This window comes from Brassica napus, chromosome C2 (assembly GCF_020379485.1).
Source record: "Brassica napus cultivar Da-Ae chromosome C2, Da-Ae, whole genome shotgun sequence".
Classification (NCBI taxonomy): domain Eukaryota; kingdom Viridiplantae; phylum Streptophyta; class Magnoliopsida; order Brassicales; family Brassicaceae; genus Brassica; species Brassica napus.
The window spans coordinates 36,889,130-36,961,218 of NC_063445.1; the positions used below are offsets into that span (position 1 = coordinate 36,889,130).

General features: G+C 39.0%; 1 long non-coding RNA gene and 1 pseudogene across 1 annotated transcript; one reads left to right on the forward strand and one right to left on the reverse strand.

Moving 5' to 3' along the window:
- Window positions 1-19,746: 19,746 nt before the first annotated feature.
- LOC111198306 lies at window positions 19,747-33,369 on the reverse strand (annotated as a pseudogene).
- A 7,865-nt stretch (window positions 33,370-41,234) lies between these two features.
- Window positions 41,235-51,009, forward strand: LOC125582054. The gene is made up of 2 exons (XR_007319897.1): window positions 41,235-50,638; window positions 50,746-51,009. It is a non-coding gene; the product is annotated as an uncharacterized LOC125582054 (long non-coding RNA).
- The last annotated feature ends 21,080 nt before the right edge of the window (window positions 51,010-72,089 follow it).

The window sequence follows — 72,089 nt, forward strand, 5'->3', positions numbered from 1 at the left end:
TTATACTTAGCCAAATTTAAAACTTTTCAAGATTTGTATGTCACTCACTTTAGACCTCCATTTCTCATTCAATATAACTCCGATTTTGACAATCAAATACACTAACTCATAGTGTTCATGGTGACGATTACATCGTGCTCACATTCTGGTCCTTCCGGCAGATGTCTCCATCGAAAAACCCATCGGAAAAATGGTCTACACCACTTTGTCAAAAACGAGTTCCAACAGCTCTTAGACCCGGTGTCCAATTCACAGAATCCCAGGTACTACTACTACAGTTCAAGTCTTGATTATATCGAAAATAGTTAACAGACAAGGAAGGAAACAAATCTTGTTGCAGATCAAATGTTACATGAAACAGCTGCTTAGCGGGCTTGAACACTGCCACAGCCGTGGAATCCTCCACCGGGACATTAAGGGTTCAAATCTCTTGGTGAATAATGATGGAGTCCTCAAGATTGGAGATTTTGGTCTGGCCATTCTCCATCATCCAGATCAAGATCAACCCTTGATAAGCCGTGTAGTAACCTTGTGGTACAGGGCCCCTGAGCTCCTACTTGGAGCTACAGAGTATGGAGCCGCCATAGATCTGTGGAGTGTTAGTTGCATTCTAACAGAACTGTTCTTAGGGAAACCAATCATGCCGGGAAGAACGGAGGTATAATATTTGTAGATTCATCATCAGTTCCTTGAGTCTGAACATTAATTCAAGCAATGCCTTTTAGGTGGAGCAAATGCATAAGATCTTCAAGTTGTGTACTGGCGAAAGACAAAGCTACCACTTGCTACAACTTTCAAACCACAACAACCTTATAAGTGTGTCCTCCTAGAGACGTTCAAGAGTTTGCCATCTTCTGCTCTAGCCCTTGTTGACAAGCTTCTATCCTTAGAACCTGAGAAGCGAGGCTCAACTTCATCAACACTAAACAGCAAGGTATACCCTTTTGTTTCATCATCTATCAGCTCTTTATTTGCCTCTTGAATTCAAAATTAATCCCTTTTTAATTTTCTTTTCTTTAGTTCTTCACAACGGAACCACTCCCTTTTGATGTATCAAGTTTGCCCAAGTATCCTCTGAGCAAAGAGCTTGATGCAAAGGTCAGGGATGAAGAAGCAAGAAGTTATTTCCCTACTATCCATACACAACCACTAAAATGATCCATGTGACTTCCTAATCATATGTTCTTAAATAAATTCAGGAAACGGACTGACACTGTGAAGGGACGTGGAGGTGAATCGGTGAGAAGGGTTTCGAGAGACTTCAAGAGTACAGTCACGACGCCGGAGTTCATTGCTTCAGGACAATCAAAAACCACAACCACCACTCAGATGTTTGATCCTCAGGAAGCCAGTAGAACCGGGTTGAGAGGAGAGATGGGAAGATGCGATAGAGATAAGGGCCTTTCTCATACCAGTTCAATGATTCATCCAAGTATAACATAAACGTGGAGTAATAACGAGAGCTCTAGGCACGATGTAGTAGAGCTTAAGGCTACCCGATCCAGTAACGTGTCGATGACCGGAAGATACTTGTCTCCTTCACATAAAGATGATGCAGACGTAGTTCCCACAACGGTAACAAAAAAAGAAAAATAACTTTGAACTTTAGTTTAACATATTTAACTCTAGTTTTGACCCTTTAGATAATGGATATTAAGATGATTTTTTTTTTACTCATGCTGCTCCAGACATACGTGCGCAAAAAGAACAGAATCCACTATTCAGGTCCACTGATGCCTCCAGGTGGAAACATGGAGGACGTTCTGAAAGAGCATGAGAGGCAAATCCAAGAGGCTGTAAGGAATTCTCGGCTTGAGAAATCTGCAACAAACAAAAACCACATAGCATGTGCATAACTAGAAGACATGAACAAAAATCCTTGTTAAAGACCAAAACAATAAAAAAAAACATCACCATGGATATCGGCTCTGCTATTCCGTTTTACGCTGTAAAAGAGAGATCTTTCTTCAAGATATTTTAGCAGCCATTGCCACAGCTATGCTTGTGCTAGTGAGATCTGTAATTATGTGGTTATTGTACACGGAAACTCCTTGTGTTTCTCTCTCACTCACATTCCTTTGTGGTTTGGAGAACCAACTAAGGGTGTGTAATTTAGATATCGTGTTTAATCGTACAAGTCAATCTGTAGATAGAAGTTTTTTAGCTTAGGGATTTCATATACAAGCGCACTAAGTAGGCTAATACATTTGGCCTAAGAGAGACAAACATTGGCTCAATATATAGCTTCTTTTCCTAATACGGTATTATGTTTTATTCATCTTATTTGCAATTTTGCTTTACAAATCAAATTTGTCATCTTGTAAATTTGGTGCTTACAGTCTTAATCCTTCAATATATCATATTGCCTTATTGCACTAATGAAATATTTGATTGTGGTACATTACAATCGTTGCCTTAGATGGAGCTTAACGCCTTAGACTAGAGGATGACGAAGTTGATGGGGTAACAGAGGAGGTTGAATTAGGAGAAAAGAGCAACTCTGAACCCAATGGACAATCTGATCAGAAAATTTTTTCTGGGGTCCCATTTCCAAATGAATCTGCAGACAGCGTGGGCATTGGATCTCCTCAGAGACAGGGTACCACTCATTGTAGCAGAGGGAGAGGCTCAAAGAGGACCATTGTTAACTCTAGGTCTCTGGTCCAGGCAGTTTCACAACAGCAGAAAGGGTCTCATCAGGCGAAGAAAGCTTCCTCTCGGAAGCACTAATGTCGTCAATATTCGCTTGGAATATGTGTGGGTTCAATATGCCACGCAAACAACGGACAGTAAAGCATTGGGTTGGAGTGGCTAAACTGTCTTTTGGATGTTTGTTGGAGACTAAAGAGAAAGTTGAGAATTTTCAGAGGGTTTTTGATGATACTTTTCCAGGTTGGAGTTATGTGCACAACTACTCTCACCATAGAATTGGGAGGATCTTGGTTGTTTGGTTTGATGGAGTTGAAGTTTGTCTGGTACTGGTCAGTGCTCAAATGATCACAGTGTGGGTGAAGTATAAAGGCTCCGGGGATAATTTTCTGTCCTCTTTCGTTTATGCATCAAATTGTGCTACAGAAAGATGGCAACTCTGGAGTGAAATGGAGCTGATTAATGGTTCTGTGGCGGGAAACAATACTCCTTGGATCATACAAGGAGATTTCAATGTGGCTATGTCTGTGCAGGAGCATTCACGTGCTATGGCACCGCGATCTGATCACAGTGCGATCCAGAATTTTCAGAATATAGTCCAGAATTGCGATATGATGGATTTGGCTAGTGCCGGCCCTGCTTTCACCTGGACGAAATGCCAAGATGACAATCCGATAAGCAAAAAACTTGATCGTGTTATGGTGAATACATGCTGGATAAATGCGTTTCCACACTCGTATACAAAGTTTGAATCATGAGGTGTGTTGGATCACATGGGGATGAACACACAACTTCGTGAAGTCACTCAAGGAAATATGAAGCCTTTCAAGTTTTTTACTCATGTTGCCTCGCAACCTCTGTTTCTGGAAGTTGTTTCAAGGGTGTGGAATGAGACTACGCCGTTGTTCCAATCGTGATCCGCACTCAAAATGTTCCACGAGAAGATGAAGGCTTTGAAAGTGGAAATGAGAAGTCTGAACCGTGATATGTTTGGTGACTTACCAGGTCGGGTTAAAACAACTTATGAGGACCTGTGTAAGAAGCAAACAGAGGCAATGCAGAATCCGCAAGCCTCCACATTTGAACCCGCCTCAGGCGCATGGGAGCATTGGCATCATATATCTGGATTGGAGGAGCAATTCTACTATCAGAAATCTAGAGTTCAGTGGTTGGGATTTGGTGACAGGAATTCGAGATTTTTTCATCGGGTCACTCAAAGTAGGAATGTGAGGAATACTATTAGGAAGATTGTTACGCCTGATGGTACGATCCTCACCTTCCTTCAAGACATCAAACGGGATGCTTCTGCTCACTTTGAGGCTTTCTTGAATGGATCTCCTAAGAGAGCCCCTTGTGCTACACATGAGGTAATTTCTGAGCTAGTCGACCATCATTGTTCTAGTGAGGACACAAGAAAGCTTATGCAGCCCATTCAGGATGATGAGATTAAAGAAGTTTTATTCTCTATGCCTTGTAATAAAGCGTCAGGTCCTGATGGTTTTCCTATGGAGTTTTTATAAGGCGGCTAGGTCAGTGGTTGGTAAGGATTTTGTTCCGGCCGTTAAGTCTTTCTTTATATATGTGTTCATGCCTCGGAGTATCAATGCTACTCTTCTCTCTCTGGTCCCGAAAACTACCGATGCGGAGGCCATGACTGACTTCCGGCCTATTGCATGCTCTAATGTGATCTAGAAGGTCATCTCAAAGATACTAGCTAGTAGATTAAAATCCACTCTTCCAGAAGCCATCGAGTTGAATTAGTGTGCGTTTGTGGAGGGTCGACTGCTGTTGGAAAATGTTCTATTAGCTATAGAGCTCGTGAAAGATTACCATAAACCCCATGTATCCTCTCGTGCAGCTATAAAACTGGACATATCTAAAGCCTTCGACATTGTCAGTTGGTCTTTTACTGAAGTTACCCTGCGGGCGATGAAATATCCGGACCTCTCTGTTACATGGATCATGCGGTGTGTTGACACAGCTGCCTTTTTGGTTTCTGTTAATAGAGAGCTCGAGGGTTTTTTCACGAGTACTAAAGGCATCCGACAGGGTTATTCCCTATCTCCTTACCTCTATGTTATCATCAGTAATGTTCTATATAAACTGCTAAACAAAGCAGCTACAACTGGCCTACTTGGATAACATCCCCATTGTAAGGAGGTAAATCTATCTCATTTGAGTTTCCCCGATAACATTGTTATATTCACCAAGGGCACTCCAGAGTCCCTGTGGAATACGTTGCTTGTGTTTGAAGATTTTGGGAACATGTCGGGCCTGAGAATAAATGTGTCCAAGTCTACAGTTTTTGCTGCGGGTCATGGGAAAGATCTTCTTGAGAATGAAGCAGCCACTGCCGGCCTCTCTGTCTCAGCTCTTCCCATTAAATATTTTGGTCTGCCCCTTACTTCTAAGATAATAACCAGGACTGACTCTGAGCCTTTGATTTCAAAGATCAGAAACCGTTTTCTCTCCTGGTCGAGTAAAGCTCTCTCCTATGCAGGGCGCTTGTTACTCATCAAGTCAGTCATAGCCAGCATGAAAAATTTCTGGTGTGCTGCGTTTTGCCTTCCCCAAGCGTGCATCGATGAAATCGAGAGTATGTGGTCCGCGTTCATATGGAGTGGAAACCCGAATGACACTTCGAAGTCCAAGGTAACGTGGGAGGATGTTTGTTGTCCGGTTGTAGAAGGTGGACTGGGTATTCGACGAGTGCAAGAGGTGAGTGATAAAACAGTGAGGAACAAAATCACATATCTTAAGTACACCTTGAAGCCTAAGCTCTATGATCTGATGTGTAGATGGTTTAGTGCACACTGATTCTTAGATTTATTTTCTCTCGCACTAATTCTGGTTCCAGATTTAATACACGAACCTGATTATTTGAACATATGATTCTTTTACAGGCTGATAAATAATTTTAACATTTCATCAAAAATAAAAATTCAAAAATAAAAATAATATAAAAGATAAAAATTTGAATAATGTAAGACTAAATACTTAAATTTACATTAAAAATAGTTCAATTTAAATATTTAGATGGAGAAAAATAATATATTTTTAGTATTTTGAATGTATTTTGTTATTTTAGATATTTTCATATTAATGAATATCTAATAGATATAAAATTTAAAATAACTAATATATTTAAGTATATAATTGTGTTCTAGATATTTTCGGTATCCAAAATATTTCAGTTTGGATCGGATTCGAGTCTTGTTATCCGGATATTAAACTTTTAGATCCATTTGAGTACTTAATCAGTTTTAGTTTGTGTTTAGTATTACTTTCAAATCAAGTTCGGTTCGGTTCTTCGGATCCAAATATTTTACCTAGACTTACTTTCTTCTAATAATATAAATAAAAATAAATAAATAAATGTAAAACTAATTTGTTGGTCTTATTTTACACACATAATTATTGTACAATACTTTAAGAATGTCAATAAAAATGGTTGGGTGTCGTGTCATTGGGCATGTTACAAAATTGACATAGTCTATAAGCAATAATGTGTACTTTCTTATAGAACATTCTTGGTAAATATAATAAAAAATACGATAAAATCGAGTGAAATAGGTTAGAGTTGCATCAAAAATAATGTGACCTCTTCACTCGGTACATGAATTATGTTTTTCAATCGATTCTGCGAATTTTCTTTTCAATTATATCTTTTCTGATTTCTGATTTTTTCTAACAATCTGATTATGTTTCTAATTCTTGGTTTGATAAGAAACTCCGTAAAGAAAAACAATACTTGGCTAAAGTAAAGATCCAACTTTGTATGTTGCATTTTTCACCTCAGTTTACTTAATTCATAAACAATCACAATTATTTGTTGCTTTCGTATGCATAAACCTTAACCATGGCCAAGTTCGGCAAGATACCAAAACTTTTAATTTCTAATAACATTCTTATTCTGGCATTTTAGTTGATGTGAATCTTAATGATTTTATAGTTTATTTCTTTCAACAACGATATTATTCAGTTCTTGCCCGAAAAGAACTTAAATACACTAGTACAGAGGTTAAAAATACGAAAACTAAAAATGAGCTGATTAAAAACAATTAGTGTGTGAACACATTAAATAGTCTACGATAGAGTTAAGAAAATTAGTGTGTGAACACATTAATTGTTAAATGACTATGAAGCTGACACATAAGCATTCTAAAATTAAAATGATTGTGAAGCTGACACGTGACAATGTGTGTGTGAATGTTTCTCCTTTAAAATATAATGGATAGCCGAATCTGTTGTCATGCTACTTGTTTGTGTAAATTCAGTTTGCAATTGTTTATTCTTATAAATCGTTAAATGTGAAAATAGAATTTGTCTATTCAATTGTTTTTAGACAAATTTGAGCTTATATACATAGTCCATGAGAAATTGAGCGTCTAACCATAACAATACGATGGATATGATATGTTACATAATGTTCAATGAATTTTCAGAATTACCCTTCTCCAGCATGTGGAAAAGAAAACTGTTCGCATATTTTCACTTTAACCAAAAACCTACAACTCCAGGAACATCTTTTCCCGCTAGCTTTAGAGTACGCGAAATGCTTGGGAAGGCGGATTTTGAGAGGGTGATTTAGGGCATCTGTTGCGAAACAAAGGCGGCGAACTCACGAATTGGAAATCAGAACTGGTAGTTTCTCCCCGTTCAAATTGGAAGCATTTGTGGCAGGGTTTCGGTGCCGAAATCTTTGCCGGTGCACTGTTCAAAGTTCTCGTAATCCATATCCGCCGACGGAAAAATGTGCAGAATTTTGCTTTGTTCAGCATTGTAAATCCCAATAGATTCAGCGGTATGCGGTTTTGAGTTACGGAAACTGACATCAGAACCGCTGTTGCATGGTTTTCAGATCGAGGTATACGGCGAGACGATTGACTGGAATAGGTAAGAATAGTATCGTTTCAGTTTTTAATTTGATTTGCAATTAATTTATTTATTCTCATATTTAATTAAATTGCAGTAGAACTTCTATTTGTTGGTTTTTACTTAGTATACTAATTCATTTTGTATTTATAAACATATTTAAATTCAATATGACTAATGAAAACCAAATCGGTGGACAAAACAATAATGCACCAATCGATTCTAGAACCGTTGGAGGTGGTCTTAACGGAAATGGTTCAAGTGAGTCGACACTCCAAACTCAGTTTGTAAGTGGTCTGCCACATGATAACCAATCAGAGCATGGCGCTGAAAGCGTATAATCGATGCCCAAAAAGTTTGGTGGGAATGGGTTCAAAACTTGGCAACAAAAGATGCAATTCTTTTTGACCAATTTGAATTTGAATAAGTATCTAAAACAAGATCCGCCCATTCTCCCATTCTGAAACGCGGATCTCATGGTTTTTGCTAGTGTGGACACGTGGAACCATTCTAACTTTGTGTACAAAGTTGGATTCTAAGCTTCTTGATTGACCTGCAGTATGCTGTATACAGTGAGGTAAAAATTTCAAGCAGCTTTGGACTGCTTTGGGAAAGAAATACAAGTCTTAAGAGGCTGGCTTTCAGAAATATGCTACCGCAAAATTTCACTTCAAATAGTGGATTGAAAACCCGTCATGGAATAAGTTGAAGCCTTCCAACTGATTACGCATGAGATAGCGGCTGAAGGGATGTCGATTTGTGAAATTTTCGCGGTCAATTCCTTCATTGCGAAGCACCTTCCTAGTTGGTTGGACTTCAAGAACTATCTCACTTGATTGTCAAGACGCGGGGTTGAATCCAGAAACTGTGAAGTCGATGATGTTCTTCATAAAAATGATGTAAACTTTGCTGAGTACAAGAATAAGGGAAAATGAAAAATTCCTCCAAAAGGCACCACAAGCTTTAAAAAAACCAATGGAAGATGTGAAGTTCTCTGGAACATGTCACAAGTGTGGCAAGGTGGGCCATAACGCTAATGCGTAAGTTCCATTCACCGCGAACCAAGCTTCTATTTTTTCTTCTCTATACAAACAGTTCGAAGTAAGAGCATCTGCATTCCCTTAATCGTGTGGTTTTTGTCATGAGCATGTGGAAGAAGTGTTTGAACTGAGCATGCGTCCCAAACCATCTCTACTCGCTGCTACTCAGCGGATGTCTTAAGAAACCCATTGTTTTCGCCGCTTTTGTGATAAAACACCTCGTATAGGTCTTGATTTGCTTGTTATACGCCGTAGGATTGAAATACATTTGTAGTGGTTGCATTGGCTCCTTTTCATCCTCTTCTTCATGCAATACAAATAGTGTTATCACAAAAATTAAGTTTCACCTAGTTGTTCTATGCCAAACAGCGTAACCTCTCCCATTTCTTCTTAGTTCTTTCATAACGTAAAGTGTAATTATTCCAATTAATACCTACTTCTACTTTTGTCTTCCTGAAATAAATACATATTGTTGCATGCTTGTTTCTGGAGAGATTTTAGTCGTTTTATCTACAAGAATATAGACGGTCATGGTCATAGTACTCTCTTGTCCAAGTATGCCACACTTTGCCATGGTCGGAACAGTTGTTTGAAAACCCCTTTTGGTTTCAATTTCTTTGCTACCCCTTTCTACTTCGTCTCGTACGTCCACTAGTCATGTATTTCGACTTGTAAACCCTAAATCTCTTGAATTGATTTTTGTGACCGAAAGAAAAAGTGAAGAGAAAGACAAGTTAGGAAGTTAAAAGGGTGTATTTCGGGGTTTGACTCGATCGAGTTGAGCAGTTCTTTTAGTTTTATGGATTTTCAAACTAGATAGTAGATTTTAAGTTCAATGTGTCAGGTTTCAGTTTGTTCAGTTTTTTCTGATATGGATGTATATATTATGGTTGGACTAAGTAAAATTTTTCAATTTTCGTTTGATACAACCAGGAGTAAGCGTTCAGGTAGCTCTCTGGGTTTGGTTTGGGTCTATTCAGTTTTGGGTTTTTGGGGTTAAAATTTCTGACCTCAGTTTCGTATTTATAAATTTTGGTTCGTATTCAGTTTGGATCTTTACGTCTTCGGTTTGTGTTCGGATAACATGTTTAAATTATTTTTAAAATTTTAAATTTTGTATATATTTTAAATTTCTCAAAATCTAAAAAAAAGAAATAACATATAAATTTGAACTATGTATGCAAATACCTAAACTTTACATAAAAATTGGTTTAACTTGAATATTATGATGAATATAACATATATATTGTTGGTGTTTTTGGTGTTTTGAGTAGTGTTTATCTAATATATTTACTTTTGACTATTTGTATATATTTTCAAGTATTTTAAATAATTTCAAAATATCTTATATTTTTTGGATATTAAATCTAAAGATAACTAATATATCTAAGTATATAAATCTTTAGATATATTTTGATATTCAAAATATTTTGGTGTGAATCGAGGTTGGTTCAGATTCTCTAAATACCAAAGTTTTGAACTCGTTCAGATATTTAACCAGACTCAATTTAGATTTGATATTACTTTTTTTGGATCAAATTCGGATTGATTCTTAGGATTTGGACTTTTTGCCTTATAACTGACTTTTCATCAGAGATGTCTTCATTGATATGTCTTCCTCCTATCGGGTTATATGTGATCTTTCCATCATGGGTATGTTGGTTTCTGTGGATCACGAGGAATCGGCTCGTCTTCGAGAATCGCCACATCTCTGCAGGGTCTACGATTTCCTCCGCTCTCGCTTTGGCTCGTGAATGGAAAATGGCTCTACAAGGGTGTCTTTCCCTGTGTAGAATCTCAGCCTTCCTTACTGGAACTATCACTCCTCCACCACAGATGGTCATGTGCAAAACTGATGCTGATTGGTCAAGAGAATCATGCATAGCTGGCCTAGGATGGATCTATCTTTGACTATACTCATCTGAACAGAAAGAAAGTTGTTGGACCCAATTTTGGTTAATACGTTAATGGGCCACGACCAAGTAAATGGGCCGCGAAGAGTTAAAGCCCATAGCGAACACTCGAGCTCCATACGAAGATTTCAAAGATCTAGAGATCGCGGAACAGTTACGGAGATCGCGGAACGGTTGCAAGAATCACGGAAGCAACCCGTTATAAGAAGAGATCGACGCATAAGGAAAGGACACGTTGAAAACCCTAGAGAGAGCTACACCCATACTTTGACCTTGTTTACATCCATCTTTAGATCTTTTCTCTTATCGATCTCGTTGTAACGTTCGATCTTGTTTTACTCATTGTATTCGATCTTATTCATCAATAAAAGTCAATTTTTGCCTACCGGAAACTGATTACATCGTTGTGTTCTAAAGATATCATTGCCTACATCATTTATCTCCCTTGATTAAACTCCCGATCACTATCAAATTCTTAGTGTAGATTTTAGTATCTACATTTTGGCGCCGGCAGTGGGGAAGATAAACGAAAAACATCTTTGCTAAGAAACCGATCTAAGTTTCCTAAGCGCGACTATGGATCCTAATCACGCACGATCCGACTGCATCGAAACCCCTCATTACCGAGCTAAAGAAGTCTCAATGCGTAAGGCTTTTACCAAAACATGTTTTCCGAAAACTTTTCGGAAAAGTAAAACTTGTCCTCCCCAAAACCGCAGAAAAACCCTAGGTTAATCGCGGAAAAAGGAAGCACAACAAATCGGGTACATAACTCACCGACGTACTTCTTCCGAATATCTTGCGGAAAAACCCTAGGTTAGTCGCGGAAAAAAGAATCTCAGCAAATCGGGTACATAACTCGCCACTGTACTTCTTCCGAATATCTTTCTATAGAATCACTCGAAACCTAAAAAGGCTGACGAAGACTAAATAAAGCAAAACAGGAGATCGTATCCCCACCGCTAAAATGTTTTCTGAAGCCTAAGATTTCGTAAGAATTCAAGTATCACTTCCATAGTAACTGTTCCGCGACGAGTCGGTCTCTATGTAGCGACCGACCAAGCCACTCGTTCAGTCGCTACGTAGCGACCGACCTACGAACGAGTCGGTTGTTACGTAGCGACCGACCAAGCCACTCGGTCGGTCGCTATGTTGCGACCGACTCTATGTAGCGACCGACCCGCGAACGAGTCGGTCGCCATGTAGCGACCGACCAAGCCATTCGTTTGGTCACTACGTAGTGACCGATCCAGCGCGGATCAGGTCGCTACGTAGCGGCCGAACTGTCTCGAACGTCGATCAACGGGTACGACCCAAATCCATGCATTCTCGTATGTTTCTTAATGATAGCTCCTATGTACTGCAGCCATATCATTTCTCACTCCCATCGATTGGAGTTATCACTTAAACTTTACGATAAAAGTCGCAGAGAGTTTAGTTTTATCGATAAAAATCGTAATAAACGTTTCGAGTCGAAAGACGGCCCAAATTGGTCTAAAACGTGATTAGAAAACCACTTACAATTTTTTAAGGAAAAGCCCATAGATACTATGGCGGCTTATACTTAGTCCGCAAAAAAAGTTAAAATGTCAAATTTCTGCAGATAAATGTTTAGTTTCCGCGGATAATCATGAAGATCGAGAAAAATGGAATATCTCTATTTTCGAGTTATGACGGCTTAAGGGTAGAAGAGGAAAGCTCAAACCAACCTTGGAGGAAGTATATAAGGAGTCCTAGGCGAGAGGCACAAGAAAAAAATTTCAGAGCAAACTTAGCGCTTAGAGCAATTTTAGGCAACTTTCCGTTTTTGTTATTCAAGCTGCGACTCAACTAGGTCTTGCAGTCTTAGGGTTTTAGAACTAGGAATCTCGCCGACAGCTCTCGTAGCCCAGACTCTTACCTTGTTGTAACGCTCAAACGCGGATTCAGAATAAGATCTATTTTGCTCTTTTTCGATTTCTTATTTTTCTCGTCTTTATTTCGTGTTTTGATTGCTTGGCGTGTGGTTTAGCAGATATCCGGGACCTCTGGAAAATTAGGGTTTTCCTAACTTTCCTAATTTAAACTGAAATCGACAGTGCGAATTTTGGTTCCCACGAGGATTAAGACTGTAAGCACCAAATTTACAAGATGGCAAATTTGATTTGTAAAGCAAAATTGCAAATAAGATGAATAAAACATATAACATAATACCGTATTAGGAAAAGAAGCTATATATTGAGAAAATGTTTGTCTCTCTTAGGCCAAATGTATAAGCCTACTTAGTGCTTGTATATGAAATCCCTATGCTAAAAAACTTATATCTACAGATAGACCATGTACGATTAAACACGATATCTAAACTACACACACTTAGTTGTTCTCCAAACCACAAAGGAATGTGAGTTAGAGAGAGACACAAGGAGTTTCCGTGTACAATAACCACATAATTACAGATCTCACTAGCACAAGCATAGCTGTGGAAATGGCTGCTAAAATATCTTGAAGAAAGGTCCCTTTTACAGCGTAAAACGGAATAGCAGAGCCGATATCCATGGTAATGTTTTTTTATTGTTTTGGTCTTTAACAAGGATTTTTGTTCATGTCTTCTAGTTATGCACATGTTCTGTGGTTTTTCTTTGTTGCAGATTTCTCAAGCCGAGATTTCCTTACAGCCTCTTGGATTTGCCTCTCATACTCTTTCAGAACGTCCTCCATGTTTCCACATGGAGGCATCAGTGGACCTGAATAGTGGATTCTGTTCTTTTTTGCGCACGTAGGTCTGAAGCAGCATGAGTAAAAAAAATCATCTTAATATCCATTATCTAAAAGGTCAAAACTAGAGTTAAATATGTTAAACTAAAGTTCCCAGTTATTTTTCTTTTTTGTTACCGTTGTGGGAACTACGTCTGCATCTTATCTTTATGTGAAGGAGACAAGTATCTTCCGGTCATTGACACGTTACTGGATCGGGTAGCCCTAAGCTCTACTACATCGTGCCTAGAGCTCTCGTTATTACTCCACTTTGTTGTTATACTTGGATGAATCATTGAACTGGTATGAGAAAGGCCCTTATCCCTATCGCATCTTCCATCTGTCCTCTCAACCCGGTTCTACTGGCTTCCTGAGGATCAAACTTCTGAGTAGTGGTTGTGGTTTTTGATTTGCCTTCTAAGCAAGCAGCATATAGCAGATCATTCGTAAGAATCTTCTGGATCTTCAATGAGTGTCTATATGATTATCTTTCGCATCATTACTAAACCGGGATGGCATAACCGGTTTGCCAAACATTACACTTTCGATAAACTTTTGGTTTACTATTACATTTATCTCCATTTTCTAATCATTATGTAGTACAATACAATAGTGCCTTGGTGATACTTCTGATTCAAGGTATTCAACATTTCCCTTTACTTATTGTCTCAACATTATTAGATTCTAAATCCCTTGGTTATTTTATAAATGACTCCTCAAGTCTATTTCCAGTGTGAACTTACTTCTAATTGTTCCACTTACTAGGGATGTGAGATTCTCTAATTCTCCCCCTCGAGATGATAACACTACATTTTTTGTCAATCTCGAATTGAATCTCAACTAAAAATCAACAACATATCCAACTTAAAGTCATGTGTTGTATCTTAGATTCTTTTGATCTTTGAGACTTGGGAAAGTATACGTTTCGTTTCCATAGGCATACGTGTATCTGCTCTTCTAAAGCTTCCAATAATCTTCATACTAATAGACATTGTACACACACTTTGACCATATCCATATCCACATTAATGTCTACAACCACTTTTGTAGCCACTTCTTCGGAAAATAATGTGGTCTTTTCTTTTTCAAAATATAATATCATATTTTTTTCAAGAGAATATATATAATCATGTAGAAGTGATTTAAGCTTAAAATTCTTATATATATAATGGTAATGAAATTTGATCATAAAACTATCTCATATAGAGATACGCATTATCATAATTTTTTTGTTATAATAAATAAATAAATAATACTTCTATGGTAATTTTTTTTTCACTAGATTTCTACTATTGTGCCAATAATCATCTCTATGCCAACTAGTTTTCAATTAAGCCTTCAAATAAAAATCAGATGAGATGCTAAAATTCATTTATCTTATCAGACTTTAGTTGACTATAAATTGATGTTAAGCATTAAAAAAATACTTATCTCGTTAAACAGAAGTGAAACGGAAACTGGAGATATGATCTGACGAGAGTCTTTAAAACACCTTTTTCAGCTCTCTTATTATCTCGTGCAAAACAATATGTATAAACCTGAGATACTCACAGTTTTGCTCATGAAACATGGCACCTTATACGTTAGACATCAAAACTTTCAAGTCCATATAATTAAATTTCCAAGTGTTAACCATACAGACAATTGACCTTATTACAAAGGAGTTCAAAGCAAAACAATTCAAAGCTTGCATGTCAGACAAAGCTATACGTCCACATTAAGTCTTAATTTTCATATTGTAAAAACACTTAAAAGCATTTTCATAGACCACGTTAACAGTTTTAGTTATCTCAAATTCAATTAATCTACATATTTTTTAAACACAGCCGTAAACTGTGACCATGTAAACCAAAGTAAATTAACAAACAACTTATTCATGCAATTAATCTATGAGTGCATTATAACGATTAATAAATTCACTGAACATGACAACACATCAATAAATCCACAAATCATAAAATATATTCATTACTAGATTCATGGCTATGCTTTGTTTTCATAATTATAAAATTCCAGCAATACACATCGACGTGTTATAATTAAAGCGTAACACAATAAATATTAAGCTTGAAAGAGTTATTTTAATTGACAAAGAAGACAGAAGATATCAGATTCTCATCTACCGTTCGGAAGACATGTTTTCATAATTGATAGCACAGCTAGCGATTTTATAAAATAATAAATCAGTAGCAATTCAATTATAAAGCTTTAAAATGAGAACGCTTATCTCTCAATTGCATGGCTTGATGATAGGGGACGAGTCACGAGAAACAACAACGGGATGAGCCAATAAATGAACAGATATGTGTTGGTGTAGATCTAGTGTTCCATGATGACCAAGGTGACTTACAGATCAACGTACGACTCTCGACTCTTTGTTTTTTTTTTTCATCCACATGTCGATTATGGATTTTAGATTTTACTAGGGGACGAAGGTTTTTTTAAGGTACCTAGGGTTAGAGTGCGCTGATAACGTGTTGTGAATCGAAAGAAATAAGAACTTGATTATTTTTATTCTTATTATGTAGACAACGATACATATATATGTACACCAATTTAGGGTTTAAAACCTTCTAAAACATGGGTTTTTGGACCTATAATAGACATCCATACAATTATTCATAACAAAATTATAAAAAAACTTTCTGTAACCAAAAAGAACTCCATGGTCTATAATTTCCTGAAACTGTAAGTAAATCTCTTGAATTTCTCAGATTCCTAATTTCATGGCACGATTTCAAATTATTTTATTGTATATAGTTACTCTCTCTTTCTCTTATTCTTAATGGTTCCATCTCTTCGTCGTTTTTCTGGGTTTTGAGTGCAGCAACAAATATTAACATAGCTTTTTGACAATTTTTAATTCTTTTTTTGGAACAACCGACAATTTTTAATTCAAATTAACTTTTCTCTTCTTCTCAAATTAATACTATCTTATTCTTTTTGTATGATCCATCTTAAAGTTTTTATGGATAAATCACATGAAGACGAAGGAACAATAAGGTTACACAAATAGAATTCAAGAAATCAGACCATGCAAGGAAAGGAATTGTTTACCATTTTTCTTTCAGTTGTTATACTGCTATTGAATTTTTTGTTTATTATAAATTTATAGTCATGAGGAAAAATGAAGACAGCTTATGTTGCCATTAAATAATGAACATGAAGATGACATATCGCTGGTGCTGGTAGGACGAGATTGAATGAGATTGAGGTAATATTGTAAATACAAGTATTTTAGTTTATTACCTAATGTAAATTGTTATGGTTTTCTAGATATATTATCCATAATTTATGTTTTTAAGCAAGTACAAATTAACACTCTTCGATGTCTCACCTAAGAATAGTAGAGCTAATTAAGATATGTAGTGTTAGTATATTCTTAACCCATTTTTTTTCTTTCTTTTTTTTTTTTTTTTTTAAGTTGACTGTAAATTCCACTGAAATATAAAGATCGGAAGCAAAATGAAATGAAAATGTTTCTCCAGACATAATCAAAGCAGACACTCGCAGCTAATTCCACACAAATGATTAAAATTGACAAGTAATAAAGACAAAACCCAGACACTCGCAGCTAATTCCATACAAATGATCGCAGCTAATTCTTAACCCATTATATTTTATCTTTAATACATGTTCGATCAATACTATTAAAAAGAAAGGAGTTTTAATAAATCTACTTAAAAAAAGTTGTTTGGACTCTTTCATTAACAAATAATATTTTGGTACTACTTTGATTTGGACAAACAATATCTATTCTATTAAAAGAGAATCACTCTGAAAAAATCTTCTTATACAATGTTGTTTGGACTATTTCCTAAGAGTTAATAATTTCATGGTCCTACTTAAATTTCTCCTAACAATATATTTTCATAAATTTCTCTGATTTTCTTTAGATATTATAAGTGTGTCACTCCTATATTTATGGTAACTACTATATTACCTTCTATAAATCTCACCCCTTGATTATAAATTTCTCCATTTAGTTATTGATATCCCATATACGATTTACTAACCAACATTTTTTTTATGCAATAATATATAAACTCGTGGGTTCATAGACTAATCTATTATGTATGTGACTATATATATATTATATAATGTTTATTTAATTTTTAAATTCATATCTATATAAAACGAATGGTATGATGCATATCACCATTAAATAATACATACCATTTGAATTAAAATAGTCTGGTAAGTAATACATGTATTTTTAAAAAATGAGTTAATGAAGTATGATAAATAATTATCACAAAATCATGTTTTACTATAGAACCGATCAAACTTAATAGTATATTATATTATTTTCAGTTCATAAAAAACGATATTAACATATAAGTACTGAACAAATTTGAAAAAATGCATATGAAGTTAGTTAAAAGTTATCCTCGGGCCAACTTATTTAATTGAGTTTTTACTATAATTCAGATACAACCACTTAAACTATATTATGGAAAATTAAAAAATACAAATAATTTAGAAAATATTGCTCCATATTCTCTCTTTTTTTTATAAAAAAATAAGTTGACTTGATTTTTACTTATGAAGCACAATTACTAAAATCCAAAATAATGATTAGTATTTTTTTTTTGGGCAACAAATAATGTTTAGTATAAAAGATGCTCAAATACAAGCCCACTTCTGTAATTCAGTTTAAATAACAAAATAAATTTACAAATATAATTAGGGCCAGAATTAATATTTATATTATTTAAGTTTCAACGGGTTATTCAATCATATATTATATACTAAACACATTGAGATTGGTATAAACTCTTCACTAAGTTTGGAATACCTAAGTTAAACAAGATTTTTCTCTTTTGAAAAAGTATTAACCCGTGTTTCAAAGCTTGATTCAAAAGTTTGAATTGAGTTTTGAAAAAATATCATCCAATTTATATGAGATTTTATCGGGTCAACCAATATTGGATAGCGGATTAATGATAGTTTTTACGTTTTTACCGATTTTTATCAGATTTTTATATATAAGGTTTTAACAAAATTCAGACTAGATTTATATGAATCACCTGATTTACTTCTGAGACTATAGGTTTGGTTCGGGTATGAAAACACTGCTAAAACTATTAAAAGTTCTACAATAAAAATACTATTAGATTAGCCCAAACTCTGCCAAGTAATTTTTTTGTCTAATCAACTCAACAAATATAACTCTTACAAAATACACACAAAATGCAACGATGACGTTGTAACATAAGAATACACATATAAAATCTAAAATAAACTATTTGATAAATTATATAATTTTAAACTAAAATTCTTTTACTTTTTCGATATAATAACACTTTATAACTTAATAATATACTTCAAAACATCAAAACCAAAATAATAATTCATATCAAACAATATTCTTAATCGGAAAAAACCCGCGTTTTTGAAGCGCGGGTCAAAATCTAGTTATACTATTAAAAAGAAATCATTTCCAAAAAATCTACTTAAAAAAAGTTACTTGCAATTTTTCATTAATATTTTATGGTCCTACCTTTATTTTCTCCAACTGTATAACATTATTGTTAATTGCCATATTGATATGTGATACATTGAATACAGCGAATAATTTGTTACCTTGATAGAATTTTTTTTTTGTTTAAAAAATTGACAACAATATATTGATTTTGATATGAACATTTTAATCCTTGATAAAGCTTCACTTTCAATATTCACGATGACATGTCACCCATGTTTATTTGTATGTTATTATTATTAATATATGCCAGTTACATGTCAACAAAATCTAAACTTTTGAACCTAATAAGGTAGCATTTAATTTAAGGTGATTTGAAACTGTCAAACATATATCAAAATATTTACAAAAACAAATGTTAACTTTTATAAAAATGCACACAAAATATACTGAGAGAGAGTATGCTTGAACATTTGGATCTATGGGTTAGGTACAATTTGTTTTTTTTGTGTCTAGGTCGGTGGTTTGGATCTATGTAAACTACCCGTAATTTTCTGGTATGTATCGGGCTGAAACGGTTCCAATATTTAGACCCTGAAAAAAAACCTAAGTGCTAGAAAACCAAAAAACACCCAAACTCCCTCCCCTCCCCTCCCCCCCCCCCCCCCCCCAAAAAAAAAAAAAGTCAAAAATACTCAAAACTATAATCCAAAACCTAAACCTGAAAGTTAAAAGAATATATATAATATCAAAAATATATCTGAAATACCCAGATATACCTAATATAAACAAAATATTTTGCATTCTTTGGGTATCCGATCGGGTCTCAGTAGGATCCGGACCCAAACCGAGACCCGTATGTCAAAAGAAAACATACAATAGGTGCTTTGCCATGTATTCGGACCCAAACCAAACATATATTTTTGAGTTGGTTTCGGTTGAATTTTTTGAATCCAGATCAAATTTCCAAACTTAAGAGAGATCTATATTAGAATGTATATACAAAATCTCAAATAAAGTAATTCTAAATTATATAAGTTTAAACAAATTTTATGTTTCGATATAATACATACGTTAACATAATAATGTACAATTCCAAAATACTAATTCATATTAAATTCTATTTATAATCCAAGAAAAATCCGCGCTTCGAAAGCGGATCAAAATCTAATATTGATGTTAAACTTCAAAAATTAATATTTTTTCCCCATACAACGCACGGGGACCGAACACTAGTATAATGTAAACTACCGGACATATCAAAGGTACCACCACCAAGAACAAATACAAGATTTATTTAATTGTTTTACCTTTCAAAAGCATAAGCCAAAGAAGTAGCAGTAGACTCTTTGATAATACGAAGAACATCAAGCCCAACAATGCGATCAACATCTTTAGTAGCTGTCCTCTGTGAGTCAATATGAAATCTCCCAGCTGCAAACTGTTGTTTACCAATGGCGGGACACTCAAGTTTGACGTTTCCGTTCTCATCTTCGTGTGTGATGACCTGCAAAAACGGTAAACGATACTTGTAACAAAGGCGTCTTTGAATAAGACTGTCTCACTAAACCATAGTTCTCAGAACCTTACAGAGAGAAACAGAGCAATGTCCCATTCCTCTGGCTCTTTTAAGGCATCTTCCAATTTTCTCTGCAAAGCTCAGTTACAAGATTTCAAAACAGCAAGAAACAATACAAGCTAATTAAAAAATTACAAATGATTGAACGTTAACAATCTTCTCTCTGACATATCATCCACTATAACTCATACATCACAGAACAAGACATTGTTCAGAAACTATCAACTAACGTATGGATGATGATGAACAGCACAAATCAGAACTAAAGGAACACACTTTCTTACGATAAAACTAGACATCAGTTGACACATTACCATTATTCTCAAATGTAATTGCATATTTCCAGCTAAGCCTCAACTCTCAGCTGTTAATGTCACAGAATATGTACACGAGTTATGAGTTTGGAGACTACTTAGAGGGATTAATCAACAAGCAAGACTCAAACTTTAAACTTATATATTCATAACAAAAGAACTTCAACCTACTTTCAAACCTTCAAGGAAGAACGGAATCAACTTCGAAGCAAACAATAAAGCTTAAGCCTTTACCTCTTAAGAAGAGAGAAAAAACCCTTCCAAAACAGTAGCAAGAGTGTTGAGGTAAGAGTAAGCAAGAGTGTTGTAGTCGCATCCAGGAAGCATAATCGACTCCCTCTGCTCGTTGCTACTGCTCCTTCTCGACGAGTAATCCGAATCCACAGTCGAAGCCTTGACAATCTCAACCCGACGCCGAGACCCGGCGGTGGAGATGCTCCGGAGCAGAGGGTTCCATTTTCCGGTAAGGCGGATACCAGTGGAGAGTGTAGGGAAGCGTTCTAAGCATTTGTCCGTAACCAACATCCCCTTCAAGCCAAGTGTAAGACTCAGACAAGAACGACCTCTTGAGTTTAGAAGCGATGATGGAACTGAAAAGACGAGAAGAAGAAGATGAAGCGAGAGAAGGCAAAGATGATGGTGGTTAAGAGCTACAGAGGAAGGCGCAGGAGAGTATGCGACGAGATCCAGTGGCTTGACGTGATAATGTTCCCACACAGTTTCTCCAGTGTGGGCAAAGTTACAAAAGACGGATTAGGGTTTTTAAATTTTGATTTTGAACTCGATTGGAGTGGAATTGATCAGATTGGAGTGGAATTGATCGAGAAGAACCCGATCCACTAATCTTTTCCAACAGAGAATGCTCTGATGTTTATGATTGAAGAAGATGAAGGAAGAAGATAGATAGATTGAAGGAAGAAAAAAATAAAAGAAATTCATCGCTAGACAGAGAGAAAGGGAAGTAGGAGAGAGAGAGAGGGAGGATGAATGAGCTTTTTTTGTTAGTATTTGGCGGACAAAACTAAAATTTTCAGCAAAAGTGTTACTGCAAATGAAATCCCTTAGTTTTGCTTTCCAGCTTAATGAAATTCTATCTTAGCGCGGATTTAGTGCTACGATAGAATTGTGATATGATCTTGGTACTTTTGGTAGCAGTTGGTGAATTCGTGCTACCGCGAACTGTTACCAATACTCATATTTTTTGTAGTGTTCTTATATGTGATGCGAGTGGAACGTCGCGGCAGATGCAGCGTGGTCTCGCACACCAGCTTAGACAATCTGATGGAGAAGGTTGTCGTTCAAGAGACATGTATTGCCGAGGACCATAAGTTTTTCAAGGCAGCTCAGCCTAAGTCAGGAGAGACTTTAGTGTCAGAGAAGAGGACTTGGGATCAGTAAAAGTTAAGTGTTATAATTGTGGAAGGATGTGGCATAAAAGCAGAAGTTATGAGAGTAAGCCATTAGATGCCCAGGTTGCAACACCAGCAACGACACTAGCACTAGTAGCGGTAGCTAGGAACTGCTATGGTTCTGACCAGTCGGGTCATATCTTAAAAGATTGTCCAAGGAGGGGCAATGTGGCATTTCCACCACCACCATCCAAGCGTTTAGCCATCGCTCCACGTGTGTTTGCGGTAGGAAATCCTCAGGGAGCGGAGCTGACAGCGGATATGTATCTTTATCATACTCGTTTGTGTTTGAGTATTTTGGTTTCGTGGTTATCATGTGTAGTTAGTCAAATCTCGGGTTGAAATGATTAGTACCCGTTTAGGAACCAAACATTTTTTTATGAACGGATCGGTTTGAATAATTAATTTTGGGGTCATAACAATTTTTTTTAAAACCCGGTATATAATCAAAAATCCAAGTTAAAACCATGAAAAATATTCAAGTAAAAATTTGTTGAATATTTTTTATTTTATAATTATAAATATAAGATATTTTAAAATTAAAATAGTAGTATTTTATTATATTTTAAATATTTGGGTATCGTTTTGATTTCTGTTCAGTTTTTATTTTTCAGATTAAAGAAATAATTTACCTTCGGGTTTTCATAAATTTTGGTTATGTTTTAGTTTCATTTTTCGGTTATGTTCCGGTTTGATTAATTAGTATAGTTATATATTTTATAGCATACTAATATAATGTGAAAATAATTTTATGTTGAATTTATGAATATGTCAAGTAAAAAAAAATATATATATATATATATTTATTTTCTAAATATTATAAAAAATTTTAGTTTAGAAATAAAGAAATGAAGTTAGGAGTAGTATTTATAGGAAAAAAGAAAAAAGAAAATCATCCATTCAGCCTCTATATTTGACCACCATTTTTTGTGTTTGCAGGATAGTTTTATTTATATGCAAAGTGATCCACAAGTAGTTTACTAAATATTCTTTTTGTTCTACATATTAGTGAAGCCATCGAAAGCTTTCCACAAATTGAGATTTAGCTGGGTTCGCGGGTCAATCCGCCCTGCCTGACCCGCCAACCCGTTGGTCGACTTGTTTTTTTTACTTAAAATTTTAACCTGCAAAGAAAAAATGATATACCTGCATCCACCCCGATGAGATTTGAGGGTAATACGCGGGATCCACAGATAATATTAAATTTAATAAAATAATTATTTTTATTATAAATTAATTATTTTTATAAAAAATAATATAAATAATATATTTGTATTTAAAATTATATAATTAAAAAAAATTCTATATTTTTACATATTTTATATTTTATATTTACAAAAAAGTTGTTTTTTTTTATTTTGGGGATTAGCGAGTACCTGCGAGTCAAATTTAATTCCTGCACCCGCACCAACATGTTGAATTTTTTCAATCGTCGATCCGCATCCGCTCGTGGCGGGTCAAACAGGGGCAGGACCTGTATGTAGTGACTCAGATTTCCAGCACTATTAATGATGAATGGACAAAAAAACACAGATAAAATTGGAGTGTATTTCTCCTGTATTTCATTTCCATCACATTCGTATCCCTAATCAAAATAATTTTCAATACCACAACAACAATTCGGTTAGGAAATTAAAGGGTGGCCTTAACCTACATACAAAATTTTAGATGATAAATAAATGTAATTTTAATTCAAATAAGGGCAAAACTGCACTTTTCAAAAAACAAAATAAACAGTGCATTTTCCATATATTAAATCCTAAATAAGGCATTTTTTATTATCCCTTAAAAATGTTTAAAATTTTTAGTAAAATTTTATCTGATTTTTTTCTAAATAGATTTTTTAATAATTAAAAGTAAATTTTAAATTTCCAGTAAAAATTGATTTATTATTAATGTCTTTATAATTATTATTTTTTTTAGAAATATTATGTAACCAATAGACCAATGTAAATAATCAAATAAGTGTAGTAATTAGATCGACCTAGTATGAATTTTTATGGTAAATAAAAATAGTGATTCTATTTTAATAAAATAGATAAGATGTGAAACTTAATGGGGTGGCTCATGTTATCAAACTGATGCTTGAAAGAGAAGAATCTGATCCCCAAACACAAAACAAGACAGGTGTTTAGTCTTGATATACAATATTTACCAATATTGGCACTATTATTATTATATACATCAAAGATACCTAAAATAAGAAAAGGACCTTTGTGTTACCATGCGTCCTGATCCTGCATTGTTACATAACAAATGAGTTTTAGTCTATTTCGGAGACTTCCATACATTATAGATCTAACTTTCTATAAAAAGATCCCTGGAAACGCCATTAATTGTCTCTTAACTTCTTCCTCCAGATACCGAGTACCGACCCATCATTTGTTCAAAAAGTTCGGATATTATTTTTAATTCCCCAAGAATGACCATTGTTCTTCCATGATATTATCAAAACATGTGGTGTTAAAAGCTTGTACCTTGCTTTGGGGTCCTCAAGTTGAGGATAATGGTGTATATGTCAGATTATGCACTATGCAGATACTGGTGAAGAATAGTCTTGAAGAGGTAAGCCAGAATCTTCTGGTAATCACCTAACTGGACACCAGTGTTTGGATCAACCAAAAATGGAACCTATGATTCATAACAAGCAACAGCCAGATAAGTGATTAGTAAGAGTTTAGACTGTGTATACAAAGAAACGAAACTCGAAATAAACCTTATCGGATCCCGAAAGTGATCTCATTCGCGTGGACCCTTCTCCAATGTTGTGTAATACATAGGGGAGCTCCAACTCACAGAGTGCTTCACGCACCAACCGCGTATACTGAAAGGGAAAAAGAGTGAATGAATTAAAACCCAGATTTATAAATAATAGCGATATTGTAGTAAAGGAATGTATGCATCATTAGATTAATCATAAGAAAAAACTTGGATACAAGAAATGAAAAGGAAAAAGCATAATACCGAGTTGTTTTCGTAAGAGAAGAGCTCGAGCATTTGAGGTGGTGGATCTGTTGAAGCCTTGTCCTATAATGACATGCCTCTACCTGCTCGGAGAAGTGTTGGCATCCATCCTGTGAACAAGGTGCTGGACAAGTCTAGAAAAGTTAGTAATACCACAATAAATTATACCTAATCTACACGATGTATAGCGTTCAAGCTAGGAGCTAGAGACAATGATAGCTTGACCAAATAAAATAGCAGAGTCTGGCGATACTCACCTTTCCAGAAGTCCTGTGGAAGGGCCTCTCCCATTTCCATATTGATTAAATAGGTACTTTACGATGTCACCTGTTAATTAGAAAACAGAAGAGAACCAATGTAAAGATATCCAGAGAAGAGGACAAGAGGCTAATAATGCTGGAACTCAAAACTTACCACTCTCATACATCGAAGTATCGGTATTGGGGTCAATGAGGAACGGAAACCTTTCATTCACAGAATTGACCTTTATTAGGGAAATAGTTGTGTAAGGATGACAAAGAAAGCAAATGATAGTACAAGAAGGTAAAAGTACATCTCTTGTCCACCGGATCTTCTAACCAGTTCCCTGTGTCTTACAGATCCTTTAGGACAAGGATAAACCTGAAGACCAACAAGTATCAGGATGAACTGCTTAATACGCTATTTATCAGGGAAAAGATGTTCCAGTTCTTACTTCTACAGAGAGGTGTAGCTCAGTCATGGCTTCGCGCTCCCTACGGCAAAAGGGACATGCCTCTGGTGTCAAAAAAAAAAAAAAAAAACCCAATAAACTGTCACAGTATATAACTAACTTTCCACTAATTCTATTTTGTTTGTATTTAACATACCAAATTCAAAAAGCTGCAATCGCAAAGGTGGACTAGAAGAAACATCTGTACTCATGGATGATACTCGAGATCCCCATAGAAGTCTTGCAATAGATGCTAAAGAAGAAGTTGCGACCTGAATACATTCCAACCATTAGGAAGAAGAGCTTCTTTTAACGGCACCGTTTTACTTGTGGCGAAAAAACGAGGCGATTTTGGAGGCGACGTTGAGCTAGATTTTCTCGATGGATTCGGCCATTCCGCCGAGCTCATCGGAACCGCCGGGGAGTGATCGGGAGGTGTTGAAAGATGTGCAGGGCTTGGGAGTTACAGAGAAGCCATTGGATCTAGGTTTGAAGAAAGGAGACTCGAGTTGGGTTTCGATAGCGAAGGAGAAAAGGGTTTTGAGGAAATATGACGTAGAAGTTCAATCGAAGGACGGGAAGTGTAAGGTTGCGATTCCAGATGATATCTTCTCTGATTCCACTCCGTTATGGGAGGAATTTGTAGTTGGTAAATTTCTGGATATAGCTCCTCACATAGCGAAAGTTCATATGGTGGTAAACAAGATTTGGAGTTATGGTGACACCACTTCTAAGGTGGAGGTTTATGATGTTGATGCAAGGACAATGAGGTTCAAGGTTTCGAATTCGAAAGCAAGGGAGAAGGTTATTAAGCGGGGTATGTGGAACATTGCAGGAGTTCCTATGGTAGTGAAGAAGTGGACTCCAAGGGCAGAGGAAGAGAAACAAGAGGATGAGGCTGTTCCGATGTGGGTTCTTCTGAGGAAGATACCACTAAGTACATTTTCATGGGAGGCTTTGAGCTTTATGACGAGTACTGTGGGGCATCCGATCCGTCTTCATCCTGAGACCATCGCATGTTCAAACTTTGAGGAAGCAAAAATATTTGTTAAAGTTGATATCACTAAGACGCTGCCAAAAGAGATAGAATTTACTTGGGGAGGAAAGGAGTTTACAGCTGCGTTTTACTACCCGTGGTTGCCATCTAGATGCAACTTATGTGAGAAATGGGGTCATACTGATAAAGTGTGTGGTGGGTTAAGAAAAAGAGAAAAGAAGGTAGAGGAGAGGGATAAACGAGAAGAAGCTCAAAAAGATAAGGATATGGAAGGAACAGGGGGGTTAGTGGAGAAATCTATTACACTAGTTGATGTAGTATCACAGCAGGAGGTCAGTGTTGAGAGTGAAGGGAAAACAACTACTGCGGATAGAGTAGTTCCGGGTTCAGTTGAGAAGATATGGAATGACTGGGCGCTTGTTTCACCTGATAAGGTGGGCAGAGCTCAAGCTAAAACTCCGCTGAAAGATCCAGGGGAAATCCAAATATCAGCCTCTAAGTTTTCTGTTCTTTCAGTAGATGATGAGGAGGAAGGGGAGATAACGGAGGCGCAAGAGGAAGATAGTGAGGAGGTGGAGACAGTGAGCATATCTGAAGAAGATAGGATGGAAGATGAGATTTTAAATCAGAAGATTAAAGAAAAAGAGAAGACCGCTATGCAAAAAGGAGGAAGAAGAGGTCAGAGGACTAAAGCTCAAGAGGTACAACCTATGAGTAAAAGGTCCTCTCGTCGAAATCTTTAATCATGTCGTGTTTCTTCTGGAATGTTCGAGGTTTTAACAAAGATTTAAAACATTCCGTGGTGACTGAGTGGGTGAATAGGAGGGAGATGAAGTTTGGCTGTATCTTGGAATCTAGAGTGAAGGAAGGGAAAGCTGGTAGGATTTTGAATAAGGTATTCAGAGACTGGTCTTCAATTACGAATTATGAAGATAGTAGTGGTGGAAGAATTTGGTTGATATGGAGAGACGAGATCCGTATGACTCATGTATATAAGTCGGATCAAATAATTACCTGTTCAGTGGAGCTAAAGGGTGAAGCTGAGTTCTACTGTTCCTGTATATATGCTAGTAACCAAGTTGATGAAAGGAAGACGTTGTGGGAGGATTTGGCATATCACCATAAGTCTCCTATTTTCAAAAACAAAGCTTGGATAATAATGGGAGATTTAATGAAATTATTGAAGGAGGAGAGAGTTCAAGGTTTGATAACATGAGTCGGATTTCTACTGGTATGAGAGACTTTCAGAGGCTGGTTCTACAATGTCAGCTCACTGACATGGCGTATCAAGGTCCTAAATATACATGGTGTAATAAAAGAGAAGATGGGATTATCTGTAAGAAGTTGGATAGGGTACTGCTAAATGAGGAGGCTCTGCAGAGATTTAGCAATGCATATTCTATATTCGAACCTGGTGGATGCTCTGACCACATGAGGTGTATTGTTCAGTTGTTTCCTCCAGGAGAAAAGATCAAGAGGCCGTTCAAGTACATCAATGTAATTGGAAGTATACCTGATTTCTTACCAATGGTTCAGAGGTATTGGGATTCAACGGAGAGATTATATCACTCTACATCAGCAATGTTCAGATTTTCCAAGAAGCTAAAATTTCTGAAACCGTTGATACGCGAGATGGGGAGAGATAAATTGGGTAATCTGTCGAAACGGGCGAAGGAGGCTTTTGATCTGTTATGTGATAAGCAGAAGGAAACGTTAGCACATCCAACCGATATTGCAGTCCAAGAAGAGGCAGATGCTTATGGAAAGTGGCTGCATATTGCCAGTCTGGAGGAGGATTTTTTAAAACAAAAAGCTAAGCTACATTGGCTTGGTGTTGGAGATAAAAACAATAAGACTTTCCATAGGGCGATCAAATCCCGTCATGCTCAGAATATGATAAGAGAAATTCGAAGGGGGAGTGGAAGTGTGGTATCTACTCATTCTGAGATAAAGATGGAAGCAGAACGGTTCTTTGAGGAATTTTTGAATCACAAGCCGGTCAACTATAAGGGGGCATCTGAGGGGGAACTGGAGGATCTGTTGCAATTTCGATGTTCTTCTGAAGAATGTGATCAGTTGGAAGTAGAAGTTTCTGAAGAAGAAATCCGAAAAGTTCTTTTTGCAATGCCAAACAATAAATCTTCTGGACCAGACGGGTATCCTTGTGAGTTCTTTAAAACTACGTGGCCGGTTCTATCTCGAGACTTTACCATCGCAGTACAATCAGTCTTTAGATTTGGGTTTCTACCAAAAAGTATAAACTCAACTATACTTGCTTTAATCCCTAAGAAGTTAGACTCGATGGAAATGAAGGATCATCGGCCGATAGCATGCTACAATGTTATATATAAGGTGGTCTCAAAGATTCTGGCTAACAGACTTAAAAAGATTCTTCCAAGTATTATTACTGAATCGCAGTCTGCATTTGTGCAAGGACGACTTCTTATGGAGAATGTACTGCTTGCCTCTGAGTTGGTGAAAGGATATCATAAAGAAAACATCTCTCCTAGGTGTGTTATGAAGATAGACATATCGAAAGCATTCGATTCAGTGCAGTGGGAGTTTGTATTGGAAAGCTTGAGGACTTGGGGGTTTCCGGAGAAGTTTATAAATTGGATAAAGTTATGTATTACGAGCCCTTCATTCTCGGTACAGGTTAATGGGGATCTCGCAGGCTACTTTCAAAGCTCCAGAGGTCTTCGTCAGGGCTGTTCATTATCCCCTTACCTTTTCGTGATGTGTATGAATGTCCTATCTCTGAAGATTGATAGAGCAGTGGCAGATAAGAAATTCGCGCTTCATCCAGGTTGCAAAAGTCTGGCTCTTACACATTTGTGTTTCGCGGATGATCTTATGGTGTTTGTGGAAGGTTCGAAGCAATCTATTGAGGGAGCTCTGACAGTGTTTAAAGACTTTGAAAGTTGGTCAGGTTTGAGTATTAGCTTGGAGAAATCAACAATATACATGGCGGGAGTAAAAGAGGCTGAGAAAAGAAGTGTACTGACCAATTTCCCTTTTGCTGTTGGTGAGCTACCAGTGAGATATTTGGGTCTCCCTCTTATGATGCAAGTTATGCGGAAGCAAGACTATCTACCTCTACTGGAGAAAATCAGAGGAAAAATTAGTTCTTGGACCTGTCGGTTTCTATCCTATGCAGGCAGATTACAATTGATCAATTCTGTTCTTATGAGCATTGCTAATTTTTGGTCTGTTGTATTTCGGCTTCCTGGCGCTTGTATTAAAAAGGTGGAGCAAATCTGTGCTGCATTTCTTTGGTCTGGTCCAAGTCTCAAAACAACGAGTTCCAAAGTGGCGTGGAGAGATATTTGTAGTCTGAAGTGTGAGGGTGGATTGGGTATCAGAGATTTAAAGGTAGTCAATAAGGTGTATGGTCTTAAGCTAATTTGGAGAATGCTTACGGGTGAATCACTGTGGGGTAAGTGGATTGAAGCAAACTTACTGAAGGGTAAAAGCTTTTGGGAACTAAGCTCGAAAATGGTGAATGGATCTTGGATGTGGCATAAAATGTTAAAAATGAGAACTGAAGCGAAGTTGTTTTATAAAAAAGAGTTGGGTAATGGCAGACATGTCTCTGTCTGGTATGATTCATGGTCGGTGAGGGGTGCTATCTTTGATATTTTGGGTCCTAGAGGAATCATTGATTTGGGGGTCAGGAGGAATGCAACCCTGGAGGAAGCTGTGTTAAGTGTCAGAATGAGGAGGAGGCATCGTACTGACTTGTTGAATGATATCGAAAGGGAGTTAAATATTATTGCTAGTAAATTGGATTCTGAGAAGGAAGATATAAGCGTTTGGAAAGGCAAATCAGGGTACAAACAGAGGTTTTCATCACGAGAAACGTGGATCATATTAAGGGAAAGAAAACCGCGTTGTGCATGGTCATGTGGTATTTGGTTTCCTCAAGCTACTCCAAAATTTGCTTTCATGGCATGGCTAGCGATAAAAAATAGATTGACTACTATGGACAGAGTGGCTATATGGAGTCAGGGGGTAGACACAAGTTGTGTTTTGTGTAAAAAAGCTACTGAAACGAGAAGCCATTTATTCTTCGAGTGTGATTACTCTTCTCAGTTATGGGAATATGTTGCTAAAGGTATTCTGGGATCTGCTTATACTAAAGATTGGTCTGAGATACTGGTGATTATATCGGATGAGAAAAGGGAGAAGATGAGTAGATTTTGTATAAGATATACATTCCAGGTGGTGCTATATGCTGTGTGGAGAGAGCGTAACAAGCTAAGCCATGGAGAGAAGCTGTTGCCTCTTCCAATTATCAAAATACAGGTTGAGAAAGGAATTAGAAACAAGATCTCTTTGATGAGAAGGGATGGGGTGAAGGGTATGGAGCAACTGATGCAATTTTGGTTTCTTACTAGAATGTAAATAGGAAGGTAATATGTAAGAAGGAGCGGGTAGTTGATCTTGAGTTTTATTTATAGAAACAAAGGATGCGCTTGATGTATACAGGCTTTTTTGAATGAATTTAACATTAATTCAAAAAAAAAAAAAGAGCTTCTTTTCATGTAAATCATTGCTGACAAATACTGTCCATAATCATTAAAACAGGACCACTCAACAAGTTGAGAAAAACTCTGTGGTTCCTCGTAAATCATAACCAAAAAGGCTTAACAGAGCCGGTAAACTCTAGCACATAAGTCAAATCTTTGATTAGGCTCATGTCAGATCTTACTTCTCAAACAGACATTTTGATACATGAAGAGGGTTGTTGGAGTAACCTCAAGAGCATGATTACTTTGCTGAGAAGGATCACCTCCCTGGAAACAATAGTCGAGAGAAAAGAAAAGAGAGCGTATCATGAGAACAGAAAAGGAGACGAGACACTTTGATGAGCAGAAAGTTTGAAGGGAGAATTCACAGAGAAGAGTTTAAGCAACGGACAGAGAACAGACAAGAAGCTAGATGCATTGCCACTAGTAGTGCTTTCACTAGAACTAGACGAAGTTTCTTCCTCAGAATTGGCCTCTGATTTCACATAAATTCTTCCTCTTTTGTGAATCCAGGCCCCATTTCCTGATATTCACTGCCCAGAACGTAACGTTGATGACGGAAACGACGCAATAGGAAGGCGGAGATTGCCATTTACCACCGGAAAACAAGGGGATTGAATTGACATTTCTCTTGTTAATAGATTATATTAAACATTCGATGGAATACAACTTCAGTCGGCGGAACACGATGAAAACCCCGAAAACATATCCCATAACAGGGAAACTAAAACCCAAACATGAGCATCAAAAAGACACTGAAACATAATTTTAAACTAACGGAAATTTGTACAACTAGACCTTCTTACAACCCTTAAGAGAACAAATATAAAAAGTCGAGGCTTAAACCAACCGGAAGACCAGCGAAGACCACAGTCAGCCAAACGAACAAGCGGCGAAAAGGACGAAGCAACCGAAACTCACATGAACCTCCTGTTCAAGATGGAAAGCCAGAACCACGCCGAATAGCATCAAACACACACACCAACACCGAACCAAGGAACCAAGAACCAACACCTGGGACAAACCCTCCTCACAGCCACATCTTCATCTGAATGAACCCAAGCCTCAAACTCATTATAATACTTCAAACCTTCAAGAAGAAGCCACCGAGGAATTATGAACTCAACGAACAAGTCCAGAGGAGACAAACACTTATCAAGAGATGCAGCAAGGACTCCTTCACGACTGAGAAAGGAGAGGTGACACCAACCAACTTTTCACAATAGAGATGCTAACTCCGGTCTGCTTGCGGACTCGCCAAAACACCACTATCACACTGAAGATGAAGAGCGACTAGAGGAATCAATGTCAATCAAGGATTTAGAGGATACATCCTCTCCGTTGAATGGGTAAAAAAAGGCAAAACAGAGAGGGGGAAGATTAACACAATATCAACCAAACACTCCATGGAAAGAATCGCAGATCTAAAAGCCAGCACATAAATCAGATCACCGACGACCTAATACTGACCAAAAAACATCTGAACCTCTGAATACCGACGATTCAACACCACCACACGAAGGATAAGCTCTCCACGCGCCTCTACACGCATCCACTCGTCTCGAAGCCAACGAAATAAACCACCCGGGAACAAAAAAGATCTACAAAGCAGAAAAGAGCAAAAGACAGGTGTGCTAAAAACCAGAAAAAATATACAGAGATCTATCATGTCCCCGATTCTGGATAGGATCGTCCGGACGGACTGCGGTGCGTGGAAATGCACCAGTATGGTCATATGAAGAGAATACAGAAAACTCAGAAAAACTTCCGGAGAGAAAAGAGAGGCAAACCGACGGTTGGACGATCTGATCCGTGGTGGTTACTGGTTGTTTCCGGTGGAGTTTGTTTGTGAGATCAAGAGGATGGATACTAGGCAAGTCCGTGCCTTTGCAGGGACACCAGGGGCTTCCTTCTACACCCTGAAACACAAAGAAAACCAGAGAAAAAGAGAGAGAGAGTCGGATTGCTCCATCCAAGATCAAGAGTGGTGTGAAGGCAGCAAAGAGGCAGTTTTGTGGGCAATCACAAGGGGAGTTGAGAACGACCCTTTGATGGTGATTGATCATGGATGATCATGTCATAGGCTTCCTCTGTGTCCTGGGAACACACTCAAATGGTCAGGAGGGAAGGGAGAAGGCCGGACTACACTCTCAATGGTATGAACAGCCTTAAGGGCAGATGTGTGTAGAAAGGCAGTTTCATGGGCACTGAAGGGGGAAGTGATGGTCGACCCTGTGATGATGTTTGATCATGGATGATCACATCCTGGGCTTCCTCTGTGTCTTGGGAACACACGCAAACACCCAGGAGAGAAGGGAGAAGGCCGGACTTCACTCACAATGGCATGAATAGCCTTGAAGGTGGATGCAGTGTAGAAACTGGTTTCATGGAAGTTCCATGGAAGGGATCAGGGGTACGACCCATGAATGGAACTTATCAATACTGGAAGTATATGATAAGGATTGATAGAGGCGTGCACTGGAGGAGCATGGCCGAACATAATAAGGGAAGGCACATGATCTAATCAGATCATGTATAAGGTAACCGGTTTTATGATTACCTTTTGAATTCCAATTCTGTTGACTGAGGAATTGATCATGGCCAAGTATGGCACGTACTTGAGGAATATATATATTGTGAATGATTATGGTGTAGTCTGTTGGATCAGACTTGATGACACTAAACCATGGCCTTGGCCGGTTAGGAGAAATCCTCCATGGCCTTGGTTTGGAAGGTATGATCAGATCTCATAGTTCCTGAAGGACTTGAGGGGATCTGATGATTGATTCTTCTTAGTGGGTATTTATAATGAATTATCATGGTATTTGGGGATTTTTATCTAATTGATTTCGAGATGGTCAAGGTGGCCGGTGGGGCTGTTCTAGGTCAAGATCTATAGGATCGAGATCGGTTCTTGGAATTCTGACTTGACCATTCTCTTAGTTAAGATTTATCATGAATTATCATGAATCCTAATGAGTTTTTAGGGATTGATTTAGAGATGGTCCCTTGGGCCGGTTTGGCTGATCTTGGCCGAGATCTAGGGGCTGGAGGCCGGTTCTGGGAAATCCGATTGGACCATTCTCTTAGTTATGATTTATCATGAATTGTCATGAATTTTAATTGATTTTTGGAGCAAGTTTGCTTGGGGTCGAAATTGCACCTGAGGGCATATTGGGGTCAGATCCTTGTGTTAGGATATCTGATCATATGTTTGTGTGCTGGAACATATTGTCACTTATGATATTGATCATAAGGAATTGCTGGTTATCAACCTTGGTGTTGGTAAGGCAGGCCGTGTGTGATCTGATCATGGGCAATGATGGACGACCTGATCCTTGGATGATGGATCAAGGTGTCTGATCTGATTGATCAAAGGATGCACCGGTGGTAAGAGCAACACTAATCAGGTTCAGTGGGACATGGTTCCATGACTGATTAGGAAGTATGAAGACTCATCAGTTCTGAGTCATGTGGGGTGGTTGGTTGATTGTCTCAGGATCTGATGGGCATTGTTAGTCCATGAGCTGGACTTGGTATCATAAGTTGATAAGGCAAAAAGGATGTGGGACAGTGCATGAGCCGGTAAGGGCCAGATGCATGTCCTTAGCTGTTTGAAGACTTCCAAGGGTTACTTATGTCTGTGGGGATGGTTGGCTGAATGACTAAGTACCCAAGGGAAGAGTTTATGCAGGTGTAAAGGAGCTGGACGCAGTATATGGCAGCTGGCCATAGCTCGGTCCTAGCTCAGTTCGAGTGTGACAGCTCGATCAGCTGGTTTATGAGTTCATTCAGCTAGAGTAGCTGGGCCGATGAGCTAACAAGCTCCGTGGATGTGGCAAAGGTATGATCTAGCAATGTTGCAAAGATCTAGATAGAATGGTTAGGGGAATGGAACCTCAGATTTGTATGCCTTGATTTGGGTTCGGGATCGACCTTGGAGTTAGCTGGCAGTTGTGTTTACTGACCAGTAACTGAGATGATCTGACCAGACAAGTGTTAGATTGGATTTAGTCCAATAGATGATAGATGTTATTCCGCTGTGCATAAGTTGAAAGGATCTAGCTAGGGAATGACTAAGGTAGTCTTGAGCTAGGATCTGAGTTAGCCCTCGCCAATGGGCGATATTTTAAATAAAGGGCAAAATTTTTGGAGTTTCGGTCCGGGTATGGACTGAGCAACGTGAGGCATCGACCGTGGCCTAGTCGGCCGGGATCGGGTCTTACAAGTTGGTATCAGAGCATGCTTGATCCTGTTACGGACAGTGCTCAAAGATGTTGAGTTCCAAACCGAAATTATTTCTGAAAACTGAGATGACTTGGAACCTTAGTTGTGGTGAGCCAAGTGAGGGTTGATGTAAGTTTGGGTTTCATGCTTGTGAACGGGGAAGTTCCAAGATGAGCCGGCTTAGCCAAGATACACTCTTCCACGGCAAGACCCTGAAAACATAAATGTTAGTTTATCTAGTTATTGGGAATAATAGACGGATTGGATGATGGACGCAATGCAAGATCTTTGTACGGACGACCTGGACAAGGGAAGTAACATGGACCAGAGAGTGGCTTAGGTTGAAAGAAACGTGCAACACTCTCTTGGAGGTAAATGTTATCCCTTGGTGGCCGTTCAAAACAAGTGAGCATATGCAATGTTCATGTTAGTCTAAGGGAGACGCTACATGGCTAGTACATGAGTGAGCTTGTGATCAGATGGATAAGCTTGGACTCAGTGTAAGTCAAGGTAGGATTCCTTAAGATTGAATGAATGGAATGGATCAATTCCAAGAGAAATTTGAAACACGATGTTAAGTATCTTAGTATGATGAGGATTGAGGTATACTATAAACACTTTTGTGAATGGTATGGGACGTTCACAAATGTGTGATGCTTTGGAGAATGTTATGGGACATTTTCCAAATGTGTGATCAAACCGAGATCCTACTCATCTAAGTACTTAATGATCGGTGGTGATCTTGGATAGGCCGATGCCTATAGATCTGATTGTGGTGATCTTGGATAGGTCGATGCCTATAGATCTGATTGTGGTGATCTTGGATAGGCCGATGCCTATAGATCTGATTGTGGTGATCTTGGATAGGCCGATGCCTATAGATCTGATTGTGGTCCCCCCCAAGCATCATGGAGTGATCTTGGGCATGGACTGGTTGGGAAAGTATCGGGCAACTCTAGATTGTCACCTGGGAAGGGTGCAACTTGAGAAAGAGTTTGGACCCCGATTAAGTACCAAGGAATCAAGCCAACCTCTTGTAGTTGGTGGTTTCAGCAGTCCAATAGAACGGATGCTTGGAAATGGTTGGGAGGCCTTTTGGCTACCATTTACACTGATGAGGTTGTAGGGGCCTGTGACCCAGAGGGTATACCGTTGGTTCGGGAATTTCAGAATGTGTTTGGGGCACTACAGGGCATTCCCCCTGATAGGGCTGACCCATTCATCATTGAATTGGAACCTGGAGCGGCCCCATTATCTAAAAGTCCATATAGAATGGCACCAGCTCAGATGGCAGAGCTGAAGAAGCAACTTGAGGAGTTGCTTGAGAAGGGGTTCATACTCCCTAGTGTATTGCCTTGGGGAGCACCAGTTCTTTTTGTGAAACAGAAAGATGGTAGCTTCAGGCTGTATATTGATTGAGACGGTTGAGTCCCTGAGTGGACCAGAACCGTAATATGATCAAGTCCAGTAAGGGACGAGGATCAGGACACGACCTACTCGGAGATGGACTTATGGTCGGAATGCACGGTCGAGTCCTTGAGTGGACCAGGACCGGAATATGATCACGTCCTAAATGGACCAGGATCGAAATATGACAAAGTCCAGTGATGGACAGAAGTAAATTTAAGGCGGTATTAGTCTAGTAGGGACTAAGATCGCAATATGGCCAAGCTGGAAAAGGCTATGGTCGGTTAAGGGATGATCCAGTACGACTAGGCTGGGATCATGAACCCTTGGTGTCTGTAAGGACATAAGGAAACAAAACAATCTGTTAGGACTTGTGGTACAACAAGCGGCCTAAAGATTGGAACGAGTTCATTAAGACTTGACTGATACATTGAGTGGCTTGGAGATTGGGTAAATCTACTAAGACTCGGGTATGCAATAAGTTCTTAGGGACTGAAGATGATCTAGTCATGGACTAGGGTCAGAGAGTAAGAGACTTGGTGTCTACTAGGACCCCAACCTGCAGAGTTGGGTCTGAGACACAAGTCAGGTATTTGTTTGGGTGCTTAATGGACCACTTGATAAGATTTTGGGTTAAATATCTATCAAGTGGGGGAGACTTGTTGTGTATATGATGACCAGGACGTGGTCAGTGAGAAGGAACAAGGTGGGAGATGCAACGAATTGGTTAGAAAGAACCAATCGAGCATGCTCTATGTTCCGGGTACAAAGGAGTTCGGATGGAACCTTTGTCATGAGACAAGAGGTTAACACCACTGGATTCGAGGACGAATCCTTCGTAAGTGGGGGAGACTTGTCATGTCCCCGATTCTGGATAGGATCGTCCGGACGGACTGCGGTGCGTGGAAATGCACCAGTATGGTCATATGGCCCAAAGACAAGCGTGTCATAGCCTGGAAGTAAGGTTAAGGGCATCAGGAAGCTAAGGCATAGCTAATCCAAGAAGGAGACAAGCTCAAAGGAGCTGGACAAGCGAGCTGGTAACTGGACAAGATCCAGGTGAAGCTCGATGAAGTGAGTGATCAGAATGGATCATGGGAAAACTAAGTCTAGGCCTGGAAATAGACCAAGGGACTTAGAAGGATTGAAGAATATAAAGGAAGCAAGCTAGACACAGTGTATAACAGCTGGGCGATGCAGTAAGCAAGCTCAACCAGCTAGGTGAAGTGTAGTGCAGCTCGATGTAGCTCACTGAAGTGTAGGTCAGCTCCCTGAGCTGGATGGACTAGCTCACTCAGCTGGGACAGCTGGGGATCAGCTCAACTCAGCTGGACTGAGTGTTCAAGTCATGGGCAGTTGGGCCGGGTCTGGACAGTGGCCGGGCCATGTGGGTGACCCGTGTGTGCCGATGGGCTGGTGGGCTCTTGGGATTGAGCCAGGAGCATGGGCAATCCGTGTGGGCTTGCTTTGGACATGTCCAGGAGTGGTTTGACAGTTCCAGGACGTCTGGTAACCGCCAAGAGGCAGTTACTAAGCGGCTGTTACGGGAAAAAGGGAAAACTGCCCCATTTGGCTCTCTTTTGGTAACTGCTCATCCAGGCAGTTAAGGGGGCAGTTATATCCGACTTTTTCCTTGTATTTTTGTCCCTCCCTGTCAAAAATATGATCGAGAGAATACAGAAAACTCAGACAAACTTCCAGAGAGAAAAGAGAGGCAAACCGACGGTTGGACGATCTGATCCGTGGTGGTTACTGGTTGTTTCCGGTGGAGTTTGTTTGTGAGATCAAGAGGATGGATACTAGGCAAGTCCGTGGCTTTGCAGGGACACCAGGGGCTTCCTTCTACACCCTGAAACACAAAGAAAACACGGAGAAAAGATAGAGAGTTGGTCGGATTCCCAATCCAAGACCCATGGTTGTGTGAAGGCCATAAAGAGGCAGTTTTGGGAGAGATCAGGGGGGGAAGTTATGAACGACTTTCTGGTGGCTTTGATCCGTGATGTTATCACCCAAAGCATCCTCCAGGGCCTGAGAACACACTCAAATGGTGAGGAAAGAAGGTAGATGACCGGAACTCATTCCCAAAGGCCAAGACAGCCTTAAGGGCAGATGTGTGTAGAAAGGCAGTTTCATGGGCACTGAAGGGGGAAGTGATGGACGACCCTGTGAGGATGTTTGATCATGGATGATCACATCCTGGGCTTCCTCTGTGTCTTGGGAACACACGCAGATAACCAGGAGAGAAGGGAGAAGGCCAGACTCCACTCTTACAGGCCAAGACAGCCTTGAAGGCGGATGCAGTGTAGAAACTGGTTTCATGGAAGTTCCATGGATGGGAAGTTGGTGCGACCCTTGAATAGATATTATCAATACTGGAGGTATGTGATAGGACAATGATGGAGGCGTGCCCTGGAGGAGCATGGCCGTCCATGATAAGGGAAGACACATGATCTAATCAGATCATGTATAAGGTAACCGGTTTTATGATTACCTTTTGAATTACAATTCTGTTGACTGTGGAATTGATCATGGCCAATTATGGTATGTCCTTGAGGAATATATATATTATGAATGATTATGGTGTAGTCTGTTGGATCAGACTTGATGACACTGAACCATGGCTTGGCCGGTTCAGAAGAACCCTCCATGGCCTTGGTTTGGCAGCTAAGTCCGGATCTCCTACTTCCTGATGGATTTATGGCGATCTGACTTTGGAATCCTCTTAGTGGTGAATTATCATGAATTATCATGGTATTTGGGGATTTTTATCTAATTGATTTCGAGATGGTCAAGGTGGCCGGTGGGGCTGTTCTAGGTCAAGATCTATAGGATCGAGATCGGTTCTTGGAATTCTGACTTGACCATTCTCTTAGTTAAGATTTATCATGAATTATCATGAATCCTAATGAGTTTTTAGGGATTGATTTAGAGATGGTCCCTTGGGCCGGTTTGGCTGATCTTGGCCGAGATCTAAGAGCTGGAGGCCGGTTCTGGGAAATCCGATTAGACCATTCTCTTAGTTATGATTTATCATGAATTGTCATGAATTTTAATTGATTTTTGGAGAAAGTTTGCTTGGGGTCGAAATTGCACCTGAGGGCATATTGGGGTCAGATCCTTGTGTTAGGATATCTGATCATATGTTTGTGTGCTGGAACATATTGTCACTTATGATATTGATCATAAGGAATTGCTGGTTATCAACCTTGGTGTTGGTAAGGCAGGCCGTGTGTGATCTGATCATGGGCAAGGATGGACGACCTGATCCTTGGATGATGGATCAAGGTGTCTGATCTGATTGATCAAAGGATGCACCGGTGGTAAGAGCAACACTAGTCAGGTTAAGTGGGACATGGTTCCATGACTGATTAGGAAGTATGAAGACTCATCAGTTCTGAGTCATGTGGGGTGGTTGGTTGATTGACTCAGGATCTGATGGGCATTGTTAGTCCATGAGCTGGACTTGGTATCATAAGTTGAATACTTCTCAAGGGTTACTTATGTCTGTGGGGATGGTTGGCTGAATGACTAAGTACCCAAGGGAAGAGTTTATGCATGTATAAGGGAGTTGGACGAGTGGACGGGGAGCTGGGCAAGGCTACCTCGCAGCTCGATCAGCTGGTTTATGAGTTCATTCAGCTAGTGTAGCTGGGCCGATGAGCTAACAAGCTCCGTGGATGTGGCAAAGGTATGATCTAGCAATGTTGCATAGATCTAGATAGAATGGTTAGGGGAATGGAACCTCTGATTGTATGACTTGGTCTAGGCTCAGGATCGACCTTGGAGCTAGTTGGCAGTTGTGTTTACTGACCAGTAGCTGAGGTGATCTGACCAGACAAGTGTTAGATTGGATTTAGTCCAATGGATGATAGATGTTATTCCGCTGTGCATAAGTTGAAATGATCTAAGCTAGGGAATGACTAAGGTAGTCTTGAGCTAAGATCTGAATTAGCCCTCGCCAATGGGCGATATTTTAAATAAAGGGCAAAATTTTTAGAGGTTCGGTCCGGGTATGGACTGAACGACGTGAGACATCGACCGCGGCCTAGTCGGCCGGGATCGGGTCTTACAAGATCCGTCCCCGGTGCAATGGAAGCCACCGGAGACGAAGAGCGGCGGCCAGAAACTTAGAAACCCTAGAGTAAACCACTGAACCACACTATTCTATATACTTTCAATTCAAACTGGTTTTTAAATGATTTAATTTATTCTAGAAAAATGATAAAATTCGTTTTTTTGTTTTACACCAAATAGATTTATATTTCATAAAGTCTATAGCAAAGTTGCAGGAGCATCACACAAAGCATTCTTGGCCAGAAAACTCAGCTAACATGTTTTGAGGTCTAGGAGTAATTGAAACAAGACAAACATAAATTGCAAGGACAAAAACTCGATATATGTGAAAATACCTTAGAGCTCTAATAAGCTCTTGGAAGTCAGAATAGAACCAAACTTTGGAGAAAAGACGTTAATTTGCCAACAACAAAAGTACCTCACGCATAGCAAATGTTCTAGCCATGAGAGGTGACGAAACATGCAAGGAACACTTAGACATGACTTTTGTAGATCCTAAAATCTACACTAAGAAATTGATAGTGATCAGAAGTTTAATCAAGGGAAGATAAATGATGTAGGGAACAATATCTTTAGAACACAACGATGTAATCAGTTTCCGGTAGGAAAAAATGGACTTTTATTGATGAATAAGATCGAATACAATGAGTAAAACAAGATCGAACGTTACAACGAGATCGATAAGAGAAAAGATCTACGAATGGATGTAAACAAGGTCAAAGTATGGGTGTAGCTCTCTCTAGGGTTTTCAACGTGTCCTTTCCTTATGCATCGATCTCTTCTTATAATGGGCTGCTTCCGTGATGCTCGCAACCGTTCCGCAATCTCCGTAACTGTTCCGCGATCTCTAGATCTTCGAAGTCTCCGTCTGGAGTTAGAGTGTTCGCTATGGGCTTTAACTCTTCGCGGCCCATTTACTTGATCGTGGTCCATTAACGTATTTTTGTTTCTTCTCTGAGTGCACCTCAAACTCAGCACCTTTGACTCATTTATTATTTTCTAGTCAAATTTCTCATTTCCTAGATGTGTGATTCCCACAAATAATTATGTCTTTCTTTGACCACATCTAGTATAAATATGTAAACTCTTTTATGAATAAAATCAGTCTATGTTTTTGAGTTTATTTTTGTTTCTTCTCTGGGTGAGAGAGAGAGTTCTTTAGCTAGTTCATTGGTGTGAACCGGCTTGTTGATTTGGTGGTCAGCCAATTCATCTTTGTGTGTTGTTTGGTGGTTAGCCAACGCACTACATTCTTTCTTAGGTGGTTAGCCTTAGATCGTGGGTATATCAAGAGCCATTCCGCATCTCTTGACGATCCTTTCAATCCATCTCAGTTCCAGAAGTGCCATTTGCCTTCTCAGGTCATATCCAACACCCAACTAAAGTGATCCTTCAATTCAGGACATATCAAGAATGATGCGCCTCAGATCGTACAACCCACTTCCTGCTCCTTACCGCCATGGACCAGACTGGTTTGGATGAACCTGGACAGTAGGCAAAGGGTCATCTTGACAAGATCGCATGGGAAATGGAGTCTTCGACTATCTTTAATACCAGATCGCATGGGAAATGAAGTCTTTGACTATCTTTAATATTTTCAGTCAATCTTTATATTTCCTAGGCATGTTTTTCCTCACTATCTTTATGTCTTTCTTTGACTCATTCCTGTAGAAATATGTAACACATCTCATGGAATAAGATAATCGATTTTTCCTTCTTCTTTTGAGTTTATACTCTTTGTTCTTTGTAGAACACTTTTAGTTTTCTTGGTGTGGTTAGCTCCAAGTAAACACCTCTTTCTTGTTGGACCGGTGCGTCACATCCGGCAACAGATCGAGTTTGCTTTCTTGTCGGACCTGTGAGTCATATCAGGCGACAATCAAGCACCTGGTAGTATCATTGGGCCATCCGCAACCCTTTGTGTCACCGTTCATTCCTTCAGTTCTCCTTCCTTTCGGATAGAGTTCATATCTTTCCTTACCGGTCGAGTAGTCGTTCCTTAGGGCGCATCAAGGGGTATCAGAGCCACTCAACTGGTACTATCTATTCATATTCTCATCTATCCATCTATCCTTCATATTTTCAACAACATGTCATTCAAAAGGCAGAATGATACTATCACTGTTCAAGAATTCATAAGTGAATTTAAGCAGATGATCGAGGCTAAGTTTGCTCCGATCCACAAAAGAATTGATCAGTTGGAGACACGACAAAAGCGATCTGTGCCTAGCCATGAAAAACCAGAATCAAGGAGGCTAACATATGAATACTGTTTTAGAAAAAAAAACATAGGAATAATTATTTGCTTTACCCATTTACATCAATTTATTTTTAAAGATCCATGATTTCACGATAAATAGTGCTTCTATATTTATTTGTTTTACCCATTTATATCAATTTATTTTTTTAAGATCCATGATTTCACGATAGTGCTCCTAACTTCTTTTTTTTTTATATTAGCGCAAACATATTATTATATATTACTCCTACTTAGCTATTTGAATAAACGAACACTCTGATATTTGAAAATTTTGGACGATTCTGTTTGTACGGTAAACAATTTTATTTCAAATTAATACACTAATGCAAAAATTTATTTTGCAAGATAATTACACGCATCTGCAGCATAAGCTCTTTATTACATACGAGCATAGATTCTATAAAAAACGTCAATGCAATATTATCATTTAATTTAAATATATTGTTAATTCATAACGCAAGTTTTCATAGTATTAATAACTTCTAAATTAATAGTAAAACCTATCTAATAAATTCTAAATTTATTTAATAACGATAGACATTATTCAATTTAAAGAGTGACATGGAAGTTGAAGTATGACTTTCATTAGGAGAAAACTATCACATTTTAATTAAAACATATACATACCAAGCTACTCACACTAACAAAAGGTTGTTTTGCTCTAGATAATATAAGTTTTTCCTTAAAATATTTCTCTGGCATGATCATTGCATAATTATATGCGAATATCATTAATCTTATTATATTTGATTGTTCTTCGTAGAATTATGAACGTTACTGTCATTTTAATTCAGTCCAAAAATATTTATTAAAACTAACAACATGATCCTTAAATTTTATTTATTTATTTTTGTTTATAATATCGTTTTCAAACTACAATTTTTTAAAAAAATGTTTCGTAAAATTAATGTAAATTTATATAAAATAGTTTTTTTCTAACTTCTCGCCTGTAGGGCGGACTAGTTCTATATACTTCCAATTCAAACTGTTTTTTAAATGATTTAATATATTCTAGAAAAATGATAAAATTCATTTTTTTTACACCAAATAGATTTATATTTCATAAAGTCTATAACAAAGTTGCAGGAGCATCACGCAAAGCTTTCTTCGCCAGAAAACTCAGCTAACATGTTTTGAGGTCTAGGAGTAATTGAAACAAGACAAACATAAATTGCAAGGACAAAAACTCGATATATGTGAAAACACCGTAGAGCTCTAATAAGCTCTCGTAAGTCAGAATAGAACCAAACTTTGGAGAAAGGACGTTAATTTGTCAACAACAAAAGTACCTCACGCATAGAAAATGTTCTAGCAAGGAACACTTGGACATGACTTTTGTAGATCCTAAAATCTACACTAAGAATTTGATAGTGATCGGGAGTTTAATCAAGGGAAGATAAATGATGTAGGGAACGATATCTTTATAACACAACGATGTAATCAGTTTACGGTAGGCAAACATGGACTTTTATTGATGAATAAGATCAAATACAATGAGTAAAACAAGATCGAACGTTACAACGAGATCGATTAGAGAAAAAATCTAAAGATGGATGTAAACAAGGTCGAAGTATGGGTGTAGCTCTCTATAGGGTTTTCAACATGTCCTTTCCTTATGCGTCGATCTCTTCTTATAACAGGCTGCTTCCGTGATGCTCGCAACTGTTCCGCAATCTCCGTAACAGTTCCGCGATCACTAGACCTTCGAAGTCTCCGTCTGGAGTTCGAGTGTTCGCTATGGGCTTTAACTCTTCGTGGCCCATTTACTTGATCGTGATCCATTAACATATTGACCAAAATTGGGTCCAACATTTGTCCCCCAGCCCTTTTGGTTTATTGGGAAACCGAAAGGGTGAAAACTGACATAGCCCGACGTCGTCGCGATTCTCGGGAAATGGGCCGTCACGCGCATCGGCTTGATTTGACTTGTCTGCCATTTTTCAAATCGTGTGGTTGAGATCGATAGTTTATCGCCGGTTAATTGTAAACGCTTCGGGAACCGTATTTTTTTGCGTATATATATTATATTTTACCGAATATATCATCTTCTTCAACACCACGATTCTACTTTCTCTCTCACTGTCTTCCTCTTGGTGCTTTTTCCTGTTTCGAATCTATGGCATCTGAGAAATTCGGTCCTCATCTCCCGACGATCCTCGAGGCAAAACATATCGAGGCCATCTACGAACTCTGGGGAGTCGATTCTGCCCTCGAGATCAAACTTCCTGATGATGATGAAACTCCGGAGACTGTGAGGCCGGGGTACTGTGGGGCCTACATGTCGCATTTCGAAGACAGAGGCTTGCCATTTCCTCTTCCTCGTTTTCTTCTTAACGCGCTTGCGGAGCTTGGGATGGCCTTTTCCCAGATGGCGCCTAATTTCTTTCTCTACTTCTTGCCTTCGTGGATCTGAGCTAGGGGGGAAGGTCTCGAGTTTGGCCTTGAGGAGTTAAAGCAACGGTTTGCTATTAAGAGAAACAGTAGCTTTCCTGGCACCATGATTCTCGCTCCCGACCCGACCGTTCTATCATAGACGGTATCCCTAACAGGGATGACCGGTGGAGGGAGAAGTTTTTCGTTTTCAAGATTAACCCGGCGTCGGTCGGTGACTTCGATTTCGGAAGGATTCCTAGGGAGTGGTCTGACGGGATTGGTAAGTTTTTTTTCTTTTTCGAGGTGAATTTTACTCTTCGATCTCTTTTGGCGTTTTTAAATTTTCTCCACTTATTTGTAGAGCCCTTTTGTCCTGTGCCTATGACTCCAGAGCTTCGTGGATTAATCGCCACTCTCCGGCGAGGTAGCCCTCGATGGCTCGCATTTACCGTAGATCAAATTCGAGCTGCTTACGCTCTTCCACCGGGTGGAAACCGTGCTACTCTTATTGGTCTGGTCGCTCCTGTTCGACTGGGGAAGGGTCATCGTAACATAAGTAAGTTGACCTTTTATCCTTTTTCGGAAATATCCGAAATAGATTGTTTGCGCGTCCCTCAATTCCCCAAATATGTTTCGTTAAGGGGAAAGGGAGAAGGAGGCGTTACCCGATCGTCCTGACGAGTCCTCTGAAGTCGGGTCGTTGGAACGAGCTCAGAAAGCTTGACGCGGACCGACTCTTAGATCGAGGTCGCAGGCTCAGTCTCCTGGTCTTTTGGCTAGGCCGGTGTCGATCGCCGTTCCCGTGGGTGGGGCTCGAAGGGCGCCGACCACTTCAACCGGTTCTGTCGGTGATCGAGCTCTTGATGACGACGTCGATTCATCGATTCACCGACGCCGACGTTCTAGAGGAAATCAATTCTGTGAGTTCGAATTCGCCGGGCTCGGGGCTTCCTCCGCCGTTGCGAGCTTCTAGTGAAGGTACTTCTCAGGTTGACCCGAGCGCTCATCTTCCGGACATGCAGGAGACCTCTTCTCTGAGATTTTCGTATGATAACGAGGTACTAATCCTTGAGAACCCCGAGAGTCTTGCTTTGATCTGGCGTAAGATCAGAGAGAAGGGATGTGAGCTTCCTTCTTTGGGAGACATGAGAGAGTGTGATGCTTATGTTCGGATGGCGGTCACGAATGCTAAGGTAATCTATCTCGCGATTGCTTCCGATGTTCCATTGAATTAAATGATGGCTGCCTGAACTTTGTTTAGGCTATGGAGACGAGCACTGAATATGTCGCTTTGATGGAGAGGCGGTTGTCTAACTTTCCGAGCAAAGAGGAGGTCGGAGGTCATCTTCTCACGATTCAACAACTCCGAGGTGAGTTGGAGGCTGGTCGAGTGATGGAGAAGCAACATGAAGTCGAGGTTGAGGGATTGAAGGGGAAGTTGGCTGCTACTGAGACGGAGAAGGTTGTTGTCCAGAATGACCTCGACTCGATGAAAGAAAAGCATAGGCAGGAGATCGAAGGTCGCGATGCGGCAGCTCGTAAGGAATGCAATCTTGCTCGTCGTTCTCTTGCCCGGAATATGACGGGGTTCTGGCCGTGGTGAAGGATAAGCTTCGGAAAACGAAGAAGGAGACGGCTGCAGATATTCGTTTGCAGGAGGTGCGAGCTCGTATTGAGGCTTTGATATGACTTTCTTTCTGTTCAGATGAGTATAGTCATAGATAGATCCATCCTAGGCCAGCTATGCATGATTCTCTTGACCAAGCAGCATCACTGTTGCACACGACCGTCTATGGTGGAGGAGTGAGGAAGGCTGAGATTCTACACAGGGAAAGACACCCTTGTTGAGCCATTTGCCATTAACGAGCCGAAGCGAGAGCGGAGGAAATCGTTGACCCTGCAGAGATGTGGCGATTCTCGAAGACGAGCCGATTCCTCGTGATCCACAGAAACCAACATACCCATGATGGAAATTTCACATATAACCCGATAGGAGGAAGACATATCAATAAAGACATCTCTGATGAAAAGTCAGTTATAAGGCAAAAAGCCCAAATCCGAAGAATCTATCTGAATCTGATCCAAAAAAAGTAATATCAAATCTAAACTGAGTTTGGTTAAATATCTGAACGAGTTCAAAACTTTGGTATTTAGAGAATCTGAACCAAACTTGATTCACACCAAAATATTTTAAATGTCAAAATATATCTACAGATTTATCTAAGTATTTTGAATATCAAAATATATCTTCAGATTTATATACTTAGATGTATTAGTTATCTTTAGATTTAATATCCAAAAATATAAGATATTTTGAAATTATCTAAAATAATTGAAAATACATACAAATAGTCAAAAGTAAATATATTAGATAAAAAATACTCAAAAAACCAAAAATACTAAAATATATTCATCATAATATTCAAGTTAAACCAATATTTATGTAAAGTTTAGGTATTTGGCATACATAGTTCAAATTTATATGTTAAATATTATTTCTTATTTTTAGATTTTGAGAAATTTAAAATATACGGAATTTAAAACTAAAAAAATAATTTAAACATGTTATCCGAACACGAACCGAAGACGCAAAGATCCAAATTGAATACGAACCAAAATTTATAAATACGAAAATGAGGTTAGAATTTTTAACCCCGAAAACCCAAAACCGAATAGACCCAAACCGATTCCAGAGAGCTACCTGAACGCTTACTCCTGGTTGTATCAAATGAAAATTGAAAAATTTTACTTAGTCCAACCATAATATATACATCCATATCAGAAAAAACTGAACAAACTGAAACCTGACACATTGAACTTAAAATCTACTATCGAGTTTGAAAATCCATAAATATAAAAGAACTATTCAACTCGATCGAGTCAAACCCCGAAATACACCCTTTTAACTTCCTCACTTGTCTTTCTCTTCACTTTTCCTTTCCGTCACATAAATCAATTCAAGAGATTTAGGGTTTACAAGTGGAAATACATTACTAGTTGACGTACGAGACGAAGTAGAAAATGGACGTACGAGACGAAGTAGAAAGGGGTAGCAAAGAAATTGAAACCGAAGGGGGTTTTCCAACAACTGTTCCGACCATGGCAAAGTGTGGCATACTTGGACAAGAGAGTACTATGACCATGACCGTCAATATTCTTGTAGATTAAACGATGAAAATCTCTCCAGAAACAACCAGGCAACAATATGTATTTATTTCAGGAAGAGAAAAGTAGAAGTAGGTATTAATTGGAATAATTACACTTTATGTTATGAAAGAACTAAGTAGAAATGCTAGAGGTTACGCTGTTTGGCATAGAACAACTAGGTGAAACTTACTTTTTGTGATAACACTATTTGTATTGCATGAAGAAGAGGATGAAAAGGAGCCAATGCAACCACTACAAATGTATTTCAATCATACGGCGTATAACAAGCAAATCAAGAACTATACAAGGTGTTTTATCACAAAAGCGGCAAAATCAATGGGTTTCTTAAGACATCGCTGAGTAGCAGCGAGTAGAGATGGTTTGAGACACATGCTCAGTTCAAACACTTCTTCCACATGCTCATGACAAAAACCACAAGATTAAGGGAATGCAGATGCTCTTACTTCGAAATGTTTGTATAGAGAAGAAAAATAGAAGCTTGGTTCGCGGTGAATGGGACTCATGCATTAGCTTTATGGTCCACCTTGCCACACTTGTGACATGTTCCAGAGAACTTCACATCTTCCGTTGGCTTTTTAAAGCTCGTGGTTCCTTTTGGAGGAATTTTTCCTTTTCCCTTATTCTTGTAGCCAAGTTTACATCATTTTTACGAAGAACAACATCGGCTTCACAGTTTCTAGATTCAACCTCGCGGCTTGACATTCAAGTCCTCGAGGGAAATTTCCTTACGCTTATGTGTGAGATAGTTCTTGAAGTCCAACCAACTAGGAAGGAGCTTCTCAATGAAGGAATTGACCGTGAAAATTTCACAAATCGACATCCCTTCAGCCGCTATCTCATGCGTAATCAGTTGGAAGGCAGTAACTTATTCCATGATGGGTTTTGAATCCACTATTTGAAGTGAAATTTTTCGGTAGCATATTTCTGACAGCTTGCATCCTAAGACTTGTATTTCTTTCCCAAAGCAGTCCAAAGCTGCTTGAAAATTTTTCCTCACTGTATACAGCATACAGCAGGTCAATCCAGCGGCTTAGAATCCAACCTTTGCACACAAAGTTCGAATTGTTCCATGTGTCCACACTAGCAAAAACCATGGGATCCGTGTTTCCTGATGGGAGAATGGGTGGATCTTGTTTCAGATACTTATTCAAATTCAAATTGGTCAAAAAGAATTGCATCTTTTGTTGCCAAGTTTTTAACCCATTCCCACCAAACCTTTTGGACATATACGCTTTCAGCATCATGCACTGATTGGTTTTCATGTGGCAGACCACTTACAAATTGAGTTTGGAGTGTCGACTCACTTGAACCATTTCCGTTAAGACCACCTCCAACGGTTCCAAAATCGATTGGTGCATTCTTGTTTTGTCCACAGAATTGGTTTTTGGACAATGGTGCACAATCAGCAACCTCTAACGCCACTGAAAGCAAGACTTCAGAAGCTGATGAAGGCACCAATAGACCCCCGGGTGTGAAGGCATCTATGGCACGTGGTAAGAAGACGGTTGAGGGGAAGGGGCTGTCTGAATTTCAGACAATGTGGTCCATTAAACAGCAGGATCTGGCCATGAAAGAAAAACTCTCGAAAATGTCTCTGCTTGACGGCCTAATTGGAAAAAAGAACCACTATCTGAGTGTGAGGAAGCTCTAAAGAAGAAGCTGATTAATGACTTGTTGGCTGTTTAAGTTTATGTTTGGTTCATCTGTTTAATCTGTTCTAATTTCTCTTATAAGTTGTTGTCTTGGAGTTTTAGTTTCTGTTTCTGTTTCATGTTCTGGTTCTGTAATGGAGTTTTAGTTTATGTTTCTGTAATGGAGTTTATGTATTAAAGTTTCTGTTTGTTGTTCTTGTTCTCTTTATTAATTTCACTAATATTAAAGTTTGTGTTTCTTGTTCTCTTGATATCAGTCGATGGTTTGGTGGTTTACTTGTTTTCGGCTTTGATTTTTAGGTTGATGGTTTACATAATCAGTCGTAGTCGTCCTGCTCAATACTTACATTGTATCACTGGTAAGCATATCTTGATTGTTTGATTCTTGCTTCTTATGTTGTAGAGTTTTACTTTCGCCGCATTTGTTTAATGTGTCTTGATGGTTTGGATGGTTTCTTATTTTCAGGTTGATGGTTTGGACAAAGGAGCATCCTTGTCTCATTAATCACGGGCTCAGTTCTTCTGCTCAGGCTTTCTATTCTTGTGGTCACACTATCTTGTAGTTTTGTGGTCAGGTTTTGTAGTTTTGTGGTCAGGTCTTGTAGTCTTCTGCTTGTATTTTAGTGGTCTTGTTTTGTTGTATCACGGGCCGGTATCACGGACTTTGTATGTATCAAACTTCATCAGTCATTATCTCTCTTTTTATAAATAAAGTCTTCAAAACTTTGTATGTATCAAACTTCATCAGTCATCATCTCTCTTTTTTTTCACTATCTTTCTCGTGTTCTTCTTTGTGTTACTTTCTTTCATCACAATCTGAAACATTTTAAAACAATTCTATCTTCTTAACAAGAACAAGAAGCTAAAAACAACTCTTTCATCTCTTCCATCAAAAAAAAAAAAGCAAAATAATTCATTCTCTTCACTCTCCATTATCTTTCTAAAACAACTCATACAAAACTTATCATCTCATGGCATCTTATTCTCTCATAACAATTTTGAGGGATCATTTGATGAAACTTTCGATCAATTTTTTTATCAACAATTTGATCAGACATTCGATAATCTGATCATTGATAATGGTGATCAACAAGATGAAAGGAAGACAAGGAAAACAAGAGTTTTTATCTAAAGAAATCGTGAAGAATGTCATATCCGTTTATGGAATGATTATTTCAGTGACACTCCTACATATCCTGAAAATCTATATTCCGGCGACGATTTAGAATGAACAAACCATTGTTCATGCATATTGTCGATCGCCTCTCCAATGAAGTTCAATTCTTTCGTCAAAAGAAAGACGGTCTCGGAAGGCTTGGTCTCTCTACACTTCAAAAGTGTACAGCAGCTATCCGTGTGTTGGCATATGGTTTTACGCTTGATGCGGTCGATGAATACCTTAGGCTCGGTTCAACCACTACTCGGTTGTGTGTGGAAAATTTTGTGAAAGCAATAATAAATCTGTTCGGCGATGAGTACCTAAGAAGACCAACACCAGTTGATCTTCAGCGTCTACTTCATATTGGAAAGTTTCATGGATTTTCCGGGATGATAGGAAGCATTGATTGTATGCATTGGAAGTAGAAGAATTGTCCCACCGCTTGGAAAGGACAATATTCTCATGGTTCGGGAAAACCCACAATCGTTTTAGAAGCAGTTGCTTCATACGATCTCTGGATATGTCATGCGTTTTTTGAACCTCCAGGTACCTTAAATGATATCAATGTTCTTGATCGCTCACATGTTTTTGATGACATAATAAATGGTCAAGCTCCGCAAGTGAATTTCTCGGTCAACGAAAAAGAGTATCATTTGGCTTACTATCTCACCGATGGCATCTATCCGAAATGGGCAATTTTTATACAATATATTCCAATTCCACAAGGGCCGAAAGCAGTTTTATTTGCTCAACGTCAAGAAGCTGTCTGAAAAGATGTCGAACGTGCTTTCAAAGTCTTGCAAGCTCGATTTGCCATTGCTAAAAATCCAGCACTTTTTTGGGATAGGATCAAGATTGAGAATATTATGAGAGCATGTATCATACTCCATAATATGATAGTAGAAGACGAACGAGATGAATACACTCAATTTGATGTTTCAGATTTCCAACAAGGAGAAGACACCGGAAGTTCACATGTCGATCTCGATTTTTCTTCAAAAATGCCTACAAATATCGCCAATATGATGGTGGTCAAACTAGCATTCGTGATAAACAAGTGCATCAACGACTGAAAGCTGATTTGGTTGAACATATGTGGTCTAAATTTGGAAGTGATCAAGACAACAACTAAGCTTCAATGCTTCTTTTAAATAATTATAGTTTACTTTAGTAATCTTTGTTTTATGTTTTTATTTTAAAATCTATGTTTAATATGTTATCTTTAACTATATTTTATGAAATAAATAAAGTTTTGGTTCAATAAATAAATGTTTTACAATTTTTTTTATTTTAAGAACCCTTAACTTAAGAAGCCCCCATTGGAGGAATAAAATTACATGTTTCTTAACATCAACTCTTAACTTAATTTTAATACTAAATTAATGACTAAGAACCCCTAAATGGGTTATTGCAATGAACATGCTCTAAGTTCTTCTTATAATTTTTTTCTTTCTCCTGTCTCATCTATCTTCACTCTCGTTTCACTTAACCAAAGCCGATTGGGTATAGTCTCTGGATGGCTCATGTGCGTCCAATCCGGTGCCGGAGCCAACACCTTTCTCCCTATTCTATCCTTTGCCAGTTTGCTTCGTTGGTGTCTCCTCCTTTCACACCGTCTTGATGTGGTTCTGTTTCCGGATGTCCGAGCTGTGACGGCTTTGCTCGAGAGAGGTTCAGTCTCTTTTCGTGTTCCGCTGGTCGTGGAGCTTTGGTACGGTGGGGCTAGGAGCTTCGGTACGGTGGGGTAGGAGTTTCGTCCGGCGGATTCAGCGTTTCAGGGTTATGCGAACGGTTCTTTAATCCGTATGGAGAGTTAGCCGCTCAGAAAGAAGTTTGCCGCTCCATCAGGTCAGATAGATGGACTTTTGACCGCTTATGGTCAGATACAGCGGAGAGGTGATGATTGCGGCATGGCTGACTCTTACTCGGTGTCTTGGTGAGTTGAGGCTGTGGTTCCTTCACCGGGGTTGCTTCGGAGGTTCCTACTAACTCGGAGGCGTGCCTATCCAACGGCGGCGACGGATACATTGCTCGCGGTGGTGGCTCGTATGTGGTTGCTGTGTCTGGTTATTAGCATAGTCATCTATGGCTCTCCGATACGGCTTAGCGATCTATCCTCGAGCGGTTGGCGATGGAGGCTTTTTGTACGGTCATGTTTTTCAGGGAATTTTCCTTCAGTTAGTGTTCTTGGCCCTCCTCTCCTTCATTTTGACCAGATCTTCATTGTACGGCTTTGATTACAAGCTCTGATGATTTCATCGGTTACGAGCTACATGAAAGACGTCATGAGAAGTCCCGACATATGAGGAAACGAGGTTAATCTCACCTTCTCGTGGTACACGTCAAAGGTCGAGAACATTAACCGATTTCCTTAGGTTTAGGATCCAAACTTGCAGAACATGCTGGGGGTGATGGGTCGAACAAAGCCAAGTAGGAGACTTTAGAATTTGGTTATTTTGTATGATTCAGGTTTGTAATAAAAACTAATCCCCGGTTTACGGGTTGTTTAATAAATTTTTTTTTTAAATGATCTAAGTTCTCCGAATCTATGCATACCTGTTATTTTACAGCAAGCTGGGATTCATTAGGATCCTTATCCTTGTATTTTTCTTCGGGTGCTGTCTAGTACGGATCTACAGCTGCCTTTCAGCAACTCACCAAAGTTTTTTCTTCTTAATGTGGCATATCCTTGACATTCTTTGACTTCCACGTACTTTTACGACTCCTTATGCCGTCGGTAATTTTATGTATTGGTGATATATGGAAGAAAACGCTTACATGGTGTGTATCGAAGGAGTGTCGAGGACAACCTCATAATAACTCAACAACATAGGTTGGAAGCCGGACAATCCCTACTGCATCTGTTATTGAACAATTGAATGCCGTCAAAGGCTCATTAGCTTTCTTGATACAAATATCGGGGAGACCCATCCTGTCTATTGCATCATTGTAGATAACATTAACCGAGCTTTTAATATCAACCAATTCCTTGGTTACTTTGTAATCTGAGATTTTTACCTCCAATACCAATGCATCGTTATATGGATGATCTACGTCCTTTGTATTTTGTTTAGCGAACTTTAATATTGCATTGCTGTTGGGGATGACCTGCGATTCTCGGATCACGAGGTTTATCCGTCGATCATTGCCGTCAAACACCCAAACCAATTCATCGTGGAACAGTTTTACTCTCATTATCACTTTGTTCAATTTCTGAGATCAGGTGGCCTGGCAGGTACTGTGCTCTTCGCTTCCCGGTCTTGTTTGTTAGTGCAAAGATGACACCACAATTGAGTAATGCAGAAGATAAATCCAGAGACAAAACAACTACAAGCAACCAACTATTGCTTTATTAGAAATCGCCTAAACAATCTATAGAAATCGCCTAAACAATCTATTACAAGACTTGTTTATCAGCTTTACACAACCTGTTAACACCCTAACAGCTGCTACTGAAAGATTCATAATCTACCCAAACTTGTCTCTCTGTCGTCAGTACTTCAGCAACTGCTTCAGCACGACCCAAGAACACCCCTAAGGGATTTTCACCCTTCCTCTATAATAATAGCCAGTGTCTTATGGAATACACACAACTCCATAGCTCTTTTATAGTGATCTCCACGTTCCTGAAACCCTAGTCTCCAAGGAACATGAATATGGACAACTTCCATATCAATAATTACACTTTCCTTTTCTTGAAATGCACTTGAAATGCATACTCTTGCCTTTTCTCCATGGTATAAAATTGCTCCTCAAGTTTATCCAACGCCGGCTCAGCATCTTGCATCCACATGGTCTCCACCACTCTGCATGCCTCCTGGTTCACTCTCTGACACACACTGCCTCAACAACTACTTCAACTACTACGTCAAGACATAAACCCTCAGTTTATCCTTCTCCATCTCAGCATATCTTGCATCCACATGGTAACCCACCACTCTGCATGCCTTATGTAGTAACCACTAATGCATCCAGCATCAGTGACTTCGTCGCCTAGTTAGTCACGAAAGACTATTGACATCTACAAGCTCCACATGCATCTTCATTGTTTTGGTGGGTAAGTGTTGTTGTGGCCCCTTGTATAGGAAAACAAGGTCTTCTTATTTGTATTTAGAAAAGAGGTGAAAGTAGAGTTCATGGCATCCTTAGGTGGGAGCCCATAATAATTGTGTAGATCGCAATATTTTTTTGCGCTATCACTCTCGTGCTCACTTCTGGTCCATGTATTTGACCTCGGTTTATGTTGGTTCAACTTCTCGGAGTTCCTACATGTGCTTCTTTCATGATCTCGTTCCTCATCTGTCAATGTCTTTCTCTTTCTCCTTTGGTTCTGCCATGGTGTCTTCGTGGTCCGTTATTGTCTTCTTGATTTTTTATCTTTGGAGCTTTAGGTTAGAAAGTATAATTCTGCGAGTGTCTTCTTTTCTTCCTCTATTTCCATGCACCTTAAAGCTTGGTCACGAGCATCCTCGACGGTGACAGGTTTGGTCCCCAGAAGGTCATCACGAAAACGTGTACTACAAGAAAACAGCGGTATTCTGACGGACATTCCGACGGAAAATGAAATTCTCGGAATTTCCGAGGAATTTCCGAGGATATTCCGAGGAAACCCAAAATTTGGTTTCCTCGGAATTTTCTCAGAATATACCAACGGAATTCCGAGGAAATATCAATCCGTCGGAATTCTTATGAAATACCGAGGAAAAATGTATTCCTCGGAAAAAACCGATGAATTCCGAGGATATATTATAGCTGTTGGAGGGCCGTTGGGGGATTTTAAAAATTCCGAGGAAATTCCGACGAACTAACCTTTTCCGTCGGAATTTCCTCGGTCTGTCGGCAGGATTTCAACTATAAGTACAAGCACCCCTCTTTCTCTTCATTCACTCCATATCTTCATCCTCCCTCTTACTCTCTTTACACACGAATTTGATTCATAAAAAACATGTCTTCTTCAAATTGTTTTCGTTCTTGGATCGATCGATCTCATTTGAATCCGAACACGAGATTGCTTACGGAAGAATACCAACGAGGTATAACCAAATTCATGGGGTTAGTTCACCGACAACCGGAAGCAAAAACAGATATGTTAAGATGTCCTTGCTCTAATTGTAAAAATAGAAAGGTTATTAAAGAGTGGGATGTTTGGACTCATCTATATTTGAGTGGGTTTACACGAAGTTGCAAAATTTGGTATCATCATGGGGAAACTGATTATGAACATGGTAGTACTAGCGAACCTCAGCCAGCGGTTAGATTAGAAGAACCAATTAGAACGGATGTAGATTATGGTGTAGGTACTGAGGAGATGGTAAATGATCATTTTAGAGGGGAAGATTTACCCAATGCACAAGCTAGGAGATTTTATGATATGTTAGATGCTGGAAAGCAACCATTGTACGAAGGTTGCAGAGATGGTCATTCAGCTTTATCATCTGCTACAAGATTGATGGGCATTAAAACAGAATATAATTTGGCTGAAGACTGTGTGGATGCGATTGCTGATTTTGTAAAAGGTATTCTACCTGAGGATAATGTAGCTCCTGGTTCATACTACGAGGTTCAGAAACTCGTAGCTGGTCTTGGTTTATCGTATCAGGTAATAGATGTATGCAGCGACAACTTCATGATTTATTGGAGGGCGGATGAACAGCGGGTTACATGCAAATTTTGTGGAAAGCCTCGTTATAAAGATACGAGTGGAAGAGTTCCAGTGCCATATAAAAGGATGTGGTATTTGCCTTTGACGGAAAGGTTGCAGAGGTTGTATCTGTCTGAACGCACAGCGCAACCAATGAGATGCACTACAAGAAAACACATGCTTAACGACGAAAATTAACGAGGAAAAACAATCCTCGTAAATTTGCGTCGAGTTTACGATGAATTTACGTGAAAAACTAAAGTCATCGTTATTTCCTCGTAACGTAACGACAAAACTGTTTCGTCGTAAAGTGGATGTAATTTTACGAGTATTTTACGAGGAAAAACTATTTCCTCGTAAATACGACGTAAACTTTGCGTGGTATTTACGAGGGAATAGTTTACGTGTATTTAGCGAGGAAATTTTTGAATCCACCAACTTCATAGGTGTTACACGTTTTTTTTGCCCACCTAATTAATTTTCGTCGTAAATTCATAGCAAAATTACAACTACCAGATTCGAATTTTCCTATAAATATGGATGTTTGAACATCATTTTAAACACACCAACAACAAAAAACGTGAAAGAAAAAAAATGGCTGGCTCCGGGACTATTTACGAGTTGCGGAAGTGGATGTATATGCATAGAGATGCTAACGGGAGAGTGACGAAAGAATACCTTGCGGGTCTGGAGACATTTATGCATCAAGCAGATTCAACACCGCTCGCCCAAGAAAGTGGTAAGATGTTCTGTCCTTGTCGGAAATGCAACAATTCGAAACTGGCAAACCGTGAAAATGTTTGGAAGCATTTAATAAATAGAGGTTTCACGGCAAATTACTATATCTGGTTTCAACATGGAGAAGGTTTTAATTATGATCAGAATGAAGCTAGTAGTAGTAATAGCAATTTTCAGGAAAAAGAACCGGTTGATCATCATTTGCATAATGAACATAGTTACCATCAGGAGGAGATGGTAGATTATGATAGGGTTCATGATATGGTAGCTGATGCATTCGTAGCTCATGATGAAGATGAAGAACCTAATATAGATGCAAAAAAGTTTTACGAAATGTTAAACGCGGCGAATCAACCACTTTACAGTGGTTGTAGAGAAGGTCTCTCTAAATTGTCGTTAGCTGCTAGAATGATGAATATTAAAACTGATCACAATCTACCTGAAAGTTGCATGAACGAATGGGCGGACTTGTTTAAAGAGTATTTGCCGGAAGACAATGTGTCTGCTGATTCTTATTATGAGATTCAGAAACTGGTTTATAGTCTTGGGTTGCCTTCGGAGATGATAGATGTTTGCATCGACAACTGCATGATCTATTGGGGAGATGATGAGAAGCTAGAAGAATGTCGATTCTGCAAGAAGCCACGATTCAAGCCGCAAGGACGGGGACGTAATAGGGTACCGTACCAAAGGATGTGGTACCTACCAATTACAGACAGATTGAAAAGATTGTATCAATCAGAGCAGACTGCTGGAAAGATGAGATGGCATGCCGAGCATACTCAGACGGATGGTGAGATGGCTCATCCATCAGATGCAAGAGCCTGGAAACATTTCAACAAAGTACATCCAGATTTCGCTAGCAATATCCGGAATGTGTATCTCGGATTATGCACAGATGGATTTAGTCCGTTCGGAATGTCAGGGAGACAATATTCATTGTGGCCAGTCTTTCTTACTCCATACAACCTGCCACCGGAGATGTGCATGCAACGGGAGTTACTATTCTTGACCATATTAATACCTGGTCCGAACCATCCAAAAAGGTCCCTGGATGTTTTCCTACAACCACTGATAAAAGAGTTGAAGGATTTGTGGTCAACAGGGGTGAGGACGTATGACTGTTCAACGAAGACGAATTTTACGATGCCTATGGGATGTTGTCTGGATGGACTACACGTGGGAGATTAGCTTGTCCATATTGTAATGGAACGACAGATACGTTTCAACTGAAGAATGGTAGGAAGACAAGTTGGTTTGATTGTCACCGTCGATTTCTTCCCATTGGCCATCCTTACCGAAGAAACAAGAATTTGTTTAGGCACAAAAGGGTTGTGAGAGACACTCCTCCTCCATATCTAACTGGAGAACAAATTGAAGCGCAAATCGACTACTACGGAGCTAACGAAACAGTTCGTTGGGGTGGTAATTGGCATGTCCCTCGTAATATGCCAGATTCTTACGGTGTTCATCACAACTGGCACAAGAAGAGTATATTTTGGGAGTTGCCATATTGGAAGGATCTTCTTCTGCGCCACAACCTCGATGTGATGCATATAGAGAAGAATTTCTTTGAGAACATCATGAATACAATATTGAATGTCCCAGGGAAGACAAAAGACAACATAAAATCGAGGTTGGACTTGCCGGATATTTGCTCAAGAAGCGAGTTACATATTAAAAGCAATGGACAAGTTCCCGTTCCGATATTCAGATTATCTTCAGAAAAAAAGTCGGTGTTGTTCAACTGGGTGGCATCAGAAGTGAAGTTCCCCGATGGGTATGTTTCGAATCTCTCTAGATGTGTTGAAAAGGGTCAAAAGTTCTCCGGGATGAAGAGTCATGATTGTCATGTATTTATGCAACGACTACTGCCCTTTGCATTTGCGGAGCTACTTCCAACAAACGTACATGAAGCACTTGCAGGTACGTAGTGTATTATATCACAATAATTTACAAAATAATATATGACTAACAATGTGTTTAATTTTTTTTTGAATATAAAAGGCATTGGAGCATTTTTCAGGGATCTGAGCACACGCACTCTTAAAGAAGAAGTTGTGGAACAGCTTCAGGAGAACATTCCCATCTTATTGTGCAACTTGGAGAAGATATTTCCTCCCGGATTTTTTGACGTCATGGAGCATCTAGCTGTCCACCTCCCATATGAGGCATTGCTTCGTGGACCTGTACATTACGGATGGATGTATCAGTATGAGCGAGCCATGAAATATTTGAAGGGAAAAGCAAAGAACCTCGCCAAAGTTGAAGGTTCTATAATTGCTGGAAGTTTGACGGAAGAAGTTTCTCACTTCACATCGTACTACTTTGCGTCAAAAGTACGTACACGGAGAAGAGCTCCAAGAAGATATGATGATGGTGGTGTTGCGCCAACATATGCAGTTGCTGGTGTTCCAGACATCTTTAGCCAGATTGGGCGACTCGGTGGGAAGTCTAAAGAGGTTTGGTGGTCGAGTGAAGAAGACGCTCATAGTGCACACACCTATATTCTACTCAATTGCGAAGATCCATTGATGCGTTATTTTGAAAGGTAACATATATTGACACTTCGAAACACATATAAGTATAATTAATTGTATAATTGCGAGAGATTCATTCCTATAAAATGTGATTTTACAGCCTATTTGTTTCTCAAGTCGAAGAAACATTTCCTGGTATATCCACAAGTGACGTAGACAAAAGGAAAGATCAACACTTCATTAAGTGGTTGCGGAATCAGGTATTAACTAAAACGTTTTTTTCATACATTATCTGTATTTCATTAACATTCTCTTTATTTTTGCAGGTTGATTATGACGACGACGATGCAGATTATCCTAAGTGGTTACACGAAGTAATTCAATCTCCACTTGTAAAGGTCACCACATCACAGATGTATTTCACACGAGGCTATACTTTTCATACATATGACTATGGTAGACAGCGGGCGACCAGTAACTATGGAATATGTGTGAAAGGGGAAACAGATTTCTACGGGATCTTGACGGAGATTATTGAAGTCGAATTTCCAGGGATACTGAAGCTGAAATGCGTCCTCTTCAAATGTGAATGGTTCGACCCCGTCGTCAACAGAGGTGTTCGGTCTAACAAATTCGGTGTAGTTGATGTCAACGGTGGACGAAGGTACAACAAATTCGAGCCTTTCATCTTAGCTTCACAAGCAGACCAAGTTAGCTTCCTTCCATACCCTCGGATGAGAGATTCAGGTATAAATTGGTTAGCAGTGATCAAAGTTACACCTCGAGGACGAATCATCAGTGGAGAAGAACCACCATTGCAAGAAGAACAGATAAATGAAGTTGAGGAACCTGAACAAGAAATTGATGACATCCTTCTCATTGATCCGCATAATCACGAGTACGAAGATCTTACCGATGATGCCACAGACGAAGCTGTTGAAGACGAGTTTAATGAAAATGATGATGTTTCTAGTGATGACGAGAATGTCGATGTATCCGATTGATGTATTTGTTTTATGAATAAGATGAGGGAGTTTGTTTTATGAATAAGATAATGTGGGGTTTGTTTTATGAATAAGGTAATGCCGGAAGTTTGTTTTATGAATAAGCAAATGTGGGAATTGTGGTTTGGAATGGAAATAAAGATGGGGTTTGGAGTATATGAAGTAGAAAATAAGGAATATGGGGTTTGGGGTTTCGGATTCAAGGGATTTAAACATAACACTCGTTAATTCCACGTAACAAAAAATCGTCGTAAAGGACTCGTAGGTCAACGAGGAAATAACGAGGAAATATAAAAATACAGAACGCGGGACTCGTTAATTCCACGTAGGACAAAATCGTCGTAAATACCACGTACGATGAATTCGTCGTAAAAACCACGTAGGATGAAATCGTCGTAAATACAACGTAAGACAACGAGGAAATAACGACGAAACCTAAAAATAAAGATGGGGTTTGGAATATATGAAGTAGAAAATAAGGAATATGGGGTTTGGGGTTTGGGGTTTGGGGTTTGGGTTTCGGGTTTGGGGTTTCGGGTTTCGGGTTTAGGGGTTCGGGGTTTGGGGTTTGGGGTTCGGGGTTTAGGGGTTCAGAGTTTGGGGTTTCGGGTTTAGGGGTTCGGGGTTTCGGGTTTCGGGTTTTGGATTTCGGGTTTCGGGTTTCGGGTTTGGGGTTTCGAGTTTGGGGTTTTGGGTTTAGGGGTTCGGGGTTTGGGGTTTCGGGTTTCGGATTTCGGGTTTCGTGTTTCGGGTTTGGGGTTCTAGGGATTTAACCATAACACTCGTTAAAAATAACGACGAAACTTAAAATTAAATATGGGGTTTGGAATATATGAAGTAGAAAATTAAAGATGGGGGTTTGGGTTTCGGGTTTCGGGTTTGGGCTTTCGGGTTTCGGGTTTCGGGGTTGGGGTTTGGGGTTTCGGGTATGAGGTTTCGTGTTTCGGGTTTCGGGTTTCGGGGTTGGGGTTTTGGGTTTCGGGTTTGGGCTTTCGGGTTTCGGGTTTTGGGTTTGGGGGTTGGGGTTTAGGAATAACGACGAAACTTAAAATTAAATATGGGGTTTGGAATATATGAAGTAGAAAATTAAAGATGGGGGTTTGGGTTTTGGGTTTCGGGTTTAGGCTTTCGGGTTTCGGGTTTGGGGATTGGGGTTTGGGGTTTCGGGTATGGGGTTTCGGGTTTCGGATTCTAGGGATTTAAACATAACACTCGTTAATTCCACGTAGGATGAAATCGTCGTAAATACCACGTAAGCATAAATCATCGTAAGGACCACGTAACCAGAAATCGTCGTAAAGACCACGTAAAAAGATTTAAACATAAAACACGTTAATTCCACGTAAGCATAAATCGTCGTAAATACCTCGTAGTGTAAAAACTAGAAAAAAGGGAAAAGGATCAAAATACCAGAATAACATGTGGCAAGACTTCCAACAATTATAATACGTAAGTCTCGCCCACATGAATTCTAATATCTTATCCTTTTCCTATTTTTTTCAAATATTTATAATTTGAATATGATTTTGCTGAGGAATGTGATTTCAGATAGGTGTGTGATTTGGGAGTTTATGTGTGGTTTGAGAATGAGAGTTGTGGGTATATTTATAGGAAAGCAAGCCTCGTTAATTCCACGTAGGCAAAATCGTCGTTAATACCTCGTAAACAAAAACACGGGCCTTTGTGATTCCTCGCAATTTCCTCGTAAAAAAAACACGGGCCTTTGTAACTGCTCACTATTTCGTCGTAAACTTACGACGAATTTGCGACGATATGTAATCTTATATATACACCCGAGCGCTCACTCTTTCTTTCCTCTCTACTTCCTCTCTACTTCCTCTCCATTTCGTAGCAATGGTAAGCCTCTCTAATTTGGTTAGTTTAGGATAGATTAGGTGGTTAGTATAGGGAATTTAGATAGGTTTGCGGATTTTATGTTATTTAGTGTTGATTAGGTGGATAATGTTGGAAAATATATTGTTGATGTTAATTTTAAAAATTTCATTTTTTTCCCAGGTTCGAAAAGGAAGACTTACTGCCCATTACAGAGAGATCTTCGGTGAGCCGGGTAGTCGTTTAGACCCGGCCTCTTCTTCCGCTCCCAGTTCTTTGGGCCAGGAGACTGTCCCCGAGACTCAGTACACTCAGAGAGTCTCTGGGTCTACTTCTTTTAGTGCACCATCGGCTCCTCATGTGCCTCCTCCGATGCCTCCTCCTGTGCCTCCTCCGATGGCACCTCCGATGGTCGCCGATATTCATCCTGATCTGATGGTGCCTCCGAGTGCTCCTTACTCGCAGTACACTGTAGAGGACATTCTCAGTCTGCCAGGCAGAGAAGGTTTACCAGTCATCGACCCAGACCGACCGGACGGAACGTTGTGGTATGTTGCATTAATTTTTTTTTAATTCGTTTAAATTTCTTTTATAACATTAAAAATAATTTATATTTTAAATTTGTATTTTCCAGGTGGGGGGTTGACGGATGTCTTGCATCGGACGTAACCGACACGATCAAGGGTTACTTCTCCATGGCACATCCAAACTGGAGTAAGACGCCTCACTACGTCAGAAAGACGTGGTTCAAAATTTACGCTGTAAGTTTCTATTAATTAATTATATATATTTTAATTTTTTCATGATTTATATATATACTTTCTAAAAAACTAATTGTTAATTTATTTTTTCCAACAGCAAAAATATAATTGGGCCTTGGGGATCACTGAGAGGGTGAGGAAGAAGTTTAACGCGAAAGCGAAAGTTCGCTTGTTGGACACGGTCTCCAACTGGAAGGGTGACTGGATCGTGAAGGGGTATGAGCGTGGCAAACCCGCTGAGCTCACCACGGATGTGTGGGATGGCCTCATCCGTTATTGGCGCCTTCCTGATTCCATTAGAATCGCCCAGGCTTGCTCTAACTCCCGTAACACGGTCGATGAGCACGGGAACGGGCCGATGCTTCACACTACGGGCCAAAAACCCCACGCCGGTGTCCGTTTGGAAATGGTAATTAAATATTTTATTAAATAATTTTTTTAATACATATATTAATTTATTCTAACTTTCTTAACTGTTTTTTAGGCCAAAGAGACGGGACATCTCCCGTCTCTTATGGAACTTTACGAGAGGACCCACAAGAACAAGGCGGGCGTATTTGTAGATGGCAAGTCCGAGCAAATCTACAACGACGTAGTTGCTCGGGTTGAAGACCGCCAGACTCAGCTGACCCAGCAGTCTACCGACGGATTACCCGTCACCTTATCCACACTTGAAGTGGATAAGATTTACGAGGAGGTAAATTTTCAAAAAAATTAATTTTTAATTATTCATTTAATTTAACTTTAAATTTTTACTTACAATATTTATTTTTTGTTTTTAAGGTTGTCCCTAAAAAAAGGGACGGACGTTGGGTATTGGTTCCGTCAACGATGTTCCGAGAGCGACATCGTCTTATGGTCAGCGACGGGATGATGAAGTCACGGAGCTGCGTAGAGAGTCCGCTCAGCTGCGTAACGAGTTGACCGCGACAAAATCTCGTATGGGTGGAGTCGAGGGCTTCTTGGACGTTATTGCGGCCACAAATCCGGAATGGGAGTCCATGTTGAGGAACATGCGACAACAACATCCCATTCAAGGCGAGTCATCCGACGTACATAACGAGGCGGATGTTACGAGGAGGAGTGATGAATTCTACCGGGCGATGAACGACCCTTAGTTTTTTTTTTTTGTTGTTGTATTATATAAATTCAAAACTTATTTATATATAAAATATTTTCATATTGATTTATTTTTATTTTGAATTTTAATTTATTATTAAATTAAATAATTTTAATTATTTTTTAATTATATTTTTAAATTCTGTAAAATAATAAAAACGAAGTAAATTCGTAGCCAATGTACGACCTCTTTACGTGGAAAACTTACGAGGAAATGACAAGAAACATTTAACGAGTATTACGAGGAATCATTTACGAGGAAATAACGAGGAAAAGTTTACGACCATTTTACGAGGAAATCATTTTGTGGTTGTTACGTGTATTTTGCGAGGAAACTCTTTCAAGGTATTTACGTGTAGGTTACGAGAAACTATTTTCGAGGTATTTACGAGGTATTATAGCGACGTCCTTACGTGGAATATTGACGTGGTCTTTACGACGAATCGTCCTACTTCGTCTTTACGACGAAATATATTCCTCGCTAAGTTACGACGAATTAGCGAGGAAATATGTGTTACGACAGACGTGTAACGAGCAAACGCGTTTCCTCGCTAATTCGTCGTAAAGCCTCTTTTACGACGAATTAGCGAGGAAAACCGCCCTCGTTAAGATTATGTTTTCTTGTAGTGATGGCCTGCGGAGCACTCAACATATGGTGAGATCAGACATCCTTCAGATGCAAAAGCGTGGAAGCATTTCCAATCAAAGTATCCCGAGTTTACGTATGAGAGAAGAAATGTCTACCTTGGATTATGTACTGATGGTTTCAGCCCGTTTGGCAAGAGTGGAAGACAGTATTCTCTATGGCCAGTCATTCTTACACCATACAACCTACCCCCAAACTTGTGCTTGCGACGAGAGTTTTTATTTCTCTCGATTCTCGTTCCCGGACCAGAGCATCCTAAGAGATCACTTGATGTGTTTCTTCAGCCACTAATATATGAGTTGCAACAGCTATGGGCTCAAGGTGCTGAAACATACGATGTTTCGTGTAAAGAAAACTTTCAAATGCGGGCAGTACTAATGTGGACAATAAGTGATTTTCTAGCATATGGTATGTTATCTGGATGGACAACGCATGGAAGGCTATCATGTCCATACTGTCAAGAAAACACTGATGCTTTCCAACTAAAACACGGAAGGAAAACGTGTCGGTTTGACTGTCACAGGAGATTCCTACCACCTGATCATCCATATCGTAGGAGTAGGAATTTTTTTACGAAGAACAAGAGGGTGTTTGACAATCCACCTCCAGAAATTTGTGGGAAAGATTTGAAGACACAACTAAGAGATTTTGGTGCAGAAAGGACGCCAGACGTCAGTGGACATGAGCGTTTTCCGGTAGATGCTGTTGGAGACCTACATAACTGGCACAAAAAAAATATTTTCTGGGATCTGCCATACTGGGAGGATCATCTGCTAAGGCATAATTTAGATGTCATGCATATTGAGAAGAACTTTTTTAACAATCTCATGAACACGATCCTTAATGTTCAAGGCAAAACAAAGGATAATTTGAAGTCAAGACTGGATTTAGTCGATATATGTGCTCGTTCAGAACTTCATGTTGATGAGAATGGTAGGGCTCCTTTTCCCATATACCGACTTGATGCAGAGGGAAAAGATGCGTTCTTTGATTGGATTTCAAACGATGTGGAATTTCCAGATGGTTACGCATCTAATTTGCGTAACTGTATCGACAAAAAGGAAGGAAAGTTTACTGGCTTGAAAAACCACGATTGCCATGTAATGATGCAGCGCCTCCTTCCGTTTGCCTTCAAGGAACTATTACCACGAAATGTTCATGAAGCAATTGCAGGGATAAGTGGTTTCTTCCGCGATTTATGCACGAGATCAGTGACTCTTGAAGGTATTGAAAATTTAAAGACTAACATAGCCGTGATTCAATGCAACCTTGAGAAGATATTTCCTCCCTCATTTTTTGATGTTATGGAGCATCTTGTTATTCACCTGGCAAGAGAATTGGAACTTGGTGGTTATGTGCAGTATAGATGGATGTATCTGTATGAGCGGTATATGTTCCATTTAAAGAAGAAGGTGAAAAATTTAAGTAGGGTGGAAGGTTCTATAGTCGCACAGATGATCAATGAAGAAACTTCAAACTTTGCCGAGTACTACTTTCCAGCAGAAGTTCAGACCAAAAACAGAAGACCTGCTCGGCATGATGATAGAGGCGAAAGGGCAACATATCATGTTACGGTTCCAGACATTTTCACAGACGTTGGACGACTTAGCGGAAAACCAAAGGACCGTCGACTTACCGAGCAGGAACGCAGTAATTTGCAAACATATTTGATCACCAACTGCGAAGATGTTCTTCAATATGAGAGGTAAATAAATAAGCTTAAAAAATTTTATTTTAACAAGCTGAAATTTAAATCTTAATTAATTACATTATTGTCATCATATGTACAGGATTTTCATGGCAGACAAGAGGTTCGAATATAGATACGCCGCAGAGGACGAACTAGAATAAATGAAGCAGAGAGAATTTTCTGGATGGATGTTTACTTATGTGAGTGCTTTAAACAAATTAAAATATCATTTATCACATATTTATACTAATTCACATTTATTGATATAACATATATATGTGCTATTAATATAGGTGTGTGCTGGTTTGGCCAGAGGTGAAACATTTGACGATTGGATACGCGAGATGGTCGTTGGACCAAAATTTGTTGTGAAGTCATGTCCGAGATTTTGTACTCGAGGATATGCATTCACAACTCAGAAGAGGAGACGTTCGAGTACGACTTATGATGCTGGCGTTTGTTCTGCATTAGGAGATGATGTATACTACGGACACATACATGAGATTTTGGAAATCAAGTATTTGGGCATGGTTGGATTGCGCTGTACTGTTTTCTATTGTGATTGGCACGACAACACTCTAGATCGAGGTGTGAGAACAAATGCATTTGGTGTTACATCAGTAAATTCGAGGCGAAAGCTGCAATATTATGATCCTTTCATTCTTGCTTCTCAGGCCGATCAGGTAATTAAATGTTAATTATTTAGAATGATTCATCATCATGTGTATTAATTTATAATTTTACTAATAAATTTTTAAATGTTACAGGTTTGTTATATCAAGTACCCCCGGGTAAGGAACAGAGATGATCCATGGGTTACTGTTACAAGACTCAACCCGAGAGGCCGAGTTCAGGGAAGTTCTGAGTTGGAAGACCCACTACAACCAAGCACATCCGGCAACTTAAGTGCAGCAGAAGATTTAGCTGGAGTTGGCCTCGTAGTCGATTTAACCGACTTCGGAGAGGAAGTCGTCGTTCACGTAGAGGATGAACCAGTGATTGGAGAGTTTCACCAAGATCCAGATTCAGATTCATCTGGTGATGATGACTCGGAAACAGACTAGCATCAATTTTTTCTATATTTATTAAACATTTTTTAATATTATTAAAACTATTTTTTGTAATTATTAAACTATTTTTTATTTATTAAAACTATTTTTTGTTTATTAGAAATATTTTTATATATTTATTAAACATTTTTAATGTCCATAAAACTTTTTTTTGTGATTAAAAACTATTATTTGGGATTTAAAAAAATATATATATATATATTTTTCTATTTATATTATATAAATTTCTATATTTATTAAACATTTTTAAATATTATTAAAACTATTTTTTGTAATTATTAAACTATTTTTTATTTATTAAAACTATTTTTTGTTTATTAGAACTATTTTTATATATTTATTAAACATTTTTAATGTCTATAAAACTTTTTTTGTGATTAAAAACTATTATTTGGGATTTTTTTTTTTTAAACAAAAAAATTAATTTATATATTTCTATATTTATTAAATATTTTTTTTATAATTTACAGGTCGCATGATGATCAGACCCGGCCTCGACAGCGTCGTGGTCGTGGTGGTACGGGGAGCCAGTCTCGGGATTTCAGCCATTTTCAGGATTCTCCTTCGCCCCACAGCTCCTACCATACATCTCCCTCTGATGCACCCGCTCCTGCTCCTCTCGCTCCCGCTGGTGCACCCGCTCCTGCTCCCGCTGGTGCACCCGCTCCTGCTCCCGCTGCTGCACCCGCTCCTGCTCCTCCGGCTCCTTCGGGCGTGATGAGTGTTGCGGAGTTGGTTCGACAGCCCGGTCGTGACCATCTTCCCTATCTCACTCCGTATACACATGGACGGGGTCAAACATGGTAATTAAACATATTTTTTTTCATTAAAATTTGATTCATTATTAAGCGTTTGTTCTTTTTATTAGGTTCAACCGATCCGGGAACGGGATCAGCGCATGGATCAACCGTATGATGTACTCAGCCCTCGACAAGGGACATCCGACTTTCACTGACTTCCCTACCGACAAGCAGCATCTGTGGTTTCGTCAGTTTGCGGTAAGTTTTCTAATTTTTTACTTATATTTTTAATCTTTAATATAAATTTTCTACTAATTGTGTTTTTTTTTTCAGCAAGAATTCACCTGGAATTCCGATGAGACGCTCTTTATCTATAACCACTTCGTCCATAAAGTTATGGACAACTGCGGGAAGCAGATCCACGAGTGGAAGAAGAAGTGGGAAATCAATAAGGTTCTATTTAATTTATTAAACAATTTTTTAATTTATTAAACTATTTTTTAATTTATTAAACTATTTTTTTTTATTAAAAGGTCCCAAAGTCGATAAACAATACGGTCTGGACGGAGTTGTGTGCGCATTGGGATAAGGAAGAGACGAAAGAAACTTCTTCCACCAACTCCACCAACCGCAGGAGCGACCGTAAAGGGAAGGGCGTCTTCAAGCATAACTTGGGTGCTCGTTCTATTGCCTCTCTGAGAGATCGCATGGTAAGTTCAGCCGTTTTTTCTTCAATTATTTAAGTTTTGAAATTTTATTTTTTGTCCATTTCCTCTAATTTCTAATGTTTCTTTAATTTATATTTTTTTCAAGGCGGAAGAAAATGATGGCGAGCCGGTTGATGATCTCGCCCTAATGAAGAGGGCATATACCAACAAGAAGACCGGCCAGATTGATGACGGTCTTGTGAGGGAAGTGGTCAGCCTGGTCCAGACTCAGGTGCAAGACGAAGTGTCTTAGCTTCAAACCGAGGATGACGCTTCGACGGCTTCGACCAACTTATCCCGGTTTCGAATCAACGAAATCGTTGAATCCGTAAGTTCTTTTTTTTTAAAGTTCAATTCATTTATTTCTTGATTTAAATTTGTAAATTTGGTTATTTTCTATTTCAGTCGGTTCCAAAGAAGAAGGGACGTTTGGTCGGTTTGGGTCATTGCACCCGGTCGGTTCCTCCTTCTTCTGCACCACCGCCCTTTGTTGATCCAGAAGTACTTACGACTCAGTTGAAGGACAAAGATGATCGCATATCTTTGTTGGAGACACAGATAGCGGCTCAGCAGGCGGGCTATGAAGCACAGAGGAGGCTGAACCAGCAAATGATGGAGATGATGCAGAGGATGTACCCGAAAGAGGTGTTCCCGGACGTGCCAGACCCGTAGTTTTTTTTTTTTCCAAAAACTCGGAATGTTTTATTTTTATTTGTGAAACTTTGAATATTAATTAATATGATTTCAATTTTAATTTTAATTTTATATTTTCGAATTTAAATTTCAAAAATTTATTTTTTAAAAAAAATTAAATTTTTTTACGTTCCGAGGAAATAAACCCTCAGAATATACCGAGGGACATCTTCCTCGGAATATACCGAGGGACCCCGTTCCTCGGAATATACCGAGGGATATGTTCCTCGGAATTTTCCGAGGGACCCGTTCCTCGGAATTTTCATCGGAAAATTCCGAGGAACGGGTCCCTCGGAACTTCCGAGGATTGGACCATCGGAAAGTCCATCGAAATATCCCGAGGAAGTTCTCCCTCGGTATATTCCGAGGAGCTTTCCGACGAACTGGTGGTATAACGTTATTCCGACGACATACCGACGATTTTTTCCCTGTCGCTGTTTTCTTGTAGTGGTGATTCGTGCCACATGACATGCAGTCTTTAACATGTGACCTGTGGGGTTTGATACAAATGCCAAGTCGGATATGTTTACTCTAGTCATTTTGATGTGGGGTTTTGTGTTCCCAAAATCCACCTAAAATATAGGGTTAGGATTTGAACTAACGTGTTGAATAAAAAAGGAATAAAAACTCTTTTATTATGAGTCAAAGATGAAAATGTGTTTCTTATTGAGTATGAATATTGATACAATGAAGATGAAAATAAAATATATGATGGTAAGTAAATCAAAGTACAAAAAGTTTATAGTACTGCTGCAAGAGGTCAATATCACCTTCTCTTTCCTCTTCTTTCTTCTTTTATATCTAGTTGTATGAGAATTTGTAACGACAGCATGATCTCCGGCGAGGATCCTGCATGATCTCCTTTACTGTGGGAACCAAAATTCACACCGTCGATTATAATAAATAATAATGGAGGAAAATCGAGTGAACCCGTTTTTCCTTGAAGGTCGGAATTCTCTGCGTAATCACTTTAGAACGATAAAAAGATGGATAATCGCTCAGAAGCATTTTATTGAATAGTATGAATACAAGATTTCTCCGAGAAGAGTAGAGATATGCTAACTATTGGAACAACAGGACAAGAGGCGGCCAAGACGTCCTAAGCCTTGTTGTGCTAGTCTAACCACCTAAGCCCTATGTTCTCTAAGCTAGCAGGAGTTCTCTAAGTCTAAATTCTCGGATCCCCTTTTCTCCTGCTCCTCCTCTCCTTATATAGTCGTTCTAGGTCGGTGGCCCATCCTTCGCCTTCGGGCCCAAGTCTATCTCTTTTGGGAATATTCCATTTTTCGTCGACCTTGATAGTTATCCTCGAATCTTTACATTTATCTTTGGAAACTTAGCATTTATCGTATTTCTGCGAGTTAGGACAAACCGTCATAACTTTTATGGGCTCGAATCCCTTCTGAGAGCGTAGATGGGCCTCTAGACCTGTTTGGATCCTTGCGGACCGTTCTTAGGCTTTTTGGCGTTTAAACGATTTCTCAGTTTTAGTCATAAAACTTCGAGAATAACTTTAATCAAAACGAAAC